This window comes from Notamacropus eugenii, chromosome 4, assembly GCF_028372415.1.
Source record: "Notamacropus eugenii isolate mMacEug1 chromosome 4, mMacEug1.pri_v2, whole genome shotgun sequence".
NCBI lineage: Eukaryota > Metazoa > Chordata > Mammalia > Diprotodontia > Macropodidae > Notamacropus > Notamacropus eugenii.
Genome location: NC_092875.1, coordinates 409,449,877 through 409,521,965, shown reverse-complemented (window position 1 = coordinate 409,521,965; position 72,089 = coordinate 409,449,877). Strand labels below are relative to the sequence as shown.

Genomic DNA, 72,089 nt, shown 5'->3' with positions numbered 1-72,089 from the left:
CATTAAAAGTGTCATGCAATTTCCCCAAAGGCAATCTACCTTATTCTCCTATTCATTTGCTGTTTGCACTAATTGGTACTCTATAGCTCTCTGCATTCCCACAGTGCCTGTCTAAGATATATGTACTGAGAGAATATTTCTATGTATTGTCCACCCAACTATATATCATAATCTAGACAATAAGCACTCTTTTTTTTATTTTTATTTTTTTATTAATTTTTTACATTTATTTTCACACAATTTTGGATTACAAATTTTTTCCCCTTTTATCCCCTCCCCCCCCCAAACCTGAGCTTTCTAATTGCCCCTGTGACCTATCTGCTCTCTCCTCTATCCTCCCTCCCTGCCCTTGTCTCCGTCTTCTCTTTTGTCTTGTAGGACCAGATAGCTTTCTTGACCCCTTAACCTGTATTTCTTGTTACCCAGTGGTAAGAACATTACATTTGGTCCTAACACTTTGAGTTCTAACCTCCTTAGCTCCCTCCCTTTCCACCCCTTCCCTTTGAAAGACAGGCAATTCAACATAGGCCATATCTGTTTAGTTTTGCAAATGATTTCCATACTAGTTGTGTTGTATAGGACTAATTATATTTCCCTCCATCCTATCCTGTCCCCCTTTACTTCTGTTTTCTTATGGTCCTTTCCCTCCCCATGAGTGTCGACCTCGTATTGCATTCTCCTCCCCATGCCCTCCCCTCCATCCTCCCCCCCACCCTGCTTGTGCCCCTGTCCCTCGCTCTCCTGTATAATGAGATAGGTTTTCCTATCAAAATGAGTGTGCATTATATTCTTTCCTTTAGTGGAATGTGATGAGAGTAGACCTCATGTTTTTCTCTTGCCTCCCCTCTTTATCCCACCACTAATAAGTCTTTTGCTTGCCTCTTTTATGAGAGATAATTTGCCCCATATAACTTCTCCCTTTCTCCTCCCAATATTTCTCTCTCACTGCTTGATTTCATTTTTTTTTTAATGTATGATCCCATCCTCTTCAATTCACTCTGTGCACTCTGTCTCTATGTATGTGTGCGTGTGTGCATGTGTGTGTGTGTGTACTCCCACCCAGTGCCCAGATACTGAAATGTTTCAAGAGTTATAAATATTGTCTTTCCATGTAGGAATGTAAACAGTTCAACTTTAGTAAGTCCCTTATGATTTGTCTTTGCTGTTCACCTTTTCATGGTTCTCTTCATTCTTGTGTTAGAAAGTCAAATTTTCTTTCCAGCTCTGGTCTTTTCATCAGGAAAATTTGAAAGTCTTCTATTTCATTGAAAGACCATTTTTTCTCCTGAAGTATTATACTCAGTTTTGCTGGGTAGGTGATTCTTGGCTTCAGTCCTAGTTCCTTTGACTTCTGGAATATCCTATTCTATTCCCTTCTATCCCTCAATGTAGAGGGTGCCAGATCTTGTGCTATCCTGATTGTATTTCCACAATACTTGAATTGTTTCTTTCTAGCTGCTTGCAATATTTTCTCTTTCACCTGGGAATTCTGTAATTTGGCCACAATGCTCCTAGGAGTTTCTCTTTTTGGATCTCTTTCATGCAGTGTTCTGCGGATTCCTTGAATATTTATTTTGCCTTCTGGTTCTAGAATCTCAGGGCAGTTTTCCTTGATAATTTCATGGAAGATGATGTCTAGGCTCTTCTTTTGATCATGGTTTTCAGGTAGTCCCAGAATTTTTACATTGTTTCTCCTGATTCTATTTTCCAGGTCAGTTGTTTTTCCAATAAGATATTTCACATTATCTTCCATTTTTCGAATCTGCGCGGTATGTTCTGAGATATCTGTCTTTCTCGAAAAGTCCTTAGCGTCTATCCGTACCATTCCAGATTTGAAAGATCTATTTTCTTCAGTGAGCTTTTGAATCTCCTTTTCCATTTGGTTAATTCTGCTTTTGAAAGCATTCTTCTCCTCATTGGCCCCTTGCACCTCCCTTGCCAGCTGAGTTAGGCTAGTTCTCAAGGTGCCAATTTCTTCAAGATTTTTTTGGTTCTCCTTTAGCAGGGAGCTGATCTGCTTTTCATGCTTCTCCCTCATCCCTCTCATTTCCCTTCCCAGTCTTTCCTCCACCTCTCTAACTTGATTTTCAAAATTCCTCTTGAGCTCTTCCATGGCTCGAGCCCATTGGGTGGGCTGGGACACAGAATCCTCGATTTCTGTGTCTTTGCCTGATGGCAAGCATTGTTCTTCCCCATCAGAAAGGAAGGGAGGAGGTGTCTTTTCTCCGATAAAGTACTCTTGAATAGTTTTATTTCTTTTCCCTTTTCTTGGCATTTTCTCCAACCAGTGGCCTGACCTCTGAATGTTCTCCTCACACCCACCTTGCCTCCTGGTCCTCCAAGCCAGCGTTTGGGGACTGAGATTCAAATGCTGCTTCCGCCTTAGGATTTTTGGCGGGGGCAGGGCTGCTTTTCAGTGTGAGAATTAAGTTCAGGTGGTAAGGGGCAGGGCCGCCTCTCAGGCATAGTTCCCTCTGGGGGTGTATGCACAGACCTTCCACAATGGATCCAGGCTCCTGCCCGTTTGGGGAGCTCCCGTCCGCAGCCACCTCTCAGACCCCACCTCCCGGGGGGGCCCGAGCCTTGGGGGCACCCCACTCCCCTCTCAACCCGCCAAAGAGACTCTCTCACCCGCCCCCGTCAGTCACCTGTTGGTGGGGGGGCCCGTGCTGCCACTGAAGATCCCGCCTCCGGAGCCCTCTCAGATCCGTGCCTCTGGGAGCCGCCGCTGCCGCAGGTCCGGGCTGGGCTCCATGTCTGCAGCGCGATGGACCTTTTGCGAGAGGTTTGCAGGTCCCTCTGTGGGTGGGGGGACCCGCGTGGCCGCTGGAGATCCCGTCCCCATAGCCCTCTCGGATCTCCTCCCCTCAGTGTCGCGGCCACGGCAGGGCCACACTCCGCTCCCCGTCCAGGCGCCCAGTCCGCGGCCCGAAGGACCCCCCGCGAGAGGTCTGCAGGTCTCTCCGGAGCAGAAATCTCCCTCGCTCCAATACTCCGTGGTCTCTGGGTGCAGAATTCACCCTGGCTTGGTCCCCTCTAGCCGTTCTGTGGTTTGTGTGTTTGGAGCTATGTGTATGTGCGTCTTTCTACTTCCCAATAAGCACTCTTTATCCACTTAGTTTTTCCTGTGTGGATGGATAGGTTGAGCTCTTTTGAGATATTTCAAGCTCATTTAGAGTCCTCTCTAATGTCCTGTGGATTGAACCAATCACACACTGACATCTACAAATCAGAGTATCAATAGGTTTTGACAGCTAAATGGACTTGCCCTTTGATTTAGACTCTGATATAGGCATTTTCCACAATGGTAGCAAACACCTTTGGCAATCATATGTCTCCCTCTTTTATGCCTCACTTGAAATTAATTAGGAAAGATTTGCCAAGCAGTTATTCCATTGTTGGGTATATGGAATATTCAGGGAGGACTGGCACCTCTGGTATCTGGACTTGCCAAGTCCTTTTCAGGATTCCTGCTTCACCTTTGGCGTCTACCTTCATCCACCTCTTACCTGTGGCTTCAAGAAGCTGTAGCATGCCCAGCAGTCATATCCCTCAAGAAACATCTTGGCAGATGGGCTAAACCAGGTTGAGGGTAAACAACAGAACTCAAACCCATCATTGAGTTAGGGGGATGTCTACACCAAGCATGTGAAGACTTCTCCTATCAGAATGGTGGGATGAGAACAATTTGTTCCAATGACCATGAAGGCAGTTGAACCAGACACTGTGGAGAGCTTAGAGCTTGGTCAGACATCAAAGATGCCAAGGTCATCCACTACATCCTGGGGCATTGCCAGTTGTTGTGACTTTTGTTCTGCCACTGATCTTCCATGACTGGAAAAGAGAGTGAGGCTGATGGCTTTGCATAATTCTTCCTCACTTCAATGCAATTCATGTGTAACTCAAGACATCACCCAATAATGTCACTGACCTTATTCAAAAATGAAGGGCAAATTACATAGGAACAAAGAAACAACTCCATTGCTTCCTCTTTTAAGAGATCTCATATGATTTTGCTTCTCTGCTTAGGCAAAGTTTTGTTTTACCAAATGAAAACCTTATCAAAGTCAACAAATGATAATCCTAGTGGGATTTTATATGATCTATAACTTATGGAACCATAAATACAGTGTGTGCTGTAGAATAACTTATGTTGCTTTTTTACTGCTTCATCAAGCATCTGCTCTGTGTTTATGAATTATTCTCTTGAAAAATTTGTGTAGATTTGAAAGTAAGCATGTTGATTGCTAATGATTACTATTTTCTAGGTGACTTGGGTGTCATGGTCATAATAGTAAGGGCTCAGATTTCCTGTAAGCCTTTGAGATCCTTCTGTCTTCAGGAGAATCAATCCTTTCATACCTTCACCTTGTTAATTATGAATTACTCTGCTATTAATTAGTTATGAACATAACAATCATAATAATACATATTCATAGGAACTATTGTTCTCATTTTGTGAGATAAAAAACCAGACTCATTAAGGTGAAGCAGCACAGAGCTGGTAAAGGATGGAGCTAGGGCCTGAACCTAGCTCTAACTTTTCCCACTATTCTGCTCTGACTCTTCAATAAAGGAGAAAAATCAGCCAGACTCTCTTTACTTTTATATCTCAGCCTGTTTGCCAAATACTAAACATAGAGAAGGTCAGGGAGGGTCACTTCCTCATGAGTGTTTTTGAAGTTTCCCAAGTTAATGATGGTTATGTAATCTATTATTGTGTAATGAGACCCTGAAGGACTATCTTGTTAGAAATGGAGTATGCCTCTCTAGACAAAAGTTTCATTTAATTTTATAGAGCAGAGTTAGGGAAAACTTGTAAATGGGATTCTTAGACCCAAGGAACTTTTACAAGGAGCTTCCTTCCTATGGATGGTAGACCAATATTTCGTGCCCTGATTCTAGCCTCAGTTGTTTCAAATAATTCATTATTTTGAAGCCAATCAATTCATCTTTTAAAAAATAGGTCACACATTTGGGTCACAAATGACTTTTTCTTCCTCCAGTTCAGATATATACTATTGGGATTAATTACTCTTCCCTCCTCAACTACTGAGTTTGTTTCTCCCTTTGGCAAGCTATGCCACCAAAGGTGGCAGGGAGATAAAAGTTGAGGGGCACAATTAATGGTACAGAAAGAGTTTAAGAAAAAAACCTACATCCTGTCATTTTCCTGTCCCCATGGGTTAGCAGCTTTGCAAATGGTGGAACCACTTATTGATGAGTACGTAGTGGAAGACAGATTTCTACATGGAAAGATCCAACAAAGAGCCCCAGGGAATGCTGTGACAATTCACTTTACCACCAGATGGTATAGGCAGCTAGGTTTCCTGAGTATGGATAGCCTGTGGCAATAGGTGAAGGATTGTCCTCTCCTTTCATTGACTTTCTCCCAAGTAGCTACTCAGCGCTTAGGTCTTTTCCTGTTTATGACTTCTGTGTTCTCTCTCTGAGATGGAGGACTTAGTCTTCCAACTTAGGACAACATAGTTACATTGGTATTCCCTGGGAGTAGGGATCTTCTATTCAGAGGCTCCATTAATCTGTGTGTACTAGCAGAAGAGATGAGTCAGTCTATAGAACACTGATTTAAAAAAAACAAAACTCATTAGACCATGATGAGACTGGTGCTAGACCATGGTGCATGAGAGAGAAGTTGAGTGACCACCTGACACAAATACTAAGACTAAGGAACAGCTGAGATGAGAACTGGGTTGTGAAATGGGTCTACCACCTCAGGCTAGTACAAGGGAAGTAAAGACAATGGCTTAATACAGACATTCTTAAGATGGGATCTAAGAACTTTTTTTGGAGTTTCAGATTGTATTTCAAGCTAAATGGTTTCCTTTTCATCCCTATGTACTTTATTTCGTACATTTAATCATATTATTCTGAGAAGGGTTTCACAGGCTGCCAGATTGCCAAAAGGGTCTATGCCACAAAAACAGGTTGAGAATCAGTCATGGCCTGCCATGACACCAAGGAAATAATTCCTATGGATGAAATGCCACTTAAAATCTCCTTTGCTAGTTCTGGACCCTATGATTGGTCCTCTATAAGCTGAGTATGTAAATGAAACAAAAGGAAAGTGTGTGTGCACATGGAGATGGACTGGGGAAAGAGTTACTTGGATCCCAAGGTTTTTTTTTAAGCACTTGACCTGAAGCTCACTTTCCCATGTTCTCCACATGCCCTGGAGACCTTGAACACCTCCTATGGTATTCTGGGTTGGTTCAGTAAATCACATAACATACATCCCTGGGGAGTGGGAGTAGTTAAGGATGTAGTGTACCCGAATTCAATTACTTTAAGGGGGAGTGGTGACTGATTGGAAAATAGACAGTCCCAGGATAGTGACAATGGGATGGAGGGTAGGGAACTCACAAAGAGCTTTGAGAAGATGATTTATTTAGGTCATTTGAGGTCACAAGGAAAATTAGTAGGAAAAAGGATTCTGAAGATATGAAGGCAAGTACCACTTAGTGGAATTGGGCCATTAAGGTGGAAACCTGGGAAAGATGAAGTTTAGGTCTGTTGAGGCAGCTAGATGGCTCAGTTGATAGAGTGCTAGGCCTGAAGTCAGGAAGACTTGAGTTCAAATCCAGCCTCAGACACTTACTAGCTGGGTAACTAGATAAGTCACTTAATTCTCTGTTTGCTTTAATCTATTGGATTAAGGAAATAGAGGAGATGACAAAGCACGTCAGTGTCTTTGCCAAGAAATCCCCACAGACAGTACTGAAATGGTTATGTGCACAGGATCAGGAAGAGTCAGGGACCACTGAACAGAAACAAGGTCAGGGAAATTATTTGAAGAAGGGTTAAGATGATGCCACGAAGTCAGGTTTTAGGAGGCTTAAAGAAACAAAGTTTCAACCACAACAAAGGGATAAACCTAGCTGACTTGGCTGAGCCCCTCTGTTCTACCAAAGTGAACCCCCCTGATCCCCACTGTCCTCACTGTTGTTCAGTCATGTCTGATTCTTTGTGACCCTATTTGGGGTTTACTTGGCAAAGATCCTGGAGTGGTTTTCCATTTCCTCCTCCAGCTCATTTCATGAATGAGAAAGTTGAGGCAAAGAGGGTTAAGTAACTTGCCCAGGGTCATACAGCTAAGTGTCTGAGGCTGGATTTGAACTCAAGTCTTCCTGACTTCAGGCCTAGCACTCTATCCAATGTGCCACCTAGCTGTTCCACCCCCAGCAGAAGACTCTGTCTTTTTGAGGGATGGATCTTAGGTAAGACCACTGGTTTCTCATATCTGACTCAGAGTTTGAGTTCTTCTAAATGGGGACAATAATTGGTACACCATCAAATTTCATTTCCCCTTTCACTTTTGTGCTATTACTTGCCAAAGTCAGAGAAATAAGCCTGGCTACAATGGATCAAAGAGCAATTTCCTTCCATCACTTGGAACTGGAATCAAGAAAGAAAAATTGGGAATGTGTCCTAAAGAGGTGGCCTACCAAACAGAAGTAAACTGATTGCCTTAAAGATAATGACATATGAGGGAACAGCTGGAATCAGAACTGAGATGGAAAAGGGATCTGCCATCACAGGCGGGGCTGAGGGAAGCAAAGGTAATTCCCTAATGGAACCAGAACCATTTCTGGTGACTAGATCCCTTTAAGTCTGGGAAACATCACCAGCCCCAAGGATGGACCTTCCTGGAGATCTCTGACCAGTTGTTCAAAGGCATTATTTCATGGGAAGCCTCTGTTATCATAACACACCTTTCCTGGGAGAAATTCCAGCTGCTGCTTCTAATCTTAGCCTTACCTCTGCTTACTACCCTCTTGTCTTCTGTGATTCCAAGTCCGACTGAACCTCCTAGCCACTTTTTAGGAACTAAAGGAGAAGAGACTAAACCTGTGATAGTCAAGTGTTAACACAGAAAAGAAAAAGCATTCAAAAATGAAGGAAATGTCCAAAGAAAAATCATTTTCTTTAGTTAATAGATTTTTTTCACCTTAGAAAAAAATATACAACTAAATTCTGCAATAAATCATCACAAAATTTTCACTTTAGAATCAATGAATTATAGAATTGTAGGTTTAGAGTTGAAAGGGTTGTGACTTGACTAAGGTTTGGATTTTTAAGTGATGGCTGTACTTTGGAAAAGTACAAGTACAAAAAATGGTCCTAAGAATATTAATAATCATAAAATTCATTAAGTTTATACTTTAATAATAAAACATAATAGCTTAAGAAAAATATTTTACACTAATTATAGTTTATTAATGAATGAATGTTGATTTAATCTTCATAAGTCTTAAGTCTTGAAGACATACAAAAAGTCCAGGTATACACAGGATTGCTTATAGATAGTCCTCCTGGTGTTTTTGTCTGTAAATGAGATTTGTATTCATTGCATTAAGTCCTGAAACTCTATAGGGGCTCCTCAGTGAAGCACCAGAAATACAGAGAAGAAAAACCAAGTGGAAAGAGAATGCATTTCTGCTCAGGTTAGTTTAAAACAAGTTGGTTGATGAGCACCCCATTGAGTTAGTCCACTAGTATAGACAGATATAGAGATTAAAAAAAAGAGAAAGAAATATAGAGATAGGTGTAGAAATGTATGTATATCTATATCTATCTATCTATCTATCTATCTCTATATATATATATATCTGTGTGTGTGTGTGTGTGTGTGTATACATACAACACAAGTTTGTATCTACTTGATGGCAGCTAAATGACTCAGTGAACAGAGTTCTGGGTCTCAGAGGTCAGGAAGACCTGAGTTCAAATTCAATCTACTAGCTATGTTATCCTGGGCAAGTCGTTTAACATCTGCTCACCTTAATCTGCTAGAGAAGGAAATGGAAAACCACTCTAGTAGCTTTTCCAAGAAAACCCCACAGACAGTACTGGCATGCTATGGTCCATGGGGTTATGGAGAGTTGAATACAATTGAAGGTCAACAATATCTATATACATATATACATACTACATAGAGTATGTATATATGTATATACACACATCTGTATATAATATTGATATCCATGAATAAAGTTATCAATATCTATAGATCTATATATAGTATATGTATATTGCATATACATATAAATGTATATGGAGATAGTGACACAGATGGAGATAGAGAAATGGATATAGATATAGTTCTAGACAGATATAGACACAGACACAGACACAGACACAGATCATTGCTGATGGACCATGAACTGAGCTTAGAACTGCACAACAGGAGAAAACTGGTTGGATCATTTGAGAAATTCCGTAAGGCTTTTTGATGATCCCCAGCTGCTTCAGCTCTTTGACTTCAGTATTAGCCTGGTGATGCTACATAGCTGTAAATCATAGAACACTATGATCTCAAAAGAATGAAAATTGTAGATGACCTGGAGTGCACAGTGGTTATAAACAGCACGCAGAATGTTACCAATGGCTCCCACAATGAGTTGAATCATTAGAAGTAATGCAAAAGACATAACAAAAAAGGAGGAGAAGGGTCAGTAGTCCTGTAGTGAGAGTGTTGTACTGATATTCATGAAATATCAAAAGAACCTCAGGAAGGTGCCTGTGAGACACTGAGTCCTTGATCCATTCAAGCTTTAGAGAATTCTAGAAATGAGAATCATACAAATTGAGAAGGCAAAGCTAAAGTATGTTTATGGCTGCATGAAGATATCAACTGAGTCTGCATCCTTCCTGTGAAATCCAAGAATGTTTTTGAAATGCAAACAGTTTTATCTCCTAATAGGCTGTAATCAGGGCAGAAGACTTTCTTAAGCAACCTCATTTGGGAAAGGGAATATAAATTTAAACATAATTCATGAATTCACTGATTGATTTTGCCTTCTCCAAATATTAGCCAGTGTTTGATCTTCAGCTCCAGCAGAATTTTAGAGCTGGGAAGAACCTTAGAGACCATATAACTCAGCTCCCTGTTTTATAGATGAGGAAATTTGAGGCTTGAAGTGGTGCAGGGACTTGCCTAGGGCCACACAACTGGATAGCGGAATCTAGTCCTCCTGCTCCTAGGCCTGGGACCCCTCTATTATACCCTACCAAGGTGTCAATAATTAAAAGTAAAGATGTTTGTATATACCTACAAATAACTATGAGTATGTCTGTGAGTGTGCATGATTGTATGGATATGAACCTGTGTGGAAATGTGTATGTTTTGAATATATAATCAATTCATGTGTTTAGAAGTAATCTGTAATTTAAATTTAATTTTTATTGCCTATTTAATTCATTAATTCACTCAACAGTCATATCATAAAATATTTTGAGGGCCTACTATGTTACAATGCCCTATGGCAGGCAGGGGAGAAGCTACAAAAATGAAGAAGACAGGACCTCTGCCTTCAGAGAATTTAGAATAAAAGGTTGGAAGATAAAAGTCTGAAACAGATAAAGATAATGGCAATTAGAACTGAAGGACTCCAAATTGTTATGACACTATGGAATAAATATGAGAAGTGAAACTGTGAACGACAATTTAGTAATTTACTAAATTGCAAAACCATGGATAGGAAATGACAATAAAATTCACAATTTACTTGCTAATATGGAATTTCCATGAGACAAAATGAATATCAGTTACAGGCATTTGAATGATGTAATATCAGCATTCGATAGTCCATTGCTTCATAAAAATATTCAACCAATGCAGTTACTGATTTCTCAAGAAAAAATGAAATGATGCATCATAAATCATTTCAGTAAAAGGCATGATGCAATACTGTGTGGGTATTTGTGCTTTTCCATTGCTGAAAATATGAAACACCTAACATCTTTTTTTTGGCCAAAGGGCTCTTTTAAAGTACACCCTGTATTTGCTTCTATGCCATTGTAGCAAGTTCTATGATTTATACTTTGTGTACTTGATAGAAATATGACATTATGTGCAAAATTAATGAACATAAGTTGACGTTCACTTGATATGAAAGAACCTGAGTTGAATAGGGGCCCCATTTATAGGTTAGATCAGAAAATCTTCCAACCATGTAATTCTCAGAAAGTCCTTTTCCATCCATCTGCCAGATAGGACCATGCCACAATAATCTTGGAAATATAATCACAAAGAAAGAGTGTTTTTTTCCATCTTCCACAATAGTGGACACATAGTAGATGCTTACTAAGCATGTATTTGTTGATTGACTCATTTTTTAATTGATTCCAAGTTCCCAGAATCCCATAGAAAACTTTCTCCATTCAGTTAAGTAAAATAAATGTCTCCAGAATCCAATGGTGAGAGCTAGAAGCTCATTGGAACATAGAATGCTAGTCAGAAGTAATGGTGGAGAAGATAACCTTGTTTGTTTGATTTAAAACCTCATTTTACAAAGATCTAGGTTTCAATCCTATCTCTGACATCTACTAGCTGACCCTGGGCAAGTCACTTTTTTGGCTCAGTTTCTCCACTTGCAAAATAGGAATGATAATAATAGTACCTACTTAATAGGGTTGCTATGAGGATCAAATGAGATCATATTTGTAAAGCATTTTGTAAAGCCTAAAATGCTATGCAAATATTAGCTATTATTCCTATTGTTACTTTTTAAAATCCACAAAATAATTTAATGTAGTTCTCCCCTTTTTTCTCCAGGAATTTCCCACAGTTGCTGACTTTTCAGACTTTGAGGTTTATACAGAAAGAAAGGGATTGCATCTTCTCTCCCCTATTCTTCCCAAAATTTCTCATCTGGATGATCCATTCCAGAAGTCTTAGATTGAGAATGAATCATATTAAATACTTATTTGTTTTCTACTGTGACTCATAGAAATCCAGAAATCCAGTCCTTGTTGTGTCTGGACTTACCATCTAATCCAGTAATATTTCTTTTAATGGAGTGGTGCTGTTTTGGTTGTGAATAATGTATTTCATATTTCTAAAGCATGGCACAATTAATGAAGCATTTTTCTCACAACGACTCTGTGAGATAGGTTGCTGTTATTCATCCTTTGTTTTCAAAGAGCATCAATGACATCATGGGGTGATGTCATGACTTACACATAAATTGGATTTAAATGAAATAGAGTTACACAAAGTTATCAATTTCACTCTCCCTTCTGAGTCATCAAAAATCAGTGGTAGGACAAAATTCAGAATGATTGGCAATGGCCTGGGATGCAGTAGATAACCTCTGCATATTCAATACATGACCTATCTTTAAGCATTCCATAGGACCTGCATCAGCCATCTGCATGGCCACTGAAACAAACTGTTGTCATCTACCCATTCTGCTAAGGGAAATCTTCACAAACTTGGGGTAATCATCCTCCTAACTCACTGAGGGGCTTGAGGCCTGTTGGTTACCCCCAACCTGGTTTAATCTATCTGCTCAGATGGTTCTAGAGGGGTGTGGCCACTGAGCATGCTACAGTTTCTTGGGACCATAGGTGAGAATTGTGTGAAAGTGGACATCAAAGGTGAATGAGCAACCCTGAAAAGAGGTAGGCAAGCCCCAACACCAGAATTGCTAGTACTCCCTGAACAGCATCCCCAGTTTACAGGTGAGTAAGTTCGTTTGCAGAAAATCAAGTACCCATGCCACTTAGCCAAGAGATGTAAGAATTTTCATTTTAATCAAATTTTCTTGATCCTGGGCTCATCATTATGTGATACTGCTTTTCAATACATGTAACTCATTACATGACAAAACAGGAAAACTATAAATGCTGGAGAAGATTTGGGAAAATTGGAATTGTGAATTGATCCAACCATTTTGGAGAGTAATTTGGATCTATGCCCAAAGGCATATAAAAATGTACATATACTTTGACCAGCAATACCACTTCTAGGTCTATGGGAAAAGGACCCACATGTACAAAAATATTTATAGCAATTCTTTTTGTAGTGGCAAAGAACTAGAAATTGAGAGAATACCTATCATCAATTGGGGATGGCTAACCAAGTTGTGGTATATGAATATAATGGAATACAATTGTGCTATAAAAAGCGATGAGCAAGCGGACTTCAGAAAAACCTGGAGAGACTTATATGAACTGATGCTGAATGAGGGGAGCAAAACCAGGAGAACATTGTACATAGTTACAGCCATATTGAAAGATGACTAACTTTGATAGATTTGGCTCTTCTCAGCAATGTAAGGTTCTAAGACAGCTCCAAAAGGCTTATGATGGAAAATGCTGTCCACATCCAGAGAAAGAATTAGAGTCTGAACACAGATTGGAGGACACCATTTGCTGTCTCTCTTTTTTATTTTGTTTTGTTATTTCTTCTTTCTTGTGGTTCATTCCATTGGTTATAATTCTTCTTTACAACATGATTAATGTGAAAATATGTTTAATATGAATGTATATGAAGAGCCTATATTAGATTGCATGCCATCTTGAGGAGGAGAAAGAGGAGAGAGGGAGAGAAAATTTAAAGCTCAAAAGCTTTCAGAACTGAATGTTGTAAACTAAAAACAAATAAACATATAAAATTTTAAAAAATATTTAGAACTCATTTTTTTCTTGAAATACATAGCCTAAAATAGATCAACTATTATGATAGCTTTAGATTTTCCAGAATAATGGAGGAATGAAAAGACTTGGCTAATGATATATGTAGATAGACAGATGTCAGACAGACAGACAGACAGACAGACAGACAGACAGACAGACAGACAGACAGACAGATAGATAGATAGATAGATAGATAGATAGATAGATAGATAGATAGATAGATGGAGAGATAGAGAGATGGAGGGATAGATAGAAATATATAGACATAGATATAGATAGAAATGTAGATATATGGGTGTGTGTGTGCGTGTGTGTATACACACATACACATATATGTATGGAATCAGTTCTCTATTTATAGCAATCTTTAACAGCAGTTTCTTTTTCCAATACTCAAACAATTATCCACACATTATTACTTACAATACTTACATCAGGCAACTCACAGAAGCACATGTGTTGCCCAGCTATTATTAAGGAAATGACTCCCAACTTCAAACACAGCAGAAAGGCCAAAAACTTGATTGATAGCATTTATGTTTGCTACAGGGGTATTTACAGTGTGAAAAGGGGGTGAGGGGAGGCAAAAAAACCAAACATTTTTGGATTAGTTTCTCAGAAAACCATCATCTCAAAAGCTCCCTGCCCGTCATTGACACCCATCACAACCTCCACAAAGAAATTCTTTTGTATTTCTTAGCTCCATAAAACTGATCATTCTTCTGATGTACTGCAATAAATATAAGACAGGAAGTAAAAAGGAAACTAGAAGAAGCACAAGAATTTTCTATAGAGAAGGAGCACAGCCAAGATGGTGGAGTAGAAGGACAGACCTGCTCTTAGCTGTACCCCCCAAAACCCATAAAATACCTGTAAAAATGACTCTAAACAAATTCTAGAGCAGCAGAAGCCACAAAACTACAGAAAGAGATTTCTAGCCCAAGATAGCCTGGAAGGCCAACAGGAAAGGTCTATCGCACCAGGCTCAGAGTGGAGCACAGCTCACAAATCATGGCCCAGCACAGCCCAGCAGGAACACAGCTGGAGCAGGCAGAATCCAGGGCAGCAGCTGTGGTCCTGAGATTTCTCACCCCACAAATGCCAAAGACAACTTCAAAGGTCATTGAGAAAGTTATTTCACCTGGGTGAAAAGGGAGAAGGGTCTGGCTCTAGCCTCGGGCCTAGGGCAGCAGAAGGCATGTCCATTTTTGGAGCCCTCAGCCTAAAGACCCTTGGGAAGTTAAGCAGCTAATCCAAATCTCAGCCCTGAGTGGTGGCCCTGGGGTGAGGAGGAACTCTGGCTTGGTGGAGTTGGTGGAATCTTTGAAGAGGTAATCCTCCTCCCTGACCAGAGTACAGACCAGGAGAGGAATAAACTCCTCTCCCTTGATTGTGCCACCCTGGAGGAACTGAGAACTTACAGGTCCATAGAGTATACTTCCCCCTTGACAAAGGACTTAAAAGGCAAGTAACTGACTGGGAAAATGCTCAGAAAAGGGAAAGAAATAACACTATAGAAGGTTACTTTCTTGGTGAACAGGTATTTTCCTCCATCCTTTTGGATGAGGAAGAACAAAGCATGCCATTAGAGGAAGACATCAAAGTCAAGGCTTCTTCATCCAAAACCTCCAAAATAAATATGCAATGGTCTCAGGCCATGGAAGAGCTCAAAAAGGATTTTGAAAACCAAGTAAAACAGGTAGAGGAAAAATTGGGAAGAGAAATGAGAACAATGCAAGAAAATCATGAAAAGTGAGTCCACAAATTGTTAAAGGAGACCCAAAAAAATGGTGAAGAAAATAACACCTTCAAAAATAGACTAATCCAGATGACAAAAGAGGTCCAGAAAGTCAATGAGGAGAAAAATGTTTTAAAAAGCAGAATTAGCCAAATGGAAAAGGAGGTTCAAAAGTTCACTGAAGAAAATTGTTCTTTAAAAATGAGAATGGAGCAGATGGAAGCTAATGACTTTATGAAAAACCAAGAAATTACAAAACAAAACCAAAAGAATGAAAAATTTGAAGAGAATATGAAAGATCTCATTGGAAAAAACAATTGACCTGGAAAATAGATCCAGGAGAGACAACTTAAAAATTATGGGGCTACCCGAAAGCCATGATGAAAAGAAGCCTAGACTTCATCTTTCATGAAATTATCAAGGAAAGTTGCCTGATATCCTAGAACCAGAAGGTAAAATATATATAGGAAGAATCCATGAATCACCTCCTGAAAGAGATCTGAAAAGAAAAACTCCTAGGAATATGGTAGCCAGATTCCAGAGTTCCCAGGTCAAGGAAAAAATATTGCAAGCAGCCAGAAAGAAACAATTTGAGTATTGTAGAAATACAATGAAGATAACACAAGATTTAGCAGCTTCTTCATTTAGGGGTTCAAGGACTTGGAATATGATATTCCAGAAATCAAAGGGACTAGGATTAAAACCAAGAATCACATACCCAGAAAAACTTACTATAATACTTCAGGGGGAAAAAATAGTCATTCAATGAAATAGAAGACTTTCAAGCATTCTTGATGAAAAGACCACAACTGAATAGAAAATTTGACTTTCAAACACAAGAATCAAGAGAAGCATGAAAAAGTAAGCAGAAAAGAGAAATCATAAGGGATTTGTTGAAGTTGAACTGTTTACATTCCTTCATTGAAAAATCATATTTGTAACTCTGGAGACTTCTCTCAGTATTTGGGTAATTGGAGGGATTATGTACATACAGACAGAGGGCACAAGGTAAGTTGAATAGGAAGGAATGATATCTAAAAAAATAAAATTAAATGGTGAGAGAGGGAGGAGAAAGGGAGAAATGGAATGAGGCAAATTGTCTCTTATAAAAGAGGCAAGAAAAAGCTTTTTCAATGGAAGGGAAAATGGGAGAGGTGAGAGGGAAGAAGTGAAGCTTACTCTCATCTCATTTGGCTTAAGGAGGAAATAACATGCACACTCAATTTGATTTGAAAATCTATCTTACACTATAGGAAACTAGCGAAGAAGGAGATAAGTTGGGTATGGGGGGATGATAGAAGGGAGGGCAAATGAGAGGAGAGAGTAATTGGAAGTAAACACTTTTGGGGAGGGACAAGAGAGAATAGAATAAATGAGGGACAGGATGCGATGGAGGGAAATATAACTAGTCTTTTACAACATGACTATTATGGAAGACTTTTGCATAACTACCCATGTATAGCCTATATTGAATTGCTTACCTTCACAGTGGGGATGTATGTGGAGGGAGGAAGGGAGAGAAATTAGAACTCAAAGTTTTATTAACATGTTGAGAATTGTTTTTGCATGCAACTGGGAAATGAGAAATACAGGTAACAGAGTATAGAAATCTATCTTGCCGTACAAGAAAAGAGGAAAAATAGGAATAAGGGAAGGGAGAGGTGTGATAGAAGGGAGGGCAGATTGGGGAAAGGATATTTAGAATGCACAGTGTCTTGGGGTGGGGGGAGGGGAGAGATGGGGAGAAAACTTGGAACTCAAAATCTTGTGGGAATGTATGTTGTAAACTAAAATAAATAGATTAAAACTAAAAAAGAATTTTCTATAAAATTATATGATATGGTAGTATATTAAAGTATGATTATACTACCCTATTTCAGTGGTGTGTATACTTTAGAGCAGGAGTCCTTTGACTTCATCAGTCTATGAACCTCTTCTCAGAATAATGTCCTTAAATATATAAATAATTGCAAAGTTTTATAAAGGATAACAATTATACTTACATAGTTAACAAGGTATTAAAAAAAAGAATGAAGTTCATAAGCTCCAGGTGACAACCCCTGCATGACAGAGTGATATCAGGAAGACCTACATTCAAGTCTTAATCATGAACATTAACCATATGATTATATACCAATTATTTAACCTCTCAGGGCAACCCATTAAACTTGATGCCAGTAAGATACAGAAGAATTGTCCATCTTCACTGGTGGAGAGTTTCCACACTGATGGTGTTCCCCAGACTGATTAAATCACAAGTATCAATTTATAGATACATTAGAAAATATTTCACTGTAAGAGCATGTTGGTATATAAGTTAGATGTGAATAAACATAGCATTTGTGGTGTTTTATACAAAGAGTCGGGCACTACTTTTTCTTTTGAGAATTAGTCTCATATTAAAAAATTGTTTATGTGGGGAAAAATCAGAGCTAATTTTTATCATGTTGCAATACAAAAAGCACTAAGCTGAGTTTCAGGATCTGGGTTCCGGGTTCAGCTATGTTATCAGTCGTAGGCAATTCCTCTAAATCTCAATGCCGTCTGTAAATTAAGAATAATGAAAGAGATGACTTCTATGATATATTCCAGTTCTGATATTTTGATTCCATACTTTCAATTTATAAAATCTTTTTCAAAATAATAAACTGCAATTAGTCTGAAAACTGAGTTTATTTTATTTGACAATCTCTGTCTCTGTCTTTTTCTGTCTGTTTCTCTTTTCTCTCTCTCTTTCTCTCTCTCATAAAGGCACACAAACACATAAGTAAACATATATACACATACATTCACATTTAGACACTGATAAGTTCATTTTACGTGAAAGAAACTAGAGCCTACAATCACCCCTCTAGTGCCTGACTGAACAACAATGTGAAGTGAAGTTCCAGGATCTAGAATATAATAGTAATAATTCAAATTTCTACAGTGTTTTAAAGTTGACAACAAATTTTCCTCATAATAATCCTTTGAGGCAAACAGTACAAATACTATTAGCCTCATTTCAAAATAGTGTGTGGCTAAAGTTTAACAATTGGGTCTCTGAACAAAACCAAGAAAAGGGAATGGTAAAGCAATTTTCCAGCTCAAGACAACTTAGAAGGTTTTCAGAAAAGGTTTGTCTCATTGGGGTGGGAGTGGAGAACAGTCCAGTACAGGCCAAACTCCAATAAGCCAACAGCAGGCCTTGGGGGTAACTGAACTGGCAGCTGCAACCCACAGACTGTAAGTGGGCATTCAACTGGTCAGAAGATTACAGAAGACTCTTTACTAGCAATGAGACATTCTCCTTCTGCTTCTTCCTTGGTATACTGATTGCCATATTTTCCAGAATCTCTGGGGCTGTTCATACTGGGGACCTGAAAGTTTTCATTGCTCTCAAAGTGGTATTATCCAGAGTAGTGTGTGATGGTTGTTCCTCTGGTCTAAGTTTTGCAAGTTCCTGACCTGGGTTTAGGTCTGAGCAGTAGTAGACTGCTGCTGGAATGAGCCATTTTAGCCAACTGGGAAGCTTTGCTGATTCAGAGTTATAGAATTGCTGACTTCCCTTCTGTATGGAATTCCTATCATTGTTATCCCTCTATAAGGCTTCCACTTGTCACTTGCTTGCTTCAATCCTACTTGCTTCTGAATATGCTCCTCTCTAAGTACACAGCCCAGGATATGTACTAGTGGTACAAGGGGATGTTCCCTCTCCAGTCCACCCTGGAACTAAGAACTGAGTAGTAAGTAGATGATAAAGCTGCCAGGTAGCATCTGTTCCTATAAAGGTGATCTGATATGGTCCTGAAGATGCCCTGATATGAATCTAGGACCTATACTTGCCCAAATGCACAGCCTTTCCCTGCAGGCAGGAATGTTCCCCTGATTAGACCTCATCCCCAGTGTCTACAGACCTCTGTCTTCCTAGCTATCCTGGGCTGGGAAATGGCTCACTGTGACTTTGTTTTGGGTTTTCCCATCAAGATTCTATCTGGTGCATTTTCTATTTTGTTTGTAGAAGTTGGGATGGGTGGGGGAACTCACTAGTGTGCTTTCAGCTATTTCACCATCTCAGTTTCACCTTGCATAGTGCTTTGCACATAGTAAGTACTCAATAAATGATTTATCCATCTACTTCTCAGTGGACCTCAGTTTCTTCATCTGAAACATGAAAGTATTGGATTAGGTGGCTTCTCATGTCTCTCCTAACTGTAGATCTATCAGAAATAAAACAAGAACCTATCTTCTAGCTTTACAATGATTTTTTTTTTTTTTTTTGCTAAATTGGTAAAGACATGAAAAGCCTCTGAGACTACAGAAATTGAGATCATGCATTTGTATTTAGAAATGAGTTAGGAGTCTTCAAGTAGCACACCCTTATTTTACATATGAGAAAACTGAAATCAAGGAATGTTCAGTGACTTATTCAGGACCACATATCTACTGTCAGAGGTGGATCTTTCTAAGTCCAGTGTTCTAGTAACCATAGCATGCTTCCTTTGCATTCCATGAGCCTTTGACCATCCGAGGCATGTCCTTCCAGTAACCTCTTTGGATTTCCTGAGTTTACAGTGAGTATTACTGTCTAAGTCACTTAATGACTTCAAATCTGTTACTCATAAATTTATGAAAACAAATGTAACCTGTGGTAAGATGATCTGATAAGAGAGATAAAACACTTTGAACCTAAGAGTCTTTGATAACCATGTTTTCTTTCTAGATACAAAGCACAGACATTCACTACTAAATGAATGTGGGAGGAAAATGAGAAAAGCTTTGTGTCTAGAATAGTTATTGTGTAAAACCTGATTTTTCAATCAAATATATATATATATATTTAACATCTATAAACATCTATAGAGATTTCTAAATCTAATTCTAAGTGTTTCTAAATATAAATTTATCTCTAAATTATAGAAATATTTCTAAAAGGTTCAACACCTATACAATACCTGATTTGGAATCTCAGACAGGATTCAAAGATGCCTCTGACTCCCTCTCCCCAACCATCTATCAGGATAAATGAGTCACAAAATATGGGTTATATATTTCCTGTCATCAATTGGTCTTCTTCAGCAACCTACAACTTTGTCAAAATGATCAGGGATGGTGGTACTGCCCACCAAGTAATCCCATTTCCATGATTCCCATAATTCAGCCCATTATAGATTAGAAATAATTAATGATCAAGTGTTACAATGATGTGAATCATAGGCAGAAAAATCAGAAGTGTAGGAGGAAAAAAGCTTTGTAAGATAACATTCCATAATCAGTGAACATGGATATTTTAGGAATATACCCATCAACAGTGTCATTAACATCAGCATTAACATTGGTGTCATTATCACCACCACCACCTCCACCATCATTATCAATATCATCATCATTATTGTCATAATTTGCTATTTTTGTCTGTATGTGATTGGTTGCAAAGTGGTTTGTATCCTTTATCTCACTTGATCCTCAGAATAACCCCATAGAGTAGGCAGTGCAGATGTTGTTATTCCCATCTTTAGATTATAGGATGGGATTATGGGAATCATAGATTCATAGTTAGAAGAGAGCTTGGAGTTCAATTCCAAGTGTCTCATTTGAAGAAACTGTGGCCTAGTGAGGTTAAGTGGATTGCCTGTGGTCATGCATGTAGGGAGTATTGGAGATGGTACTTGAGTGAGCCTACATCTTGCTTAAAAGACTAGCACTCTATCCACTAAATAATCCCTTCATTTTCAGGTGACAAAACTGAAACTCAGAGAGATGAACTTCTTCCAAGGCACACAGCTAGCAATGTATGGGAGTTAAACTCAAATCTAGGTCTTCTAATACTAAATAAATGCTTTTTAGTTAAAGAGGTTTTTTATTTGTTTTGTTTTGGTCCAGACTATGGTTTCATCAGTACAGGGCACTCCCTCAATCGAAGTAAGTCATCAACTATTCTGAAATTTAGATTCTTAGAGAATTGCCCAGGAGGCATCCAAAACTTAAAAGATTTGCTTATCATTACAGCCAGTGTGCTCTAGAGGTTTGACTCTGATCTAGACCTTACTGCTTCTGAGGCTACCTCTCTATTCACTATTTGCTCAATCAAATAGATATCATGCATGTTGGACACCATTGCTACTATGGGTGGCCTTCAAATAATGGATTTCTTCATTTAGGCAAAAATAGAGTCTTCCTTCAGAGAGTCATTGAAATTAATAACAACTGCAAATTATCATGGATCCAACCTTGACTGCCTTTCCTTGGATGCAAATCCTTCCTCAGAATGAGGCCAATATTGTTGACTTGAAGATCCAAGGCCAGAATATAAAACTCTATGAAAGAACATGTGTTTTGAAGTTGTTCTTCCTATGAGGCATTTCCATTCCTACAATTATGAGTAGGTCACTCAAATGTATTTATAACAGAATAATAGCTAGCATTTATATAATGCTTTCAAGTTTACAAAACTCTTAAAGAATATCTCTCAATCTTCACAATAACCCTGAGAGGTATGTGTTATTATTACCCTTAATTTGGAGATGAGAAAATTGAGGCTGAGAATGGTTAAGTGACTTGACCAGAGTCACATTGCTGGTGAAGAGCTGAGGTTGGATTTGAACACAGGTGTTTCTGACTCCAAATATAGGGTTTGATCCACTGTTCCTGATATGTATGAGGTAGAGTCATAAAGTTGTTTTAGTTTGCATTTTACTAATTGTTCTGTGATCAAGAACATTTGTATATGGTTGGTTGTATTTCTTTTGAAAAATGCTTTTTCAAAAAAAAACAAAAGAAAAGAAAATTACTTGTTCATATTCTTTGATCATTTTTTATGTTGGTGGTGGAATAATTAATGCTTGAGGATGATTTCAATATTTTTTAAGGAAAAACTCTCCTTGCTTTCCTGGAGTAAATGTTGGTAAGACAGGGAGGAAAGGTATACAGCATTATTATTCACAAACTGGGCAGTAGGAGGAGTAAGGCATTTGGTTGACATACCTAATATGTAGATATTGCTATACAATATGTTCATTCTTTCAGTTTGTTGGTGGTGGAAAAATGACAAATATAGATTGAAATTGAACACAGTGGGTGGGCAGAGCCAAAATGGTGGAGTAAAAGCATGAACTTGCTAGAGCTCTCCCCTCAAGCCCAGGCAAATACCTGTAAAAAATGACTCTAAACAAATTCTGGAGTTGCAGAACCCACAGAATGACAGAGTGAAACAAATTTCCAGCCCAAGACAGACTGGAATACTGATGGGAAGTGTCTTTCATACCCCTCTAGCACAGAGCATAGTGCAGAGTGGGCTGCCCTAGCACAGACAGGACCTGACCTGGGGAGACAGGGAGTGGGAGGAAGAGACAATGGAATCTCTGGCACCTGTGGTGGTTTCCAGACTTTATGACCCCAAAATGGTGAGGACAAATTGGAAGGTCAGTGCAAAAACCCTGTGGAACCTGTGTGAGAGAGCATGGGGTCCAGTCCTAGCCCCAGGGTGGCAAAGGGGGTGGAGAAGCCCATGGCAGCAGCAGCAGGGGCAGGGTCAGTGGCAATGACTATTTCTGGAGCTCCAGGCACACAGATTGTGGGGGGATCAAGAGCTGACAATACACCTCTCCACCCCCACTGGAAGCAGAGAACCACTTTGCCAAAGAGCTCAAAAGTCAAGTAAATGGCTGGGGAAATGAGCAAAAACTGGAAAAAGAATCAGACTATAAAATCTTACTTTGGTGACAAGGAAGACCAAAATTCACTAACAGAAGACAACAAAGTCAATGCTCCTGCATCCAAAGCCTACAAGAAAAATATGAATTGGTCTCAGGCCATGGAAGAACTCAAAGAGGATTTTGAAAATCAAGTAAGAGAAGTAGAGGAAAAATTAGAAAAAGAAATGAGAGTGATGCAAGAAAATCATGAAAAATGAGTCAACTGCTTGCTAAAGGAGACCAAAAAAATGCTGAAGAAAATAACACTTTAAAAAACAGACTAACCCAAACAACAAAAGACATTCAAAAAGCCAATGAGAAGAAGAATGCCTTAAAAAGCAGAATTGGCTGGATGGAAAAGGAGGTCCAAAAGTTCACTGAAGAAAATAATTCCTTGAAGATTAGAATGGAGCAGATGGAAGGTAATGACTTTATGAAAAATCAAGAAATTTTAAAACAAAACCAAAGGAATGAAAAATAGCAGACAATGTGAACTATCTCATTGGGAAAACAACTGACCTGGAAAATAGATCTAGAAGACACAATTTGAAAATTATTGGACTATCTGAAAGCCACGATCAAAAAAAGAGGCCAGATATCATCTTTCAATAAATTATCAAGGAAAACTGCCCTGATATTCTAGAACCAGAGGGTAAAATAAATGTTGAAAGAATCCACCAATCTCCTCCTGAAAGAGATCCCAAGAGGAAAACTCCTAGGAATATTGTAGCCAAATTCTAAAACTCCCAGGTCAAGGAGAAAATGTTGAAAGCAGCCAGAAAGAAACAATTCGAGTATTGTGGAAACACAATCAGGATAAGATAAGATCTAGCAGCTTCTTCATTAAGGGATAGAAAGGCTTGGAATGTGATATTCCAGAAGTCAAAGGAGCTAGGATTAAAACCAAGAATCACCTACCCAGCAAAACTGAGTATAATACTTCAGGGGAAAAAATGGTCATTCAATGAAATAGAGAGCTTTCAAGCATTCTTGATGGAAAGACCAGAGCTGAATAGAAAATTTGATTTTCAAATGCAAGAATTAAGAGAAGCATGAAAAAGTAATCAGGAAAGAGAAATCATAAGGGACTTGATAAAGTTGAACTGTTTATATTCCTATATGGAAAGATCATATTTGTAACTCTTGAGGCTTTTCTCAGTATTAGGGTAGTTGGAGGGGATATATATATATATATATATATATACATATATATATATATATATATATATATATGTATATATATTTATCCAACTCACCCTGGGCCCTCTGATTATACATACATATATATATATGTATGTATAATCAGAGGGCCCAGGGTGAGTTGGATAGGAAGGGATGATAACTAAAAAAGTAAAATTAATGGGTGAGAGGAATATATTGGGAGGAGAAAGGGAGAAATAGAATGGGCAAATTATCTCTCAAATAAGAGGCAAGAAAAAGTTTTTTAAGTGGAGGGGAAGAGGGGAGAGGTGAGAGAGAAAAAGTGAACCTTGCTCTCATCACATTTGACTTAAGGAGGGAATAACATGCGCACTCACTTTGGTATGAAAATCTATCTTACACTACAAGAAAGTAGGGGAGAAGGGGATAAACAAGGGATAGGGGGGTTGATAGAAGGGAGGGCAAATGGGAGGAGGTGGTAATTAGAAGTAAACACTTTTGGGGAGCGATAGGGTCTAAAAAGAGAATAGAATAAATGAGGGGGAGCAGAATAGGATGGAAGGAAATTTAGTTAGTCTTTCACCGCATGATTCTTATGGAAGTGTTTTGCATGACTATACATGCATAACCTATATCAAACTGCTTGCTTTCTCAGTAGGGATGGATGAGGAGGGTGAATGGGAGAGAAGTTGAAACTCAAAGTTTTAAAAACAAATGTTAAAAATTGTTTTTACATGCAACTGGGAAATAAGATACATAGGCAACAAAGCATAGAAATGTATCTTAGCATATAGGAAAATAGAGGGGTTAGGGGAAAGGGAAGAGAAGGATGTGATCAAAAGGAGGACAAATTGGAGGAAGAAGTAATCAGAATGCATGCTGTCTTGGGGTCAGGGAGGAATGAAATAAGAAAAATTATTTATTTATTTTTAAATTTTATATGTTTATTTTTCAACATTCATTTTCATAAGATTTTGAGTTCCAAATTTTTGATGGAGAGAAAATTTAGAACCCAATATCTTGTGGAAGTGAATGTTGAACACTAAAAACAAATAAATATATAAAATCTTTTTTTTTTTTTGTAAAGAAATTGAACACAGTGAAGAAGGTTTGGCATAAATGGAAGATGAATTGAAACCTGTAGTTCAAAATGATCTACTGTGTGCAGAAAAATGCTGGTAAATGTTTAACAAGCAACTCTCCAGGTGTGAGGGGGAAGAATTAGAGAACTACACACTTTTCAGTTGAATATGCATCATTAATGTTTCTCCATCACTTTCTTAAGTCTAGATAATCAAGAAAGCAAAAAAAAGCCCCAATTTGTAGTGTTTGTCAATTTTCAAAGTGTAAATGCTCACAATGAATCAGCTTCTTGAGCTGGTTCAACTTGCCTCCAAAACATCCCTGTATGTATGGACAAGGAGGGGAAGGACAATGAAAGTATAAAAACATATTGAATGAAAATACTGTAGATGGTCATGTGTAGTGAGAACCACTTGGGGTAATCCTATGGCAAATCATAGAATGCACCACTATAGCTATATAGTTATAAAACTATATAACCACAGTGATTATGTGATACCATTTAGGAATGGGAAACTCAGTGATTAGGTACATATTTTCCTCAAGTTGAACAAAAGGAAAAAAAAACAATCTCAGGTTTCCTAGTCTCATTTCTTGAAGGGAGGCATATTACACAGAGTCAACACATAGCTATACACTCTCCTGAATTTAGATCTGTTGCAAACCTCAGGTTCCTGAGTAAAGTATCTCCTGTATGCCAAAATATCAAGCAGGACAACATACTGTGACATAGATGCAGGATATTATCATATGTAAAATTAGGGTTTTAGAACCTCTAACGATCTTTCCAACAATAAAGTTCTATGGTTCTATGAATTTGATTCTGCTGCTCTTTTTTGTCAGGACATAAGAATGAGAGTGTAGGAACTTGTCCATCAGCTTCCCTCTTGATTTAGAGGTAGTTGATCCAAAAACTTTGATTTACTCTTTGAGCAAGAACCCTATTCTTGTCACAGTCAGATTAAGGCAAAGAAATCCAACCAGATGTTACTGGCAACAAAGTTCCTTTAATGTAACATGGCAGATAGTTTCTTCTCTCATCTGGTCAAGTCACAAATTCCAGATTTCTTGACTCTGATTCTTTTACCAGTGTAATATTGTATCTAAACATTTACTCAGATGAAGAGAGGGGCTATTGTATCTTTTGTTAAATTTGTTCATAGAGGTTGAGTTCTCAAGGCACAAAGGAGGCTTCTATTAGGGATACTGGATCTCTTTCTCGCTACCTTCCTCTCCTATTTATACTTGGGGTGGGCTTCCCTAGCACCCCAAGTTCAAGATATCTATAGGTTCATACTTGTAAATTTATAGTTCCTAAACCTCCACCATTGTGTTCACCTTTAATTATCAGCCAATTAACCCAATTACCTCAAAACAAAGACATTAATTGAAAGAGCCCCAAAACTCTCTGTCCATAAAACTAGGGTGTACCCTCCCCCAAATGCACAATGCCAGTGGAAAGAGTGTGCATATATACTGACTACATTACTAGAGAGCCCACACCTAGGGAACACACATAGGGAATGGAACTCATACCTCCAGTGCTGCAGGATCCTGATGTCTTTTCTCTTCCCATGATATCGTCATATCACACCAACCCTACTTCCCCAGGCATGCTGCTGTCCACCATTGCACAGAGATGATATTTGAACACAAAAGAAATGTGAGTTCATTCATATTAAGAGTATAAACAGATAAGGGGTCCCAAAGCAAAATAATACTGTGGGGGAAATCTTCCTTTAAAGGGTGAGAAATGGGTGATTCAGTAAAGGAAACTTCAAGAATGTCAACAGACAGGTAAGAAGAAAACAAGGAAACAATATTACTGTGGTAGCCAAGATAAAAGAGCATATTCAGGAGGAAATAGTGTCCAGCAGTGCTGGTAGCTACAGAGAGTTCAAATATTAGATGTCAGATTTAGCAGTTAAGACATATTTTATTACATTGGAGAATATAGTTTCAGTATAGTGGTGAGCTTGGAAGTCAGACTGCACATGATTGCAAGGTAAGGAAATGGAGGAAATGAATGTAGACAGCTTTATCTAGGATATTGTGTGTAAAATGGAAAAGAACTAGAATATGATATCTTGATGTCAGAACCAACAAGATATTTTAAAGGATGGAGCATATTTTTCCTCAGAGAGGAAAGATCTAGTAGGTAAGGAGATATTGAAGATGAGTGAATTGACAGATGCCAGGAGAAAGCAGGAGAAGATGGAACCAAGGGCTTATGCAATAGATTTGGTCTTACTGAAGAGAGACTTTACTTCTTCAGAGACTAAAGCAAAGGAAAAGAGGTTGGGAGATAATGCAGAAAGGTTTGAAGGTATAATATATAGAATAAGAAGTAGCTCTTAGTGGATGGCCTTAATCTTCTTGATTGAATAGAAAAGAAAATCCTTGACTGAAAGAAAGGATTGGCTTGAGGGGAAAAAAAACCAAATAATTTCCAAGAAATGAGATATAATCAATAAAGTAAGAATTAAAAGTTGACCATCCAGCACTGAGGACCCAGTTAAGGTTAGATAACACAAATGTGCATTAAAAATACTCAGCATGGTTTCAAGATTTTCTCTATTCAGAATCATGAAGGATTTCACAAAAGCTATCAGAAAGGAAAGAAAAGATTGGAATGACAAAAGATGCCACACAAGGTGATGTGCTGGTAAATATTTAGCAACTAACTTTCTGAGAAAAATAAAACGTACACATGACACATTTTTTAAGTTTAATCTGAATTATTAACATTTTCTTCATCCTTTTCTTGTCTATATAAACAAAACAAAAAATACTAATTTGTAATATCTACTGATTTTCAGTTTTTGTGGTATAAACCCTCTCATGTATCCATGCAAGTTGGTCCCAGCACACCCCTAATTACACTCCAAAATAACTTAGCTTTAAATATTGAATATGATACTACAGAGAAAGTATAGCAGATGTTTAATAAAAACTTGATTGAGAGGGACAATTTCATGGTGAAACAAAAGATAGAGAACACTGCAAAATGTAAAATAGATCATTTTGATTATATTAAAATAAAAAGGTTTTATACAAACAAAGCTTTTGTAACCCCAAATCCAACCAAAATTAGAAGAAAGCTGGGAAATAATCTTTACAGCAAGTCTCTGATAAAGACCTCATTTCTCAAATATATAGAGAAATGAGTCAAATTGTATTAGAATATAAGCCATTCCCCATTGATAAATGGCCAAAGGATAAGAACAGGCAGTTTTCAGATGAAGAAATCAAAGCTATCTATAGGCATATGAAGAAGTGCTCTAAATTACTTTTGCATAGAGAAATATAGATTAATACAACTCTGAGGTACCACCTTACACCTATCAGATTGGCTAATATGACAAAAAAGGAAAATAACTGTTGGGGAGGATGTGGGAAAATTGGAACACTAGTGCACTATTGGTGGAGTTGTGAACTGATCCAATCATTCTGGAGAACAATTTGGAATTATGTGCAAAGGACAACCAAACTGTGGTTTGATCCAGCAATGCCACTACTAAGTCTGTGACCCAAAGAGATCATAAAAAAGGGTAAAGTATCTACATGTGCAAAAAATATTTATAGCAGCCCATTTCATGATGGTAAAAATATTGGAAATTGGAAATTCCCCACCACCTGGGGAATGGCTGAACAAGTTGTGGTATCTGAATATAATTACCGTTGTGCAATAAGAAATGATGACCAGACATTTCAGAAAAACCTGGAAAGACTTGTATGAACTGATGCAAAGTGAAATGAAAAGAACCAGAACAACATTGTACTAAGTATCAACAACATTGTTTGATGAGCAACTATGAATGACTCAGCTCTTCTCAGCAACACAATGATTCAAAATAAGTACAAAGGGCTCATAAAGGAAAATGCTATCCACATCCAGATAAAAAAGTGATTGACTCCTAATGAAGATCAAAGCATATTGTTTTCCACTTACTTTAGTCTTTTTTTCATAATTTTTTTCCTTTTGATCTGTTTTTTCTTTCACAACTGTGATTATTATGGAAATATATTTTACATGATAGCATATGTATAACCTATACCAAACAACCTACTGTTTTCAGAAGGAGAAAGAAAGGAAGGGAGGGAGAAAAGTTTGGAACTCAAAATCTTGTAAAAATTAATGCTAAAAATTGTCTTGACATGTTTTTTGGGAAAAACAAAATACTATTAAAAAACCTGATTGATTTTATTATCCATGGTGGCTTCTAAGTATAATGTAATTTCTTAGTTAGTTCCAATATCTGTTTATTTGTTGGTGTCCTAATGTAATTTATAAATGTTTTTGAGATGATCTGAATTAGTTGAGTCCCATACAAAAATGGGATTCAAAGTAATATTATTTGTATTCATATCCTAGTCATTTCTAGATGTCCCCTCCCCTGCTGTGAGTCCTTCATTAACTAAATATGTATACATACAGTCAAGCAAAACCAGTAAAGTGACATCACATGAAATATTCTATAAGCATTGTCCTTCATAAATACATACGTCTTTCTTTTTTAAAATACTTATTTATTTTTAGTTTACAACATTCAGTTCCACAAGCTTTTTCACATTCCAAATTTTCTCCCCTTCTCCCTCCCCTCTCCCCACTATGGCATGCAATCTGACATAGGCTCTACATATACATTCACATTAAAAAATATTTTCACATTAGTCGTGTTGCAAAGAAGAATTACAACAAATGGAATAAACCATGAAAAAGAATAAACAAAACAAAAGGGAGCAAATAGTACTCTTCAATCTGCATTAGACTCCACAATTCTTTCTCTGGATGTGGATGGCATTTTCCATCATGAGGCTTTTTGAGCTGAATTAGAATCTTGCATTGCTGAGAAAAGCCAAGTCTATCAAAGTTAGTCATCACACAGCACACATGCCTTTCTTTTAAAAGGAGAGGCATTATGCCAAGCTTTCTATAGAAATGTTTTCTCTGTCATTGCTTTTCACTGTTCTGTGAAGTGATACTGCTTCTGATTTTTTTACCATCATTTTCCTAAATGATTTCCTAAATGAGTTTCTGTCCTAAACGAATGATATTCTTGGATCCTATGTTAGTTAACTTCACAAGGAAACCAATTGTTTGCTGACTAATGTGGTTTCTGGGTTCCATTAGCAACTCCATGTGACAATCATGTTACATTGGATAAAATTCTGTAAAAACAATAATAATAAGATTTAGTCTCTATAAGTTTATCCATCCCTCCTCCCCTACTTTTTTGGTATCAACACCTTGTTGGAATAGGTCAACTTAGGGATGTGTTAACTGCATGTAATATCTTCTCATCTTTATCTTTTTTTTTTCTAATTTTGTATTGCTTTTGATTTCTGCTCTAACAAGTATGACTAAACAAAAACTATATTAAAGATTTATTTCCAAGGAGATTGTCTCCTCTCTGTAAGAAATAGTCAGCTGCATTTTTAAAATGATGTTTGTTGTTTATTTACAACAACTTTTAATTGTCTTACTCAAAAAAGTCTGTGTGATATATAGGAATGTAGCTTCTGAATATTCCATAAATTTTTGTCCTCTTTAACTTCTCAATTCTGACCTTTATTTCCAAACATTTAAAAGAATTATCCTCCCTCATGACCACCTTCTCATTCATATCACTAAATAACATGATTTATGTTGACCTGGTTTAGACAATTTCATTCTCACATCTAAAATTTCTTAACTTAATCATCCTCTGCACAAGTGTTGGGCCTATAGGCTACAGTTATGATTATGCTATTTTCCTTTTTTGTTTATTCTCATTATTGATACTTTGCTGCTAGATGATCAAGTGTACCATGAAATGACTTTTTTTATTGCCTTTGAGCACATGATAAAATCAACTCCTTTATTTTCCACTCCAAGAATAAACTGTAAGCTACATTTCCTTTTTAGCTTCAACTGTCTTATGTCCTCTGGTGTTGCACCCAATGAGAATAACTAATACTGATGTGGTTCTGTTGCTTCAGTTGTATAAGACCTGTTGGTCTTTATGGATACTGGAATATCATATTTAGAGTCACAAGTTTTAGTATTTATTATTAATCTAAGAACTGTCATTCTTAACCCTCTCTGCCCCCTTAGCTACTGTTTTGCAATCATCTTTATAGACATAGAAGTGATCTGGATAGCATTGAGGCTCATTATGCAATTTGATTGTTTGTTTGTTTCATGGGTTACCATGGCCATGAAACAAAGGAAATCATAAAAGGAATATCAGTGCTGTTTGGTCTACTTCTATATGATCCACTTTAAAAACGGGTCCCAAGAAGAAACTGTGTCTATGGTCTGGGGACCAGTTAAAGTACTGGTTGCAAACTTCATGAGGAGGTAGTCCAGTCCCCAGACAGTAACTACAGACTCTTCCCAAGACCACTTCTGAAGTTTTTCTGGTAGAATCTGGAGAGCTTCTTCTCTGGTGACACAGCCAACAAAACTCCCTAGATTATCTTCATTTCATGACCAGGCATCAGAGTAGGACTTTGAAAATTGTTTTGAAGATATCTATTCTAAGGAAAGGATGTAGGAAGAAAGAATATCTGGTTTTCTATATCTGAAGATCTATGTGGAACAGAGATAAAGCTCATTTTGATTAGTTCTAGAGGGCCAAACCAGGACCAATGACCAGAAATTACAGGGAGGAAAATTCAACTCATCATGAAGATCTTTTCTTTAAATAATTAAGGCTATCAAATAATGTAATGGGATATCTCATGAGTTAGTGAACTCTTTTACTGGAGATGTTCAAATAGAGATTAGATAGCCACTTTTTGTGGACACTGTAAAAGGGATTCAAGGGAGTTCTATCTTTTAAATTTCCTTCCAACTCAGATTCTACAATGAGCTTGACTTTGGGAATAGACATTAACGTCATATACTTCTGGCTTGGGGATCAGCTAGGGACGGTTCCATTGTGTAAGCTGCAGCCAGAAACATGGTGGGCCAGAGTGGTGCAATCACCACTGATGTGTGCAGGGCTCCTCTTCATCGACTACTATATTTACTTCAACCACAAGAGATGGAAGTGACCCCAACTTCAAGCATGGGCTCTGAGAGTGGAAAAAAATAGAAGATTGCTGAAGAGAGAGCTGGACTTTCCAAGTTACCTGAACTTAAAGATGTAGAAGCTGTTGAGAAGTTCTTTCTTGAAGAAATACAGCTTGGTGAGGAATTACTAGCCTAAGGTGAATGTGAAAAGGGTGTTGACCACCTGACAAATGCCATTGCTGTCTGTGGGAAACCACAGCAGTGGTCCCAAGTTTTATAGCAAATTCTTTTTTTTTTAACTTCTTACTTTATCTATTCACAACTTCATGCTTTAAGAAACAAACTCTAGAACAATTAAAGTTTTCAGTCTCTATCTAAAGTGTTGATTTTTTGAGAGCCCATAGTCTTTGCACAAGCAAGAAAAGTCAACATGTTCTTTTAATCTTTAACCCCAAAGTTGATTGATGATTCCATTGATGAACACTGATGAGCATCACAAAAGGAGACCTGTTTCATCAAGAGTGTAAATCTGCTCTGGAGCTACATCATGCCCAGACTTGGGTTTTTGTTTTTTTAACACAGTTTATAACAGATAAAGTAATTCCAACTTTTGGTCAGGTGATACTTCTTTTTAAAGCATTTACAATATGGACCACAAAAGAATTTTTTTTAAAACATTAACCAACTGAGATACAAATAATATTTACGTTGCTAACTTCACAAGCTCTTGACCTAATTGTCTCCACAGTATTCCTAAGAATTAAAGGACTCTTAACTTATTGTCGTTGGTCTAAAGTCCTATGCCTAATAGCTTAATTTTAGACTTAACCTCAGATGTTCCCCTACCCATAATCTATAATTGAATAGATCTGGTATTAAGCTTACAAACCTTTTAACTATAGGAAATTGCCACCAATAGTAAGGACATTGCAGGGATACAATATCTCCCCAACTTCATGTCACTTCCAGGCAGGATTAGATTGTCCACTTGCATTCAGTCAGGCTTAGGGTCTGCCAGGTGTCAGTGGGGAAATTGAGTCAGGAGAATACCACCTCAGCCCATGCTGAACGGCTGCTCTCCCACCCTTCCCTTGAGATCACTTATGCAGTTCATACCAGCATCTCATCAGCTTACTGGCATCATGTACTGGAGGCTCAGATCACCTTTCTTGCTATCCATATCTGGAATTAGACTCAGAAGAACAGTTACTTAATAGTCCCATAGCATCTAAAAATGGAAAGTTCCAATAACCAGGTTTCAAATATGATTATAGTTTCACTTTAGCTAAGGAACATCTTTTGAGGCAAGTCTTAAGTGGCTACATGCCTTTGTATACATGTTCTAGTTCCTGATTAAATTAAAACCTTGACTTTTCCATCAATGCCAAATTTTACACAAGTTTACCTTCCTCTAGGAAATTTAGACTAAAATTCTTTTCTCCAAACTAAAAATGCCATTGATTTATTCTCAGTAATTAATTCAGTCTATTGTTTTAATACTAATTGCTTTTGCCTCACTCTGTAACATGTCCAATTTTTATCCCCATCACTCCACTCCCCCTGCTTCCTAATACCTTGCATTCTGATTAGTCCTTCCCTCAATGTACCCTCCTCTCCATCACACCACACCCCTCTCCTATCCCCATCTTCTCTCTTTTCTTGCAGGGCAAGATAAATTTCCATACCCCTATCCATGCAGTTTCTTATTTCCCAATTATATGCAATAAAAATTCTCAACATTCATTTCTAATACTTTGAATTCCAACTTCTCTCCCTTCCCCCCTCCCTCCCCAGCCCTACTGAGAAGGCAATCAATTCAATACAGAATAAATATGTGCTGTTTTGCAAAAGACTTCCATAGTAATCATGTTGTGTAATACTAATTATATTGCCCTCTGACCTACCCTATCCCCTCTTATTTTCCCCCCTACAATTGACCTTGCCCCTTCTCAAAAGTGCTTATTTCTAGTGACTCCCTTCTCCCATTTGCCCTCCCTTCTAACATTTCCTTCACTCCACTTGTTGCCTCCTCTCCTACTTTCCTGTGGTGTATATAAATTTTCATATCAAATTTAGTGAACATGTTATTCCCTCCTTCAGCCCCATGTGGAGAGAGTAGCTTTATTTTTCCCCCTCTCCCCTTCTCCCTTATGTCCTCCACTGAATAAGATTTTTCTTATCTCTTTTATGAGTTATAGCCTCCCCCATTCCATTACTCCCTTTCTCTTCCCAGAATTTTCCTCCTTTACCCCTTAATTTTTATTTTATTTTATTTTATTTTATTTTATTTTGTGTGTGTGTGGATATGTTCTCTTCTGATATAACACACCCTGTATTCTCTATCTATCTATGTGTATGTGTGTGGGTGTGTATGTACGATCTCTCCAACTACACAAATACTGAGAAAAGATTCAAGAGCTAAAAAGATTTTCTTTCCATGTAGTAATGTAAACAGTTCAGCTTCAGAGAGTCTTTTATGATTTTTCTTTTCTGTTTACCTTTTCATGCTTCTCTTGATTCTTGTCTTGGGAAGTCAAATTTTTAAATACACATCCAGTCTTTTCCTCAACATGAAATCTTGAAATTTGACTATATCACTGAATGACCATTTTTTCCCTTGAAGTATTATATTCAGATTTGCTGGGTAGGTGATTCTTGGCTTCAATCCCAGTTCCTTTGACTTCTGAAATATCCCACTCCAAGCCCTTCAATTCCTTAATGTTAAAGCTGCCAGATCCTGTGTTATTGTGATTGTATTTCCACAGTACTCAAATTGTTTCTTTCTAGCTGCTTGCAATATTTTCTCCTTGATCTGGGAACTCTGAAATTTGGCCACAATATTCCTAGGAGTTTCTCTATTTGGGTCTCTTTTAGAAGATGATCGATGAATTCTTTCAATATCCATTTTGCCCTCTGATTCTATAACATCAGGGCAGTTTTCCTTGATAATTTCATGGAAGATAATGTCTAGGCTCTTTTTTTGATCATGGCTTTCAGGTAGTTCAATAATTTTTAAATTATTTCTCCTGGATCTATTTTCCAGGTCAGTTGTTTTTCCAATGAGTTGTTTCACCTTATCTTCTATTTTTTCAAATTTTTGTTTTTGTTGACTAACTTCTTGGTTTAACTCATAGTCATTCATTTCCCTGAACTCAATTCTCTTTCAATGAATTATTTTGTTCAGTGAGATTTTGAACCTTCTCCTCTATTTGGCTAATTCTGCTTTTTAAAACCTCCTTCTCCTTGTTGATTTTTTTGGACCTCTTTTTCCAATTGATTTAGCCTCTTTTTAAAGCTGTTATTTTCCTCAGCATTTTTTTGGTTCTCCTTTAGTAAGCTGCTAACTTGTGTTTTAAGATCTTCTATTGCCTTAGCCCATTTTAAGTTCCCTTTGGAGGCAGAGGCCTTGATTTCCTCTGACAGTATGCCTTGTTCTTCCTCATCCAAAAGGATGGGGGCAGACACCTGTTCCCCAAGAAAGTAACCTTCTATGGTCTTATTTTTTTCCCCTTTTTTGGACATTTTTCCCAGCCAGTTACTTGACTTCTGAGTTTCCTCTCCACAACCACTTCGCCTCCAGTTCTGCCAAGCTAGCACTTGGGGGCTGAGATTCAAATGAGCTTCTCCCAAGCCTCAGGGGTTTTTGGCAGGGGTGGGGCTGCTATTCAGTGTGAGATTAAGTTCAGTTGCTGGGGGGGTGGCAGGGCCACCATATGGGGCTCAGTTCCCTCGGGGGTTTATGAGGAGACCTTCAACAATGGATATGGGCCACTGCCTGCTTTGGGAGCTCTTGTCTGCTGCTGCCTCTACTGCTGCCTCCTGAGGGGGCCTGAGTTAAGGGGACACCCTGCTCCCTTCTTGGCCAGCTGAAAAGACCCTCTCACTGATCTTTAGCACCTGAAGGTTGAGGGACCCGTGCTGCTGCTGGAGATTCCATCCCTGAAGGCTGCTCGGATCTGCTCCTCTCAGTGCCTCATGGCCAAGGCAGGACTGGGCTCTGCTCTGTGTCCGGTACATGACAGACCTTTTCCGTTGGTTTTTCAGGTCTCTGAAACAGAAATCCCCTCCACTCTGTTGTTCTGTGGCTTCTGCTGCTGTAGAATTTGTTGAGAATTCTTTACAGGTATTTTATGGGCTGTGGGGTAAGAGCTAAGCGTATGTGTACCTTTGTACTCTGCCATCTTGGCTCCTCCTATACCAAACTCTTCCATCACCAGTGTCCAGATGCTTTTGACTAAGCTGCCATCAATTAGCCAGAGAATTGTGAGTGTACAGAGCTTGGCTGAAGATGATGTGGAATAGGAAACATGTCAACATAATAAAATCTTAATAAAAAAATTTCAAAATAATTCTTAGCCTGGAAGATGAACAACAATTGCGGTGGGGATGGGGGGTTGAGGGCTAATTATGGACTATGCATTACACTGAGATCTACCAAAGCTGATTCTAACTTTGTGTATGTATGTTTGCTTGGATTGCATTTATCTTAATGAAAAGTATATTTTAATGATTTTTTTCATTTTATAAATACACCATAAATTACTTTTTAAAACCCAACAATATTATATCTCCTAGGAACAATGGAGGAGGCTGAGCAGAATTCTCTCTGGGCTAGATGGAATCTGATTGTTTCAGGTCTTTGAGATTCTCACCATTAGATTTTTTTTTTTTTTTTTAATGTAAAGCCCATTACTGAGTCCTGTGTCCCAAATAGGGCTTCTGTAAACTGCACTTACTGACTGAGGTTTTGACAGGTGAAAACCAGCCCACAACAAATCTGAAGCTAAGATCATACGTCAAAATGAACTACCAACAAGACACCAACTGTCCTAGGATCGATCGGCCAGACCACAGAAGTACAAGATAATAACACCTATATGATCAAATTTGCCCAGTGTAATGGTACAAACTGACGAAGCACTGTAGCCACAGTATCATTCCATTTCTTAGGGAGGAAGTCAGCTACTAGATTTCAATTCTCTGCCTTACCTACTCAGCCTACATGATAAATGCTGTTGTCAGAAAGAAACCCAGCATTTGTAGATAACGTCCAACAGACGTGGTTCTGTGACTTCCAGACTAAAATGGTAGCTGCCCATCAGATGTCAAATACATGGTTCCCTGCCCAGCAGAATAAATTGTGGGTCTATACCAAACAGATATTCTGCAGGGATACTACCCACTTGTACAATGTGGGTTGAGCAAGATGCTTATTGTTACCCCCACACACACCCATTTTGGCAGGCAAAGTAAAAACTAATCACTTTTACTTCTTATTGGAATACTTGGCTCATTCATTCTTTATGATTAGTGGGCTTTGGAATGAGACACAATGATTAACCTTGCCCCTAAGTCAAGGGCTGATATCTGTGATTTATTCAGGCAGGCCTCCCAGTCAGATCCTGTTTTACACAAAAAGAAGCTAAGACAGTTAATTGAGGTCAAGTGACTTGCTAAAGATTACACCCTGCCTAATGGAAATGGGAGGATTAGACATTTCAGCCTCCATATTTCTGGCTTGCTGCCCAGCCCCTCAGTGCTATCCTGCATCTTCTGGGATCAACAAGGCAATGCCCTAGTGCCTTTTACAACAGATGCAACAGTTCTAACAGTGAAACATGGTTTAATACCCCAACTATTCTTATATTACCTTCTGATCTGATGATTGTATTGGGAATAAATTTTTGTGGTAATGACATAGTCCAGGCTTATATTGGAATAAAGAGTACACATAGCCCCCATATGTGGGTTCTGGCTTCATATGATAGCAGGGAAGTTGCCAGATTTCATGTGATTTTGCACACACTTCTGCTGATTCAGAGGTGGGGATGTGAAATATAGACCTGCACTCTGGGATGCAGCATGGATTCCAAAACTCCCAAAGAGAATCTTTGTTCCTAAATCAATGACCATAATTTATGTTTGTGTAACATGGAATGAACCTAGGATTGTGGTGGGGTAGAGGAGTTGTTTTACTTGAATTTATGGGTCTTTCACATAAGTAATACATGGTAATTAACATATGATTAATTATAAGTAGATCAGGGACAGTTCCATACAACTCTGCTAATGTGAAACAAAAATAATTCAGAATTTGAAATATCTTTAATTGGCTTAGTTTTTTCAGGTCAGTTTCCTCATCTGTAAAATGAGGAGGTTGGGATGTGATGACCTCTGAGTGCTCTTCCAGCTCTAAATCTATAATCCTATGATCCTAAAAAATACCTCTTGGAGTTTGAACATGCAACATGTAGAGGAGGGGGAATATTGTCCATGACTGGCTTTTGCCCCAGTTCCTGAGAAGCATACAGTCATTATAATTTGCATTTTGTAAGAATTTTTCTTTCTTAAAATTGAAAGTGTTTTCCCAATAGCTCATTCATTCTGACTGCTGTAGGAGGTGAATAAATGACATTTATTGCTCATATCATTCTTAGATAAAGATGCACAGTAAAAGAGATCAGGGACATTATTCATTCTTCCTATGACATTGTGGAAGCCAGATTTCTACATTACCTAAAACCTACTAGATCATAATTTTAAAAAAAATTAAGTGTGTACCTGTGCTTTCATTGATATTTGGGATTCCCAGTGGGGAAACTTTCTCCACTAAATCATATTCGCATATTCTCTGTAAGTTGTGGTCTCAGTTGCTTGGAGCAGTAAGAGGCTAAGTGACTAACCCACAGACACACAGCTAGAAAAATCACAGACAGGACTTTAACCTGGGTCATTTTGCTTCTAAGATGAACCCCTCACTGAACTTCATCATGCCTTTTTCTCAGACCACAATAGAGAAATTGATTTTGGATTCAAAACAGTAAACTACAGGTCCAACGTTGTGCTCCCAGGTTTGGTTATTTTGACACTGAAAGAGCCATAATAGGTTTCATTCCTATTGTGATTTAAAGTTTGAAAAGCACTTGAGATTCTCCCAAAGGTCTGGTAAGGTGGGCAATATAAGTAATTTTAGGTCCATTTTACAGATATGAAAATGGATGCTCAGGAAGATTAATTTGCTCAGGCATCATGAACCTAGGAAGGTCAGGTGCAGGATGTCAGTGGATTCCAACTCTAGCACTCCATTCACTGGGCCATGCTCCCAATGAGGACTGCCAACATATGACCCTGGACATAGACCATATGCTGAAAGGCACTAACACTTCCATGTATGACCTCAAAAATAAAATCTGTAGAGAATCTATCAATAATACTACACTTTCAGCTAGCAGAAAAGAAAACTGAACACTTCTTGTAGCTATCAGGTGAACACAGAAAGCATAACCATATCTGTACATAACCTTAATCTACCTTTCTGTACAGATCTCTGTGGGTTAATATCTCCTGCTAAAGACATTTTCCTGATGCACCTGAGACAACCCCTTGCAGATGGCTGCCTACAGGCCCTGACTTGTGTTAAGGCTGTTGCACTGTTTGTGAATGTGTGGGAGCATATTCGTGTGTGCACACCTGTGTTCACACCTGTGTGCTTTCACATAAGAAATGATTTACTAAACATAATAACTTTAGAGTGGCCAGAATCCAAGTTTTGGAAAGGTAGCGATTCAATTCACAGCCAACTCTGCGACACAGATACATTCAAAGTGGGAAGAAGCATGTCAATTCTCTTGCCCTGCTGCCAGGCACAGACATTTAGATTTTCCTTGTAAATTCAAGGGTGGCATTGGGCCCAGAGTTTGCACTTTCTGCCAAGGTCCTTTCAGTGCACATGACTTCCAAATTAAGACAGATGCAAGGTTGGACGTCCCTTGTTTACCTTCAGTAAGTGACCCTCCTCAGTATGTATATCAAAGTGTTTTCTCTTTTCCAAATAATTTCATACATCTGAGTTCTTTTGGGTTGTTTCTATGATGTTAACCTACCATGACTTTGATGGGTATTATTTTCCATTTTACCAGCTTACAGGATTACTCAAAATGAATGAATGAGTGATAATGTGTGTTGTTACAAGAATCCATGAGCTGCTATTAGAAGGGCACCAGTTCAGTGAAGGTAAGCTGGGGGTTTAAAGCCATCTCTGCCTTTTCTTAGTCCTGCTACCTTGTTGAGCAAGGCGCTGAACTCCTCTGATCCTGTTTGCTCATCTCTAAAATGGGGCCAATAATACTTGTACTGCCTTCCTCCTAAAAAAGTTCTTCATTCGACTTAAAGCCCTATCTACATAAATAACACTGTGGTTATTATTATGATCTAAGTGTCATTATCTACTCCTCCATAACCAATCCATTGCCAAGTCTTCTTGATTCTACTTTCATCATCTCCCACGTATACTCTCTCCTCTCCTCTTCCTACAGTGATGAAGCCCTTTCTCACCTCATGGCTGGACTATTGCTACAGCTTTCTAATTGGTCTTCCTGCCTCAGTTCACAGCCCACTGTAGTCCATGTTCCACTCAACTGTCAAAGTGATCTTCCTAAAGCACAGGTCTGAACATGTCACTTTCCTATTCAATAAACCCCAAAGATTCCCTGTCATCTCAGGGGTGAAATATAAAATCTTCTGTTTGACTTTCAATGGCCCTCATAACCTCTTTCCCCTCCTATCTTGCCAGTCTTTGTATATATACCCTATTCCCTCCCTGTTTCTCTCCTAAACCCTATCCCTGACTAAAGAATTCTTCAATCCAATGTCACTTGCCTCTTTGCTTGACCTATGTTAAGACATTCCATATCCCAGCTTGGAGAGATTTCCCTGGCTATTCCCAGTGTCTAGAATACTTTCCTTCCTAATCTCCATCTCCTGACCTCCTTGGCTTCCTTCAAGTCCAATGTAAAATCTGACTTTCTACAAGAGTCCTTTCCCATCTTCCCTCAATGCTAGTGTCTTCCCTCTCTTCAATATTTCCAATTTATCCTGAATAGATCTTGTTTGTACATAGTTATTTGCATGTTATTTTCCCCATTGGACTGTGAGCTCCTTGAAAGTTGGGATTGTTTTTTATTTTGTGGGATTTTATTTTTTTGCCTTTCTTTGTACCCTTAGCACTTTGTACAATGACTGGCAAACAGTGGGTGCTTAGTAAATGCTATTTTGTATAGTAAATAGTAAATAACTATTGACTCTCAAGACTCAATTTCAGAATTTTTAGACTGGGCTCATTACTGGTGTCTAGTTGTGCACTTGGACTTCAGGGTAATAATACTGACAGCTCTGACCTAGCTTTCTGGATTCTCTTATGACTTCCTGTCTAAGAAAGTTAATATTCATCATCCAAGTTTATTTGAAGACCCATGGCATTGACATGCCTTGGATTTCCATGGTCAAAAGACTAGTCACTGAGTTACCAGTCTGCTGATGCATAGTTAGCTCAGCTGGTCCTCAGATAGAAGATATACTTGTGGCTTCTGGTTGCTTTATTTTTGGCCAGGAACAATAAGAGAAAAACTATGAGCTAGGCTCATTGAGGAAGAAAGGAGAGTGTCCTAGAAATGAGTAGAGATGAGCCACCAGAATTGTTATTATTTAATCTACTTAAATGTAACCATTGTGTATTTAATATTCCACTACACTCATGACTCCCAGTTTGTTTAACTGTTGCCCAATTGATGGGCATCTACTTTGTTTCTAGTGCTTTTTTTTTAACCATAAGTAGTGATGGTATAAATATTTTTATAAACTATCTTTTTTAACATCAGAATTTTTCTGCCAATCATGTACATCTATAAATCCTAGGGCACCCCAGTTTTTGAAGAATCAACATTTTGGACAACCTTAAAAGTAAGAGAGAAGATAGCTTATAGTTGATGTAAGTGAATTGTAGTATGTTCCCAAGGACAAGTTGCACGTATGAAGTGGCATGAAAGATACCACCTAGGTAACACATGATTAGTAAAAGAGGTGGTCTGATCATGCAGTGAAATGAAGTGTAATAGATGAACAGACCAGAATCTCAAAACACATGTAGGACAATCTCCAGTATGCTTGGTAAAGGGTTGATGGGAAGACCTGGATAGCCATCTCACTGGACAAGAAGCATTAGCAAGTCATCACTCATATGTCAGAATTTTCACATCAACGAAGTCACAGAACCATTAAAATATATATATATGTATATTTATACATATATAATATATAATAAAATATATATAAAAATGTATATATAATTATGTTATACATATGTGACATACATGTATTGTGTATTTATATATGTGTGCATGTGTGTCTGTATACATGCATTAGGTATATACTAGAGTCTTCCCAAGAATAAATCCCAAGAAATTATTTTTGGTAAGGAAAGAAAAAGATTGAGTTCTGTTAAAGGCAAAAATAAAATAGAAAATAGCTACTTTTTAAAAAGCCTCAGTTGAAGTAAGAAGGACTTTAATTTTAGCTCCAGCCATTACATACATGACAACTTTATAAAAATCTTCTTCATTTTTACCTGCTTTCATAAACATGTCAAATTGTCCTATCCTCACTCTCCTTCAAAGAGTCGTAGGAGAAATGTAATTACATAAACTTTATGGGAAGTCTGCTTTGGAATAAAATTATTGTACAAAGCCAGAGACCTCATGATAATGCTTTGATTAATGGGAAACTAGAAAGGAACCTGGAAATATTTAGGTGAATACCTTAGAGGAAATCTTGGCACCCAAAATCAAAGAATCAAAATGGAAGGCCCACAGGCTCTTTCTCCCCTTCTCAGACATGACAGTGCAGTCAATGAACTAGGGTTGGGCTGTGACATCTTCCAAGGCAAACTAGTACAAGTTATTCCCTGTTTATTTCCCTGAAGGTGACTGCTAAAGCATTGCCTGTCCTGACTCGCACCCAGTGTCTGAGAAAGGGCTCCCTGAAGACCTCTCAGGACTTAGCACTCCAGTGTGAGCTTTCCTTCTTAGAGGAATCCAATCCCATCAGTCCATCAATAAATATTTGCTAAGGGCCTTCACTGTGCCAAATATTGGGGATAGAAGGAGAAGTATAAGCTCAAGTAGTTCACAGCTTAAGAGAAGAGACAATATGCAAACGGTTATGCACAAATAAGATATATATGCAGGGTAAATCAAAAATAATCAACAGAGAGAAGGCACCAGAATTAAGGAGGAAAGGCTTCCCGTAGAAAATGAGATTTGTAACTGAGATCTAAAGGCCACCCAGGAAGCCAGGAGTCAGAGATGAGGAAGGAGAGCATTCCACTCACGTAGGACCTCCAGTAAAACTGCCTGAAGTTAGGAAGTGAAGTGTCTTGTGAGAGGAACAGCAAGGAGGCCAGTGTCCCTGGATTGCATAGGGGAAATTAAGGTTTAAGAAATCTGGAAAAGTGGGCAGGGGATAGGGAGACTGTCAAGTGCTTCTGAATGGCAGAGGATTTTATATTGCTCTTAGAGGTGGTAGGGAGTCACAGGACTTTAAAGAGTGTGTTTGTAAGAGGGAGGGAAAAGGGTGGGTGACATAGTCAGGCCTAAGCTTTAGGAAAATCTCTTTGGCTGCCAAGTGGAGGATGGACTGCTGAGGGGAGAGACTTGTGTCAGGGAGACCAAACATCAGACCAGGTTAGTGGCAGTTTTAGAGGGGAACAAGGGAGATATGTGAGAGATGTTACAAAGGTAAAATCAGTAGACCTTGGCAACAGATTGCATATGGAAGATGAGAGAGAGTGAGGAGTTGACAATGACACTAGATTGAGGGCCTGATGAGTGATTAGAAGAATGGTAGTATCCTTTATAGTAATGGAGAAGTTAGGAACAGAGTAGGATTGGGAGGAAACAATAGTGAGCTCAGTTTTGAGTCTATACATCACCCTTACCCCATTATGATGTTTCTAGAACATCCTCTGTCCTAAATGAACATTCTACCATAGAAACTTACCCCTCTGACCTTTCTGCAAATCAATTTCAGCCAAAGAAATGTCTTATTTGTGCATAGTTATTTTCATGTCTCTTCCATTAGAGAGTAAACTGAAAATAGGGTCCATTTTTGCCTTTCATTGTATCCTCTGTGTTCAATACAATACCTGGCACATAGTAGGCACTTTATAAATACTTAATGACTTGAGTTGACCACTTCACAGGCAGAATATGGGAAATGAACAAATCTGACACCCTTCTACCAAAATACAAACACATACTCACACACTTTCAGGATATAAACTCTGGGTAAAATCAGAGAGTTCATTCCTATAGCGGTCATGGAAATCAGAAGATAAAAATCCAATGGAGGAGGACATCCAGGCAAGCAAAAGTCATTCAAGTTTTAGCCTTTTTTGTCCATCTTATTACTTCCCTTCTGATACAGGCATTTGGGGAAAAGCCATAGTATCAATCCCTTTTTGACCCCTCGGAGGACAGCAAATTGGTGTAAACATTCCAATTTCACAATTCTTATTTCTGGTGAATTTCTCCTTGGTATCCTAATACAATGGGCTACATTGCATTGAAGTAAATGGTTTCACAAAAGTCAGGATTCTGGCTTTCCCACTGTACAGTGAGAAAAGGGGGAACAGACTAAGCCTAGGGTGGGAGAGAAGGGAAATATAATCTAGGAGACCTTGGCTCACAACAAAAAAAAGGCCCAGTGGTCTGAAAAACGCTGAAGTCTTCCCCAATTCCTGGGGAGATTTTACACATATTTCTGCTGACTTAGGTCAAGGTATTAGAAAGACTTTCTGAAGGCGTGGAACTGATTAACTCAAGCTCTTACCCAGACTGCTCCAGGACAAAGGATTAGGACAAAGGATAACGGCACAAAAGAACTGGTTGGGATGGTGAGTAAGGAGAGAAGGATAGGCCTTTGGTTTCTTGGTACCAATAGGCTTAGGAGGTTTTATTCTCAGCTAAATCCTTGAATTCCTGGTCTGGAAGTTCACCAGATTGATGGACCCTGGCAAAAGAGAGGGATCAACTTGCCACGCTGTTTAAAATAGCCTTTTGAGAATCCAGGCATCAGAAAATTGCTGCGTTCTTGTTGTTGTTGGTGAGGTTTTTTTGGTTTTTGTTTTTTTTATTGAGACTGTCACTAGCATTCCTTAAGCTGAGAATCAGAATTTGCTTCACTTTGAAAGGGAAGGCTTTCCAAATGGGGCCTCATTTTGCCAAGCCCAGGTCTCTACAGCTAGAACTGTTTGTGCTCAGTCTCTGGAGGAACCTGGCACAAAGTTGAGCCTCAGAGTTATTACCCTCGATAGTCGCTAACATCCCCTTCCTCTGAGCCATCCAGCAACCATTTGTCTTAATCAGTCACGGTCTGTTACAGTCACAAAAGTGCTGACCCATAAAAAACAATCTGTTCAAAAATCACATTGTTTTCTTTTCAGACACCATCGACACCCTTGCGATGTAAAACAACATGTCTGCTCATCTGGCTAGAAAGGGAAAGATACTGGGGGAACAAAGGCCCCCACTGGAAAATCCAATGCTAAAATATAGGGGAATAAAATGTGCTTCCCTAACAAAGTAGAAGCTACTGAGAAGTAAAGCTTCTCCTTCCCTTCCCCCCCGCAATTGTTTCACATTACTTTGTATATTTAAAAATATTAGCAGATGAGCACCATACTTTATTTTTTATAATGCCCTTAGTGCGGGGGACACTTACAAAATTGGATTTAGGTTTTGTTTTAAACTGCCCCAGCACTTCGCATTAATCAATCCAATATTATTCTGCACAATAATAAAGGTTATTAAGAGTAAATAATTGTGAATTGCTTGCTTTACAGCTATTGTAGGAAAATATCCAAATCACAAGATTATTGCGGAGCCATATATTTTTACAGCTGGAAAAAAAAACCTTTAAAAATAATCTAGTGGAAGCTTGTAATGTTATAGTTTAGATACAGAGGCACACAGAGTCACAAAATGAGACTCACCGAAGCTAACTCAACTATGTTGTGGCAGAACTTGGACTAACTAGAGTCAAGACCTCCCAACTACCAGTCTGGGGAATCTTTCTGATATTCCATGCTGTCAAAAAAAGATGACTTCAAATAATTTTTAATGGAATCATTTTACATGATGGGGTAGGTGGGGCAGGAAGGAGTCTTCCCAATTTAAGAAAAACTCTAAAAACTTTATGAAGCATCCCACCTCTGAAGTGACTTTGTTTTTATTTTATGTTTTTAAATTTTAAATTTCAATGTGATTTCACTGGTATTTGGAACTCTGAAAAGCAAATTCCCTTTGCCCATGTAAATTAGCACTTGCTCTGCAATATACAGTTCTAGAGAGCTACCTTGGGCACTGGAGGTGACACAGCTTACCCAGGGTCAAACAGACAGTGTGTGTGGCAGAAGCAAGCCTCAAATTCAGATCTTCCAGAATTCAAGAGCTGGAGAGACTAGCTCCCCTTCCATTATTCAAGATGACCTCTCTACATCATATTATACTTTGGATATATTTATTTATAACCTCATAGAATGTATCCTCCCTGAGAGCATGGATAGTTTCATTTTGTCTTTAAATCCCTAGCACAGTGTACCCGGTAGGAACTTAATAAATGCTTGTTGATTGATTGAATAATTGATACCTAATGTCTGAGAGAGAGAGAGAGAGAGAGAGAGAGAGAGAGGAGGAGAGAGAGAGAGAGAGAGAGAGAGAGAGAGAGAGAGAGGGAGGGAGGGAGGGAGGGAGGGAGGGAGAGAGAGAGAGAGAGAGAGAGAGAGAGAGAGAGAGAGAGAGAGAGAGAGAGAGAGAGAAGAGATGTTTTCCCAGAGCGAGTCAGGAAGCCCTGAGTTCAGCTCCTGTCTCTGACACATTCTGTCTGTGTAACCCTGGCAGGGTGCCTAACTTCTCAGTACCCCCTACTAAACTCTCTAAGATTTGAAGATGCAGAAAAAATTAGCTTTCAGTATCCGCAGTGAGTACTCCATAGGCCAGAGGCGTCCAACACCTGCTCTAAACCAGATTAAAATGGAATTAGAAAATATTCAACAAAACAAATAAAAGTACAATAAAACATAGATAATGTTAGTATAGCCAACTTTCCTAGGTGATATATTCCTAGAAAATGGCACAAAAATAAAAAATGTGAATGTTGATGCATTGAACCTATGGGAAATAGGGGATTAGGGCTCCACTACCACCCAAAACTGTCATCTTTCATTAGAGACTGCTGAAAATACAGTTCTTACTTTTAGTAAATTCATATTATTCAAATTCAACTTTATGCAAAGAATTCTGAAAGACCTTCACATTTCAAAAAGAATCTGTTAACTTTACAGTACTGTGCTCACTCGCTCTCTCTCTCTCTCTCTCTCTCTCTCTCTCTCTCTTTCTCTCTCAACTCCTACCTCCTGACTCTGTGCTCTGATAGCTTCTCACCCCTCCCACCAAAACCAAGACAAAAAACTCAACCCCTCCAAGTGAAAGCAGAAGAACGGATGTATTAGGAGCTTGGTTTGAGACCTCCCAGACAAAGAGAGAAATGACCTTTGCCCCACTCTGACCACCTGCCTGCCTGAACCTCCCGTGTGTCTGTCTTCCATCTGTCTGTGCTCAAGTACTGTGTGACTCTCCCTGGCTCCCTCGTTTCTCCCATCCTCTCTTGTCTGTGTGTCTGGCCCTCATGTGTCTGCCCCCTCATTCCCTCACAAGGCTGACCCCAAGCCCTGAGTATTCCTCCTCTTGCTTTCACTTCTCTGTCCCTAACCCCCACTGTCTCTGTCCATGGCCCCCATGTGCTGGCCCCCTCCCTCCATCAGCTCTTGATGGTTTACTTAGGTAAAGCAAGAATTGTTGATACATTTTCTGCATACAAATCTTTGTAACAAAACATTAATTCTGATAATATACACTTTTCCTAGTGAAACAACCCATAACATGCAGGGGAGAGGACAGTGAACAGTCCCCAAAGAGATGGGAAGAAGTAGGGGCTGTGATACTAAAAGAACCCTGAGGGGAAAAAGGAGGAAGGAGCAACCTGCCATCTCTAATCTCCCTTTCTATGGTTCCCAAATGAAAAGCACATGCCTCTGGGTGAGACCGAGGCCCCATCAAAGCTCTCACCCCAGCTAGGGGCAGGCCACACAGGGGCAGCGGGGAGAAGGGACGTGAGAACACTGGCTGGGGTGACCACCATCCCATTTATTCACAAACAGCCCCAGTCCATTTTTTTTCAGTTCTCTCATCCCACACTTGAAAGATTACTTTAGCACTTTGTGGAGCAGATTCATGAACACTTTTATGAAGACTTTCCTCCTTTTTGCGGATATAACAAATTGTTGATTCGTTAACACCAAATTCTCAGCAGAGAGGCTGCAGACGTTCCCCCATGAAGTTTATCTAACACCTTTATTTTCTCACTAAGCCATATCACTGACTGCACACTTGGGCTTAGAGGCCAAAGGACTTGCACTATGCTTTGGGACATTATGGCAACATAAAACTTGAGTTTTAAAGGCAAACAATGAACTAACACAATGTTCTGTGTGTATAGCCACAAATGTGCATGGTTGCCAAAGTGAAAGGAAAATGAGGTTATAATAAAATCACACAAATGTTTGAAAGTGAGAAAGTTAAGAGTGGTAATATTGACGATTGACTGAAAATGGTTTTCTAAGTCAACATGCAACCTGCAGGGATCCTTAGGTATGGTTCAGTGACCCCCAGTTTCAATCTGAGTTTGTTTCCAATGACCTACACCAACGAAATCATGGGTCAGGTTAAAAAAAAATCAAGATTTACATGCTTAGTATGTTTGCATTTTTTAATATTGTATTTTCTTAAAACTTGTAATAGTAATAGCTCTGTTTTCGAAGCAAATCCAACAAGGACCCCAGAGCATTTCAAAGTTTAGAGAAATTTAGAAAGTATTCTGTGACGATTCATGATATTGGAGAGAAAATAAAGCCAGCCCACCCACCCCTCCAGATCACAACAACGTCTCTGCACTCATGCCAGTCACCCATATCTAGGAGTCCTTGAGAAAGAGAGCCATTCCTGCCACAGAAAGCAGTAGCATAAGGAAGATTCACTGGAGCCAAACACACACAGCTAGGACTGGGCCATGCGCTCCTCAGCAATTCTACAACCATCCCCCTGGATAGTTACTCTTTGTAAAGTGCCTTGCATCAATGTGTTTTCCCATTAAGATTTAGATAGAGTCAAAAGAATAACGACTGATATTTATATAATGTTTAAGTTTGAAAGGTGCTGCAAAGCACAGAGGCTATCACATTTAAGCTGTCTATAGACCCTCTGAGGCAAGCGCTATAGGTATAATTATTCTCAATTTACAGATGAGGGAACTGAGGCTCAGGTAAGTTGTTAGGGGTTTTTGTTTTATTTTATTTTATTTATTTGTATTTTTTCCAGTGAACTGGATATCAATCAGAGAAGCAGGTCTAACTAATTTCAGAGAAGGTCATTTCTAGGTTGGCACTCTTTAGCCGCAGTGACTCAGAAAGACCATCAAGAAGGACTTTTTCTTTTTTTCCTCATCACTACACAATGCAAGTTAACTTTCCCTGCAACATATAGCCTAAGAAAGTTGTCTAGAGTCCTGAGAGATCAAAGGATTTGTCCAGCGTTACATAATCAGTACATGTCAGAAATAGGACTTGAACCCAGGCCTTCTTGATTTCACAACTATATTCACCAAGTCACTCTGTCTCTCAAGGATGCCTCCCTATACATACTTACATTATACATGGTATAGTGGAAAGTGTGCAGTATTTGGAGTCAGAGAACCTGAGTTCAAATCCCTACACCACCACTTACTAACTAGGTAATGTTTGCGAACTCATTTAACCTCTGAGTCTCAGTTTCCTCATTCGTAAAACGTAGGTATTGGGATTAAATAGCTTCCCTTCTAGTTCCACTAATGAGTTCTGTATGCTAAGGAAATCTCAGGTCCAGTCTTTGGGATACCTAGTACAATATCTTGCACATAGAAGGCACTTAATCAACATTTGTTCAACTGAATTAATTCTAATTATTGAATTTAATTGAATCGATCAAGTTGGAAATAAATTGTGATTTGCATTTGTAAAGAGAGTACCCAGACAGAGGACATCACAAATCCTAGAAGTAGAGAAGTAACAACTGGAACAATCCAGCACTCCTTACTGGCTATGTGATGAGAATAATTCACTTAATATCTTTAAGCTGCACTTTCTCCATCTTCCAAATGGGATTAATGATACTTACAACAATGACTTCACTGGGCTATTGTGAGAAAGTGGTTTTTTGAAAGCCTAATAGTATCATGCAAATGTGATCTATTAATATTTTTGTTCATTCACTTCAGTGGCCTAGTTTTGTTCTTGGCATCAGAGCTTCAGAACGTATTCCCAGGTAGGAAGGGGAGGGAAGGGGGTGGGGGGAAGCAGTTTAAGAAAGAAAGAAAGAAAAAAAACCCTCTGAAATCTTGAACTCATCATTACACATCTGTGAGGCAGACAGAGAGCAAAGATTCTGCACATAGGATGCCATGGATAGACTGGTGCATTCATGTCAAGAATACACAAGTTTGAATCCTGTGTCACATTTACTGGTTGTATAACTCTGGGCAAGTCATTTAACCTCTGTTTGCTTCAGTTTCCTCAACTATAAGAAAGGGCATAATAATAGCATCTGCCTTGCAGAGTTTTTGTTTTATTGTATCAAATGAGATAACATATTAAATGCTTTGTAAAATGTAAGGTGCTGTATAAATTCTAGCTATCCTGGGTATACAGATTGGAGTACATGAAAAGAATTGGTACAGTCACAATCATGAAATTCGTCACCTCTTTTTATTTGACAAAGAACTACAACTGTCTTTTTTTCATTTGAAATTAATTTTCTTTGATATATCAGTTGAAAAAATCAGGAGAAAGCCTCCAGGATTGTAGACAGATGTGTTTGATGGTTTGTGATTTCCATGGTGAAGGAAGGGCTTATGCTGATTAGATCACGGATTCACTGAGATATTAAAATAGCAATGGGAAAACCGAAGTACCCGTTAATAAAATTATTTGGAAGGCATCATGTGGTTTTTTAAAACCTTCTCATGATTTTAAGTTGGTGTTCTGCCTAAATGAGAATTTCTCCACAGGAAAAATTATCTGTAGTGATTGCATCATCAGAGACCTGCTTCTTGAAGAAACTTTTTCAAAAAAATCAATCAAACACTCCATTTTCAAAAGGTAATGATCTGTCCATCAAGCACAGGCATAATATCAAGTGAAGTGTTGAAAATGGTGATCAATCAACAAGCAGTTATCACCATGCTATTCTGTGGTGGGCACTGTGTTAGATGAAGTGTGTAACTCAAAGAACTTATAATCCAGTGAGAGGAAACAACATAAAAAATGTCTAGATTTGAGAGGAAATTTAGCTGGGAAAATCAGGAAAAGTTTCATGGAAAAGGCAGCATTTTATCTGAGCCTTGAAGAAAACCAGGACTTAATAAGAAGTGGTGAGGAAGGAAGGTGTTCTTGGTACAGGAGACAGCCAATGCAAAGGTAGAGAGTTGAAGCATTGTATAGAAGAAAGAGTTAGAAAACCAGGTTGGCTGGACCACTGTTGGTTGGACTCTGTTATAAAGCTTACAATGCCAAACAAAGCTTATATTTGATCTTTGGAGTAATAGGGAGTCATTTATAAGCGTTTTGAGTTAGGGACACATTTCTTTGGTGTTCTGCGATATTTTAAATAAAATCATACCCTGCTTTCCCCTTGCTTATGGAGGTGAGTCTGGGTTCTTGAGGGCTATGCCATTTGAGCACAAGTTTTCACAGGTCCTAACCAAACTAAAAGGGCTTCAGGCATCATCCAAGAAATTGATTAGTGTGACTGTCTCCAGAAGACCAGCCTAATTAAGTGCATAGAGGTGTGACAGCAGGTTTTTCACAAGATGATGGATTTTTTTCAGCCATACTATCCTTGAAGACCTTCTCACATGCCTAGGATCTTAGATTTGGAGCTGGAAATGACCTTAGAGGTCATCTCATCTAAACCCTTCACTATGCTGAATTAGAAATGGGGAAGCTGAGGTACAGAGGGATATCAATAAGCACCAGTGGAGGGAGTACCCACACTGACAAATTAACTTCTTGAACTTTTGAAGTATCGCCAACTACACAATAAGAAGGCCTAGGAATCTGATCTTCATATTACTGAGCTTCCACAAATACTTGGGATTGCCCACAGAGCTAAATGGCCAGGAGCCAACTGGGAAATCTGAAATTACTACAAAGACCAAACAATTGGTTAATGCTGGGAAATTTGTAGAACATTTGAATACCTGCAATTCATACTCATCTTCTTGGTATGTACCAAAGGCAAACCACATAGATGAAGAGAATTTTGCTGAAATATCTGGTATTAACTTTTATGGTTACTAACCAACGCAGAAACACTATAAGGAACTTGTCAAGAAAAGCAACTCTTCTGGCTAAACTTCTATGCAAATGAATTCTGACTAATTAGGATGATTCACACTCCCAGTTACCTGCAGAAAGGGTGGAATGTATGGTTTTAGGAATTTTTCTCCTAGAAACCAGGGCAGGAGTGGGAGGGGGGAGGGGAGAAAGATGGCACTTATCAAGAACAAACTCTCCATTAACCTTCCCCAGACAACCCAATTATCTGTCAGATAGTATCACAAGCTACCTTATGTCCATAACTAGCTCATTATCCACAGAGGCATTGCAACAGGGAATGCTCTTCTCTACAGGATGTGGTCTGATGACTCTAGCCATGCAGTGAAAGTGATGAGTCCCTCTGGGTTCCATTCATGGCTGTGTCATAGAGTTCATTTCACTCTGCACCAAATAAAGGTATTAGCAACCTGTCACCAGGATGCCAGGCTGACTTCTCAGGTCAGACCCTCTCTTCCCTTTCTCATACCAAAGATCTAAGTCATCCTGCCACTTCCCTTTCCTCTCAAGTTGCTTCTTCCTGCCAGACACCCCCACCCCAACATTCTCCCACCCTCAGGCCTGCTTAAATCCTCCAACCAAGGTAACACTTTCCTGTCTGATGGGGACAATCCATTCAGTGCTCCAAAAAAGGCTTCTGCCCTCCCTTGTCTGGGCATGCTTTCTTTAGACACAGTGAGATGCAATAGCTGTGAAAGAATTGATGCTGTGGGTCCACCAACAACATCTGTTTCTAAGACATTATTAAGATAACATACACTCCTTATGTAGGAAGGATAAAATCATGCTTATTTAATGATGCCTGAAAACTGCTTTCAACCCCTAGGGAAAGGATGTCATAAACAAAATACAGCATTGTTATTAAATCTTAAATCATAAGCAGAATGACCATCTGTCTGAAATAGTATAGAAGAGGTTCCTATTCAGGTACTACATGTGTTGAGCTAAATAGCTTCTGCGGTCACTTCCAAGTCTGAAATTCCACGGACTTGAGTTCAAATCCTAGATCACCTATGTAGCACGCATGTGACTGTGTGACATCACCTCTTTGGATCTGTTTCCTCATCTATTAACTGAAGAAGGTATACAGGATGGTTTTGCAGGTTCCTCCATCTCTAATTCCGTAATATGAAGACTCTTTGGTTTACAAAACACAGCATGTATGACAAAATCTATGTGGTAGGGGCAGACACATTCAAGGTTTATTTTAGATTTTTAATGATTCTAAATCTACAATCTTTGAAATATTTTAAAGCAAAAAATAATTAGACAAGAATCATTTTTTAAAAAGAATAGTCAGCAGTCTTATTAAGCCTACCTTTTAACTAGCAGATTCCAAGATGGACCCTTCAGAATATTCTTACATCATTAAATGAGAAAGCAGAGTGACAAATGTAAAGAGCACAAGATTTGGAATTAGAGGATCTGGATTGAGTCCTGGCACTAACGCTGACTTCTTATGTGATCTTGGCTAACCATGTGTCAGTTTCATCATATGCAAAATGAAGTTTTGAACTTACAGCTCAAGTCCCTTGTAGTTTTAAATATATGATTCTATGAAAATTACCCCACAACATTCCTGGGAATAAGGCTGGTAGGACCATTCCTTTTTGCAGATAAAAATTCAGAAACAGTAAACCAGATTTCTGGGATAGGTTGAGGCAGCAGCATTTGCTAAAATCCAGGGAGAATATCTTGCTGCCTCATGAATCCCATCTCTTCCAGTTTCTTGTTGCTATAATTCTAGGAAATAATTGATTCAAAGTCAGTTAATGTTGGTGCAAAATGGAGACTAGAAATGGAAAGAGCTGGATGATATCCATTAGGCAATCCTACTTTCTTTCCCTACATGTCAAAAGAAATGAGGAAGTAGTCCCCTTTGAGAAAGCAGCCCCCTTACCTATCCTGTTTGTTTCTGGGCTCAATGGCGCACATCATTCAGTAATCCCCTCAAATTTTCCCCATTGGAAATGCAAATCAATGAAAAGCAATGGCCTGTGAGTGGTATGGGAGGCTCAGCTGTCAGACTCTCTTAAGTCTTTTGCTCAGAGCACCTACCAAAGCAGAGGAGGGTTCGGGCTCCCTTGGCCTGGCAAGGTTGTTTCTTAGTGATTTCGCAATGTTCCTCCTCAGGCACTAAACTTGCTTCTGGCTGCTTTCCAGAACTGTGTCTCTGGAGACCAACTAACTGCCAGAGAAGAACAAGAGTACTTATACATCCTCAGGAAGAGAAATGAGGAGACTTTCTTCGTATTTACTTATTTATTTGTTCATTTATTGCAGGAATCCAAGCAGTCCAGGGAGTGACCTTCAAGACTGGAGAGAGAGCTTTGGAGACCCATGAAGCCAGCAGCTTGGCAGGAAAACATCCAATTCTCAGACAGCCTCCATTTCAGGGACACTCCCAAGTTTAACCCAGGACTTGAGAGCCCTTTTCCCTGACTGATTAAGCTCATCAGCTTCATCTAATGAAGCTGTCTTGCTGCCATTAGCTTAAAAGTAGAGGGACAATATGAATTTCTTTTAGGAGCCTAAAACCAACCAGGGAAAACTGGACCTGATGAGTACATATAATATGAGAGTCCTCCCATTGGAGCCAATGGGCTGAGTCCCCGGGTTAACAGTGTTGTGGGAGCATGCCTCATCAAGGCATTCCTGCAGGGCATTTTGCACTCCTTATTTCCCCTACACAGGATGTGGGTGCTTTGGATTCCCTACAAAAAAGACGTCGGCATCCTGAACACTAGAAACACATGCACTGTTTTCTTACCAAACGTCATTAACCATTTATGAGTTAATTGTTGATTGGGACTCCACTTCTTCAGCCCATTGTCCCTGCTTGACAGTTATAAATGACTCTTTCATCAATGGAGCAGATTTGGCAGCCAGATTCTGCTTGGTGGTAGATTAGTTCAATAGCAAATGGAAAGCAGTGTGCTTTAGTGAATACAGAGACAATCTCGAAGAGAATAAGACCTGGGTTCAAGTTGACTTTGACACATATTGACTGTGTGATCTTTAATGTCAGAGGCAGCCAGGTGGTGCAGTGGATAGAGTGCTGGACCTGAAGTCAGGAAGGCTCATCATCTTCCTGACTCCAGATCTGGCTTCATACACTTCCTAGTTGTGTGACCCTAGGCAAGTCACTCTACCCTGTCTGCCTCAGTTTCCTCATCTGTAAATTGAGCTGGAGAAGGAAATGACAATGTCTTTTCCAAGAAAACCCCCAGATGGGGTCATGAAGAGTTGGACACAACTGAAATAATTGACAGTCTTCTAAGATTGTAACTTACACAGCAGCTTCAAATGTCCATTGATAAAAGGAGTTTCCTCAGTCAGAGTTTCCTCCTCCAATGAAATCACAGGTCTCAACAACAACAGTCGCAAAAATCATGTTTGGTGGTAAGCTATTTCTTTGAAATCTAGACCTAGACTATAAACTTCTTAGAGGAGTGGCCAGGCCTTATTCAATGTGTCTCTCTACACACAGCACAGCACTCTATACAGTTAATGCTCATTAAATGGTTCTAGTGTTGTCTACAATGTTGTATATTGGAAATGGCTCTGATTCAATGTCAGAAGTTGCTATTCAACTGTTTTAGTTGTGTCTGACTCTTTGTAATGCTATTTGGGGCTTTCTTGGAAAGATACAGGAGTGCTTTGCCATTTACTTCTCCCTCTCTCTTTACAGATGAAGGAACTGAGGCAAACAGAATTAAGTGACTTGCCCAAGGTCACATAGCTAGTAAGTCTCTGAAACTGGATTGGAACACAGGAAGATGAGTCTTCCTGACTCCAGACCCAGCACTCTATCCACTTCTCTACCTAGCTGCCCTAGGTCTAGGTAAGGCTATAGCTATTTGTGATGTAGTGAGAAAGACAAGAGTAACAGATTTGAAATCAGAAAACCTGGGTCTGATTCACAGCTTTCTTATTTTCTACTCATCCAACTATGGAGATGCCTCTTAACTTTCTCTGAGTCCCACTTCCCTTATTTTTAAAATAGGTATAATAATATCCATGTAAACATAAGCTATGCTTACTGATGTAACTTACTGTTACTTACTATGTACTGATGGTAAGTTCTCCAATTTGCAAAGGCTACAAGCCAAGACCAAAGGAGGAAGTGTTGGTGCTTGATTTTCTGTTTGCAGATGATTATGCACTCAATGTAGCCTCCAAAGCTGAGACAGAACAAAGTATGGATCAATTCTCTGCTGCCAGTGCTAATTTTGGCTTAATAATTAACACCAAGAAAACACAGGTGCTCCATCAGCCACTGCCACACCATCCATATATTGAACCATTGGTTACAACAAATGGAGAAGTTTTGAATGCTGTGGATAAGTTCACTTATCTTGAAAAGTTTAGGAGAGAAGAGGTATTACACTGACCACCAGACTGAAGGTCTACAGAGCTGTTATGCTGACCTCATTGTTTTATGCCTGCAAAACATGGACAGTCTACCAGTGCCATGCCAGGAAACTGAATCATTTCCATTTGAACTATCTTAGGAAGATTCTAAGGATCACCTGGCAGGATAAGGTACCAGACGCTGAAATCCTTGCTCAAACTGAACTGCCAAGTATCCAAACTATGGTTCAGAAAGCCCAACTCTGATGGGCTGGTCACGGTGTTTGAATGCAAAATGTACGCTTGCCATAAAAAGACTATTTTATGGAGAACTCACATGGGGCAGGTGATCACATGGTAGTCAGAAGAAGTGCTACAAGGACACCCTCAAGGTGTCTCTCAAGAACTTTGGATTTTATTGTGGAACATGGGCGTCTTAGGCAGACGACTGCTAAGCATGATGTGCCCACAACAGAAAGGGTGCTGTGCTCTATGAGCAAAGCAGAACTGAGATAGCACAAAGTAAATGTGGTGTGCACAAATTTGGAATGTCCACCCCAAATATTCACTGGGATTATCTGTGCCCAACCTGAGATGGTAGAGCATTTCAAGCTCGTATTGGTCTGATCAGCCACAGATGGACACACAGAAATTTCACGTTATCATGCTGATGTTATTTTGATCCTCTACAAGAATGAGAACAAAGGACAACAACCAATCAAGCTGCCACTATTACTCTATCACGGGGCCTCTGATTGGATAAGAAATCACATACAATCACGAGGGCAAGGAAAGAAGTTTGTTGTTTGTTGTTTTTGTGGGGTGGAGTAGTGGTGCAGCTTATAGGAGGGAAGTACTGGAAGAGCGTAAGGAAAGAGGAAGATTTCCCAGAATTCCAGGGGACATAAAAGAGTTGCTTATAACATGAATTTTATGTCCACATGGCCAACAAGTAGAGGACAGAGTCCTATCAATGAGAATGAAGTCTCCTCTCCTGTTGACAACTTCCCTTATCCCCACTCCCAGTGACTCACTACTCTCTTAGATTCATGACCTCACCAATGTGGTTATCCCCTCCACAGGTGTAGACTACAACCCAATTACACAGGTGTGGACCGCACCCCATCTCAATTTCTTATCCTGTGTCATTCTTCTCATGCAACCATCCACAGACAATACACCCATCCTACTGGATCCCCTCTTCCAGATCCTCCTGTTACATTTCAGTGGTGCTACTGGACTACTTTAGCTATCCATTTATCTTTCCCTCTGCCATAAGATCAGTCCACCTCCTTTTCTGATTATACATTTCTTTGGTCATAATAGCAAGCACTTCTATCTCTACCACGCTTAGTGTGTATTCGTCCTTGGTTGCCAAAGAAGACCATGTCATCAGAGAAATAATGACATGACTTGCACTTGACTTTGTTTTGAGTGAAGGAGGGCTGTGCAGGTCACCAGCCTCACTTCTCCTCTAGAGACATCTGAATCCAGTGACCAGATAGATATTCATCAGGATGACTGGAGATGACCCAGGATGAGGCAATTGGGGTTAAGTGACTTGCCCAGGGTCACACAGCTAGTGAGTGCCAAGTGTCTGAGGTGAGATTTGAACTCCGGTCCTCCTGACTCCTGCACGGGTGCTCTATCCATTGTACCACCTAGTACAAATTCAGAAATACAATTTGGTCATGGAAGTAAGACCAACTTTAAATAAACAACAACTACAAATCAAACAAACAAACAAAAAACACCCCAACCATCAAGGAGACCTATTATTATTTTGCTCTGAGTTGGCTCCAATTCCCCAATGTTTTTAAAACATAAAGACAATTCCAGTTGATTGATCAACAAGTATTTATTAAGCACTTACTATGGGCCAGACCCTATGCCAGGTGCTAGGGATATATAGATACGAAAGTAAGACAGTCTCTGACTTCAAGAAGCTTCCACAGTCAGGATGCTAGGGAGATTTAAAATGTTCATAGATAATATCCAAAATACATACAAAGTTACTAGGAAGGAGAGTGAAGATTAATAACTAGGGAAATCAGGAAAGGACTCCTAGAAAAATGACACTTGGTATGGATCACTCTACTTTGTATCTGCTGTTCTACCTTTTTGAAATAAGATGCCCCTCCCATAATAATCTCATCACCTCTAAACTCACCACCATGCTGCTAACTCCAGCCTTCTCTTCCCTCCATTTGGAGGGCTCAGCCCCAAATGCCTCCCAATGCCTTCCTTTACAGAGGGCAGAAGCTGGAGTCTCAGCTCCCTCCACTTTGATTCTACTGTTCTGTCTGGTTTCAAATCCATGGAACAAGATGTCCTCCCACTGGATGTCTCCTGGGGTAGCTGGCCCTACTTTTCTGCCTCTTTTTATGTGCTGTCTCCTCCTTTAGATTGTAAATTCCTTGAGGGCAATGGTTGTCTTTCTTTTTATTAATTGCACATCGGGCACATAGTCAGCACTTCATAAATGTTTCCTGGATTGGAGTGGAAAAGTTTTCTTTATTCCTGGCCCATAGTGACTTTGGAGACACAGACCTGGTGTCCATCTGATTCTGACTTACTGTGCATAAGTACATGTGTATAAACTTGGAGTCAAAAACATTCTCATGACAGAAAAGGCTGTGGTTCATTTGGGGAATTTTCTCACATTCTTGGCTCACAGTCCCCACCAAAGAAACCTGAGAACATATGTCAGCTAGCTTTGTGCTAGGTAATCATACAGCATGCTGCAGAAGAAAGTTTTATCAAAAGGAAGAAAGTGAAATATAAATAATGAAGAAAACTGCCACTAGTCCTAAAGATGTGTATGACTCTTAAATCACTTCCAGTCCCAGAGATAAGGGCTCCTCTGGCAGAGGCCCCTTCCCCATAAAGTCTTGTCTTTGGTTCAGGGCTTCTTGACATGGTGAGTGGAGGGGGACATACGGGTGTTTTCATTCACTTATTCTAACTTTCTGTCAGTCTTCTTGACTTCATAGTCCACAAACTATCAGTTTCTCAAATAGGGCTGGCTAGTATCTCTATAAAATCTTCTAATTCTTTAATGTAATCTCTTTGGTACAAGGTGATACTTCCCCACCCTCAAATTAGTCTTTCTTTTTTCTTCTGATGGCTTCTGTTCTTTCATTTATCATTTCTCCAATACTCCGACCTTACTCTTCCCTTCCTCTTGCTCCTTATTCAATCATTTCCTCATTTGCCAGACTCACCATCATGAATACTGGATACTGAATACTGTGTTGGGACAGATGCTTTATTTTCCCTACTTAAATGAGGAAAGGAGAAGGGAAAGGGTCAAACACATCAGCATATGCTACATGTATATATGTAAGTTTAATGTGAAGTGGTGCAAATTTGCATTTTGGGCATAAATGAGTACCAGATTTCGTCAATCACAACTAATTTTATATCTAGACATGATGGTGGGGGTGGGGTTTAAAATAGTATATGCAAAACATGGAAGATATCTTTAAATGAGAATTTTGTTAGCCTATAGTCTGTGGATGGACATCAGGAAATTTGTTAACTTGGATGGAGAAAAAAAATCTTTATTTTCACTAACCTCTAACTGAAATTTAGCACATTCTTTATCCATGAATGTAAGCAAAAGCAAAGCAAAACCAAACAAAAAAAGCTCATTTTTTTGAAGGGATCCAAAGTTTTACCTGATTGCCGAAAAGGTACAAGACAACAATAAGAGTCAGGAACCCTTATTTCAAGGTATAGCCTAGAATAAGCAGAGTCATGAAAATTCATAGTCATAATGAAAAATGCTAGTCAGAAAAACTGAAAAAATAGTCATCATCTCCCCAATCTAACACAAGGCCCTCTTCTTGGTGTTCTCTTCTCCTCAGGTTTTTGTGGCACTGCTCTTTCCTGCTTCTCCTCCTACTTCATTAACTGCCCTTTCTCAGTCTCCTTCATCAGCTCTCCATCTAGATCAGGATGGAGAACCTGCAGCCTTGAGGCCACATGTAGCCTTCTAGTACCTCAAGCTCTGTGAAGTTTGGATTCAGTCAAAGGCTACACTTGAGGACCTAGAGGGTGATGTGTGGCCTTGAGGCTTCAGGTTCCCCCTATCTAGATCATGCCCACTAAACTTAGGTATCTCCCAAGGCTCTGCCCTGAGTCCTCTTATCTTCTCCCTGCACACCAGTAATGTCAAACCCAGAAAGAAAGGGAGATCACCAATCTGTCCATAAGCATTATTACAGGTAGCATACTGACTCAGTTTTAAAATGCAATATCATCAATATCATCTATATTTTTTATTTATTTTGTTAAATTTCTCCCAATTACAAATTAATCTGATTCCTGGCCAGACTCTAGACTGTTGTGAGTTTGACACATGTATGTTCTATAATACACCATTTTGTTGGGTGATCCCATCAGCTGCCACAGATTCACTTATCACTTCTATACAGATAATTCTCAGATCTATTTATCAGGCCCTAGTCTCTCTCCTAACATCAGTCTTTCATTTCTAGTTTCTTTTTGGACATCTCAAACTGGATTCCTATAGAAATCTTAAGTTTAAATCTAAAGTTGAACTCATTATCTTTTCCCCCAAATCCTCTTCCTAACTTTTCTATTACTGTTGAGGTCACCATCCTCCTCCTAGTCACTCAGACTCACATGAGGATTGTCATCCTCAATCTATTATTTTCACCTGCCATATCCAAGTTGTTTAGTCCTGTCAATTCTACCTTCTGTCCTCTGACACTTGACACCACCTTGGTGCAGGCTCTGATCACCTCATACTTAGACTATTCGTATAGTCATCTGATTGCTTTCCCTTCACCATCTCTCTCTCCAGTCTCCACTCAGCTATCAAAGTGATCTTTCGGGTTTAGTAGGGTTCTGACCATTTTATACTCCTGTTCAATACACTCTAGTAGCTACCTATTTTTGTTATTGTTCAGTTGTTTCAGTTGTGTCATGATCATTTGATGTTTTCTTGGCAAAGATACTGGAGTGGTTTGCCATTTCCTTTTCTAGTTCATTTTTATAGTTGAAGAAACCAAGACAAACAGGATTAAGTGACTTACTAGCCAAATGGCTAGTAAGTATTTGAGGGCAGATTTGTACTCAGGAAGATGAGTCTTCCTGACTCCAGGTCTAGAAATCTATCCATTGCACCACCTATCTCCCTATTACCTCAAGATCAAATATAAAATACTCTGTTTTTTAAAGTTCTTCATAACCTGTCCCTTTCCCTTCTTTCCAGTCTTCTCACACCTTATAAAACCCTCCCCTCCTTATATACTTTATGATTCAGTGATGCTCCCCTCCTTGCTGTTCTGGGACCAAGACATACCATTTCTCAATTGTTTTTTCACTGACTATATCCCTGTCTGAAATTCTTTCTCTCCTCATCTTGGTCTCCTCACTTCTCTGGCTTCCTTCAAATATCACTTAAAATTCCAGCCTTCTGCAGAAAGCCTTCTCCTGGTCTTCTCTAATGCTGGGGCCTTCTCTGTGATGCTCTCCAGTTTGCATGTTATTTCCCCATGTTAGGCTGTGAGCTCCCTGAGGGCAGGGGTGAGCCCTGGAAAGTTAAGAGAATTACTCAGGGTCACAGAGCCAGTACCTGGTCCATAGTAGCACTGGATAAATGCCGATTACCTTGGCTTGATGGAGTCTATATAGGATTATTAGTAATGACTTCTGCATTTCTACATCTTTTAATGATTGGATCTAAATTCTGGGTCTTCTACATATTGACCACTGACCTTGAGTGAGCTCCTCCCCTTCTCTGCCCTTCATTTTTCTCATCTGTAAAGATGAATTGGGCCAAATGGCCTCTCAGATCCTTTTTATGATCTCTGGTTCTGGGATCCTATAATCATCTGTGCCACAACTGACAATATCAGAAATGAAATGCAGCTTTTTGTAGCCAATTGAAATGTTCATCCTCTTGGGGCACTTTTGTTATTTGAGTTAATAATTTTTACAAATGAACTAGTTCCACTGATAAACAGCCGGGAAGGCATTGCTGGCTTCATCCCAGAGTTTGAACAGCAGATAAAGCACTAGTCAGCAAATCCCAAGACAAATGTTTTTTGTTTTTTTTCTGATTTCAAGTAATCACCTTTGCAGTCCCAAGGAAGGTACCAGCATGCAGCTGCAGTGCTGCCTTGGGCTGGAAGGCAAACTACATGACCTCTTACTGTCCCTCCCAGTCTTCAGATCCCAAGAACAGAGGACTTCAGTGTCACGTGGCAGCACAAGCCAAGGCTGTTAGCAATTTCTAAGTCTTTCAGTTATTTTTTCTCAGGAGTTTCCCTCTCTCTATGTTGTAAACTTCCATTTCAAACTAGTAGGAGAGAGGAGTAGGAATGAGGTGGTTTTTCCTGGAAAAAGTTGAGTATTTGGGGATAAGAACCTCTTGGGAAGTCTACAAGGGTGGTATTTTATGTGGGCATGTGACGTTATAGGACTTGAGTCACATTTTATATACCTGTAGCTCCATTCAGCAGTTAAGCCATGACTCAGCCCAGGTGCACACTTAATACTCGGTTCAGGTTCAAGGAAACACAGCCAGCTTTGAACTCATTTGGATCCCTAATCTTGGCACAACTTGACAAATTAGACCGACTGTGTGGCTATAACAAAATCCTGAGCAGGTGAGCTTTGGTTGGATTCTGGTTTCATTATGTAATAATCTTTTTGACACATGTGATAATGAGTAATAATTACCTTAAATCGTGACTAAGAGAGATTATCATCCCATCTAGAAGAATTAAGCATTTCCCAACTATATGGCATTTAAAAAACCCTCAAGCCTTCCTGCCCCTCCCTCTATCCTAGTCCCTTTTAAATTATTTTTAAATTTTATTTTCTATTTTCTTTATTATTACTGTGATCATTAACAAATACATTTCAACATACAAGAAAAACAGGATAGAGGATTGTATAAGAAAACTGAACTTTTCCTATATACAGTATAAGTATATGTGTAGCCCTATATGTGTGCACATCTACATACACATTCATATATTTCTATATATACGTATGTATACATATACATATAAATAAATGTATATATATACGTGTATGTTCAATTTAACAAAGGAGTAACAAAGCAAGAAACTGGAGGGGGAACTGTCTAGAGTCAAATAGTACAATTGGATGTCCCCGTGAGCCAAATTTTTATTGGCCAAAGAGTTTTTGCCAGTTGCTGTTAATATGAAACCCTGCAGTATGGATTCTCTACTTTGATTTAGAGGAGAAGAAACTGCAATATGATTGGTATCTAAGTAATTAATGTATACAACTAGGCTGATTCTAAGATACATGCTGGGAGATGTAGGGTTCCAGAGTATAAAGGGGAGAAAAGACTACTTAGTTCCTAATCAAAATTGTACCCAAATCCCCTTAAAATCAACCAAAGGACTCTCTCCTAGATTGGTCTCAAAGGTTTTAGTCAACAAGTTCTTACACAACGGGGACAGGGATTGGATCTATGATTTTATTAGTATAAGGAATTTTAGAGGAAGAAACTCCCTTTATCAACTCAAGTGGGCATTTGCTCCCAATTTAGAGTCTTAAGGAGTTGACTAGACTAAAGCACTGGAAAGTTAAGAGACTTACCCAGGGTCACAGAGCCAGTAGATGTCAGGCCAAATTTGAACTCAGGTCTTTCTGGCTTTGAAGCCAATTTTCTGTCTATTTTATCACACTGCTTCTTTCCTGAAAATACCTACAACATAATTGATAGAACATAATTCATATGTTCTATAAGTCAAACAGCTCTAATTTATCTCTTCCCTCTCCCTTTTCCTTGCCTCAATTTTCCATTGACCTCAATGGAGAGACTGTTTGGACTAGCTAGGTGGTGCAGAGAACCAGCCCTAAAGTTAAGAGAAGCTGAGTTCAAATCTGACCTCAGACATTTATTAGCTGTGTGACCTGGGGTAAGTCACTTAAGCCCCATTAAGAGAGAGACAGAGACACAGACAGAGATGCACATTTACACAAGGGGCTAGTCTTATTGGGGGGTGGAGAATAGGCTAGGGAAGGGTTAATCAGAGCTCCCTGCTCTCAAGAAGCCTACAATCTGATCAAGAAGGCAAGGCATGTACACAATCTAGATCAGCCACCCACAAACAGATGGATATGTTTATTTCCCACCCAAATGAGGGGGAGTTCTGAGACACACACATACACACACTCACACACACACACACACACACACACACACGCACACTCACACACAGAGCCAAAGAAAAACTCTCAGAACCATATCTGTCCACTATATAAAGATTAGCCAAAAAAGAAATCAGCGAGATAGACTCATGACAGCTTGTATCCCTCCCTCAACCTGAATTCCACCTGTGTGGAATTCGCAGTTCATTCTTAAGTTACTAAGTTATGTGAAGATCTGAAAACCACAAAATTTATTCACAGAAATGCTCCCATATCAGTTCCCTGGCATCCTGTAGGTGTGGTGATTTACTGAATAAACCTCATACCAAACCCAGCATCTCTCAACATCTCTGAACAGCTGCATGACCTTTTCACAACCACAAAGGTGGACTCCCTGACTATCTCTTCAATGGTAATCCTTAAGAAATGAGATGAGTTACTGGTCCCTTTTGAGATATACTTTATGACTTTTTTTTCTCCTTGTAATAATATTACAAGGAGAAGGTTCTAATTGTTCTAACGGTTTCAGAGAATGATCTATGAACTGTGGCCCCAAAATATGAGCAGGATGCTCAGGTAAAAAAAAACCCTTGCTCCAGATAGACAAAACAGACACTGCTGGATTTTACAGTATAATTATTGGTTCAAGGGGAGTGAAGGCATTCTTTATGTATTCAAGTCTCTGATACTCTGAAATCCAAATGTTAACTAAAAACAGGAGAAGAGGAAGGTCAAGGCGTGAGAAGACAAAGGTTCGGTGACAAAATTCTCTATCAGAAGGGCATCTGTGTGGCTTAAGAATTGAAATCTCTCAGAGTAGAGTTCAGCTACCACGACAATAAGGCTAACGAATGAGAGACATCGGCTTTCAGTCAGCATGTCCTTCATTCTTAAAGTACTGGTCTGAGGTAGCACTTTTCAACTGTCATGATTTTACCCAGAGCTATAATGGAGAATTTTTGCACAGAAAAGGAAGGCCACAAATCACGGTGGGGACAAACTGAGCAGGAGGTCATCCTTGTATCCTAACATACCAGGCACAGTGGGGATGCAGATCATGGAATAATATCAAGTCAACAAGCATTTATTAAGCACCTACTGTGTGCGAGACATAGTATGGCAGCATGAAGCTGGAGGGGCTAGGAGTTGGGAGGGAGAGAAGGACAATGGTAACAGAGGAGGTCCTGAAGGCAGCTCACCCCAGTAGTCTCCACATCCCTCCACCCATACACACAAAGTTGGGGCTAACTAGGGTGCTCATTCTGCACTTTAAAGATATCACCTTTTTCAGTCAGTCAACTCAAATTTGTTAAATGACCTCCTATGTGCCAAGCAGTGTGCTAAGTAATAGAGATATAAAGAAAAGCAAAACCAAACAAAAACCTCACCATTCCTTGTTCTCAAGGTGCTTGCCAGTGGGCAACTATGTACAACTATGTACAAAGAAAATATTTACAGGATAAATTAGAAGTAGTCTCAGAGGGAAGGCACTAAGATTAAGGAGTTTCTGGGAAAGACCTTGCAAAAAATTGTATCTTTGGGACTTTTGGTATAAAAAGACTGGAAAAGTAGGAAGAGGCCAAGTTTTTAGGCTAAACAGAGGATTTTATTTTTGATTGTGGATGCAACAGGAAGTTGCTAGAATTGTTTGAAGTAAAAATAGCAGGGAAGAGGACATTATTAGGTCAGAGCTGAGCTTTAGGAAGATCAACACAGTGGCTAAGTGTACTTAGTACTTAGTACTGGGCCTGGGGTCAGGGACAACTGAGTTCAAATCCAGTCTCAGATACTTACTAGCAATGTGACCCTAGGTAAATCACCTAATCTCTTTTTGCCTCAGTTTCCTCATTTGTAAATTGGGGATAATAATAACACCTACATCTTAGGGTTGTTGTGAAGATCAAATGAGATGGTGATTGTAAAGTAGTAAATGCTATATAAATGTTAGCTATTATTATTAGCTTTTAGCTGAGTAGGTAATGGAGTGGAATAGGGAGAGGCAGGCTAATGAAATAATCCAGACATGAAGTGATGGGCTTATGCCAATGTCAGTAGAGTTGTTCAGTTGTTTTAGTCTTGTCTGACTCTTTTGTGACCCTGTTTGGGATTTTTTCAGCAAAGATACTAGAGTAATTTACCATTTTCTTCTCCAATTCATTTTGCATATGAGGAAACTGCAGGGTTAAGTAAGCTGCCCACTATCACATAGCTAGTAAGTGTCTGAGGCCAGATTTGAACTCAGGAGGGTGAGTCTTCCTGAATCCAGGCCCAACCCTTTATCCACTGTACCACCTAACTGTCCTTGGCAGTAGAGAGATGGGGGATTATAGGATTAAGGGTTTGAAAGAAGAAGCAACAAGCCTTGACAACTGATGGAATATAGAATGACAGTTAGGTTGTGAGCCTGAGTGACTAGGAGGATGGTGGAACCCTTAACAGTAATAGGAAGATTAGGAAGAGAGGAGGGTTTGAAAAAGAAGAGAACGAGTTCAGTTTTGGACAGGTTAAGTTTAAGATATCTTCTGGATATCTAGTATGAGAGGATTAATCAGCAACTGTAGATGAGCTGTCAAGAACTGAACAGTCATCAACATTCTTCGGGAATCATGAATGGTCATTGTATTGAACATAATTCTTATAGATTTCAAAGTTCTTGGTCTTTATAATGTTGTCATTGTATGAAACGTTATGAGTCATTTCATTTTTCATCAGTTTATCAAAGTCTTTTCAATTGTTCACTTTTACAATATTGTTGTTACAGTATAGATGGTTCTGGATCTGCTTATTAGATACCTCATTAGTTCATATCTCTTACAATACCCCTTTAAAATAATCTATTTCCTCATTTCTTGCAATTCTATTACAATGCTATTACTTCACATCCACGCACCATAATCATTCCTTGGTTGATAGATATGATCTGATAATCAAAAAGCTGGAAACTAGAGGGATGCCTATCAAATCTATGGATAGGAGAAAATTTTGTGACTAAACAAGAAATGGAGAGGACCACAGATTAAAAAATGGACAAAAATTAAAAAGCTTTGGTATGAACAAATCCAATAAAGCTAAGATGTAAAGGAAAATAGTTAACTGGTGGAGTGTGGGGAGGAAATTACATGTTTCTCTGATAATGGTCACATTGCCAAGAAATATAAGCAAATGATCCATTGCTAAGAATAAGAGCCATTCTCCAACTCCTAAGGATATGAACAGACAATTCCCAGTAGAAGAAACCCAAACTATCTATAACCATGTTTAAAAAATGCTCCAAATCACTATTAATTAGATAAATCTGATTCTCCCCTTCACACTGCCTCACCTTTTGTTTTTGCGAATGCAGGGTTGATGAGTATAAAACTGGGGAGGGAAGTGGGGGAAATTCTTCCTTATATCCCTTTCAGGCCCCTACCTTTATCCAGAATTGTGTACAAGAAAATTGAAAACAGCCAGCAAACCACCCCAAATAGTACTCTGGCCTTGGAATATCTGTCAGAAGGGCTCTTCTTGCATACACGCTTTATATGCATAAAAGAAGCTGCATATATGGTAGGGAGACATAGAAACCATCTGAATGCGTAAATTTGTGTCATTACCTTGGGTCAGGACTCAAGATCATTAGGAAAAGGGGGGGAGGAGCTACCTAATAGAAACTTATAAGTAATACCTCTCCACTTACTGCACCTCCCACTCACAACACAAACCATTCCATCCAGTCCCATATACATAATGTCATGTGTCAAGAAAAAAATTGGTGTGTGTGTATATTGTGTTATATATATTATGTGTACACATGTATATGTGTATATATGTGTATATATACACATATATGCAAATATATAGCTCTATGTATGTATATGAACAGGTACATATACATTTTTAATTTCTGAAATGACTATATGTGATATGGGATACTTTATTACTTTGGAGTTATTGTTCCAATCATCCAGCTCATGTTTTGATTTTTGCTATGCCTCTATTGTAACCCTGTGGCCACAGACATTTTCTAAGTAAGCCAGTGCTAGATGTCACATTCCCTCAAAAGTCAGGGCATCAAACAGAATCATTTTTAATGGAGGGAACCCATTACCAGCTTATTCCACAAGCCTGGATGTTCAAAAGAGCATGGGCCAGGGAGGATAGCATTCCTTCCATTCTTTGATACTTCAATAGATCTCTGATCTCCTTGATGTGGGTACTCAGGATAGCAATACGTCTTTTACAGCTTTCATCTGCAAATAGTAACATTACCTGGCTCCCTTTCAGTGGTGAAGGAATTAGATGCTCAGAGTCATCATGTGATGCCTATGTTGCCAGTGTTACCTCCTTACTGCCAAGTGACAAGTCCATGTCTGATCTGATAAACTGGAGGAATGGTCAGGCTCCTTTTACAACTTGGTTCCTTGTGTCACCCTTATGTTTCAATTCAATTCAATCTAAAAAGTATTTATTAAACTCCTATCATGAAGAGAGCACAGTGCTCAACACTAAGATGAGGAGGGCAGTAGAGACTGGACCTATGATTTCATTAATAAAGACAACACTCAGGTGAGGAAACTCCCTCTTCCACATTGTACCTTCTCTACAATTTAGAGTTTCCTATAGCACTGACAAGTTAAGCAGTTTGCCCAGTGACCCAGTCAAAATGTGTCAGAGGCAACACTCCAAACCAGGTCTCATCCATATATCTTAATTACTTAGAAAAAGAATATATCCCCTATCTTAGTGGAGTTCACATTCTAGCAGTATAGTTCTGGCTTCCTTGTTTAGTATTTATAGTTAGGTGCCATGTAAAGCCTATGTAAATGTGGATGAGAGGGAAAGAATATATTCTTCCCTTACAACATACAAGAAGTCTATGCTTCTTTGTTTCAATTCCTTTCAATGCAATGTCTATGCAAACAGATTTAACTCTAATGCTACAATGGGTGTGCGATTCCTGCCAATTGGGCATCCACCCTACAATGATGCAGACTAATCATAGCCTATCCCTGCCTGCCCCACTCTTGTCCACACACTTTATCCCCCATAAATTTAACGCAGGTATTATCCTAACCTTCTGAGTATCTTCACTGAGTTTTCTTTTCATAGGAAAAACAGCAATAGACAAGGGTTTCATCAGTTATCACTTACATTTGCCGTGAAACTATCCCATCTTCCTTTTGATCATGCATTTTTTCTTTAAGACATACTTTTCATCATTCCTCCTTTGTATTCCCTTGTTTTAATAGATGCATCCCATCCACATGCATCATGTTCCTTTCCATTGCCCTTTGGGTGAGCATCAACTTCAGTTCTACATAGATCATAGTATTCTGTGACTCATGGACTTATAATATCACTAGAAGAATATTAGTATTTAAAAGATAGTCCTTTGTTTCAAGAAGAAGCTTAATGTCACTTTAAAAAATTGCAATTTCCCAAAAGTAATCCATGGCTCATCTCCTTTTCCTGTTCAGTTCTGAGCCCAGACTATTATTAATTGTCAGGACCTAAGGTAAATCTATATACTGATGGTTGAACATGATAAATTGTTGCTCCAAGTACATATCACAGTCTGAACAACAGGCATTTTTGAAATGTTTGATTTTTCCTTTGTGGATAGTTAGGTAAAATTCTCAAAAGCAATTTTGGACTGCCTTCCCCAGGGGTGTCCGCTATGCTCTGGAAGTAGATGCAGTCATCACAACATCATCCACAAACAGGAGCATGTGGCGGGCTTCATCATATACAGGGAATGCTTTTGCAACTTGACCTCTCCCCTGAATCTCTTGAATGGCTGTGGAAATAACCTCTGGCAAGCACACAGCTCCATGTTTTTGTACCTTGCTGAATATTAACGATTATTGGGTCATCAAACAATATGACCTTTTTTTTAATCTTTTGAGGAATCATATCATTTTGACATGTGAATGGGACACACCCTGTTGGAAGAATGCTTTTAAGATGGTTTGGTTTTATTTGCTTTATGGAGTCAAATGCTTTCTATAGTTAAAAACAAAACAAAAAGCTGAGTAGAATCTTATATTCCCAATATCTTATAGCTAATTATAAAATTGTGATGGTGAAAATGTGGACTCCTGTGGCATATCTCTTTGAGATGTCTATCTGTTTTTAATGCCCTCATCAAGGATTCCTTTAGTGTAAGTGTACATTGTTTTTGTACAAAATTTTACATAGATGAGAAAGCAGGGATATGGGTGGGTGGTTATTAATTTTTGGTTGAGTCACTCCTCCCCTTTTTGTAATAATGAGGTGTGAGATTTTTCCCCATACACTTTGTATCTTTTCTTTTCATTTTCATCTTTTTTCATTCTTTTCATTTTATTTCTCTTCATTTATGTTTGAGAATGAATTCCCTCATGTCTTCAAAATTGTGTTTCCGCCAGCTCAGATCTCTTCTGCTCTTACTTGTTCTAGTAAGTCCTAGCTGTCCTTCCCATCTTTGTTTACCTTAACATCATTTCCACATCTTCTAAAACACATTCAGGACTTAGCTGTTAGTACACAAATGTCATGGCTCCGGTGTTCTTGTTGGTAAAATAATTTATCATAAAAATATTTTCAGATCTTTTCCATCATTGACTTTCTTTCTGGTTCATCTTTAAATTATCACAGATTCAATCAATTAATAAGCATGTGTTAAGGACCTACTGACCTACTGTGTGCCAAGCATATGGTGGGCACTAGAGGTACAAAGACAATCTTCAAATAGTCCCTGCCTTTAAGAAGCTCACATTTAATAGAGGAAGACATCACATACATTTAAACGTATATGCAAAATACAGACAAGTTAATTCTGGTCAGAGGGTAGATGGATGGGAAGGTAGGAAGGCTGAGTTTAGGGGTAGGTTGGTACGTGCCCTCATTACCTCACACCTGGATTACTTAATAGACTGCTCATTGGTCTCTCTACCTCAAATTTCTCCCCCTCCTCCAGTTTATCCTCCATTCAAATGTCAAAGGGAGAGAGGCACACAGAGGATAAAGGATTTGCCCAGTGTCATGAAGACAGTATTAGAGGCACAAGGTAGTGGCACAATGGACAAGGAGTTGGACCTGGACTCAGGAAGGCATGAGTTCAAATTTGGCCCCAGATACTTATTAGCTGTGTGATCTTGGGCAACCCACTTAACTTCTGTCTGACTTAATTTGCTC

At 39.0% G+C, this 72,089-nt stretch overlaps 1 long non-coding RNA gene across 1 annotated transcript; it reads left to right on the top strand.

Moving 5' to 3' along the window:
* Positions 1–19,671: 19,671 nt before the first annotated feature.
* Positions 19,672–55,390, top strand: LOC140501751 (uncharacterized). Its single transcript, XR_011966342.1, has 3 exons — positions 19,672–19,734; positions 40,018–40,111; positions 54,699–55,390. It is a non-coding gene; the product is annotated as an uncharacterized lncRNA (long non-coding RNA).
* Positions 55,391–72,089: the final 16,699 nt, after the last annotated feature.